The sequence below is a fragment of the Cupressus sempervirens genome, chromosome 3 (genome assembly GCF_028749045.1).
Source record: "Cupressus sempervirens isolate cs-2001-9-10 chromosome 3, ASM2874904v1, whole genome shotgun sequence".
Lineage (NCBI taxonomy): Eukaryota > Viridiplantae > Streptophyta > Pinopsida > Cupressales > Cupressaceae > Cupressus > Cupressus sempervirens.
The window spans coordinates 323,869,648-323,941,736 of NC_143120.1; positions in this window are offsets into that span (position 1 = coordinate 323,869,648).

The following is a 72,089-nucleotide window of genomic DNA, read 5'->3' on the forward strand; positions in this document are numbered from 1 at the left end:
CCAATCACAAAAATAAGTAAAATTAGCCAAAATCAGCAAATAACATACAAAACTTGACTAAAAAAGCTAATGAAGATGACCCATGCGGGGTCCCACCGGGCGTGCCAAAATGTATATGAGCAATGTTAGTATGCTAATAGAAACTAAATTTAAATAAAGCTTCTACAAACTAAAAAAAATTCATAAACTTCAAGATAGACTAAGATGAACTCTCAATTGAGAATATGAGCCATTAATGGACTCTCTCAATGAGAAGCTCTCTTGTTGAGTGGCTTTGTCTAAATGGATAGGATGTATGCTCAATATGCTTCCAAAGGCTTCAATGGATGATTGTGGATTTTTGGTGTGGATAGATGGCTTTAGTATGGATTTGGCTCTCAAAATAGCATTATAACTTTACTTCATGGATTGTGTTATTTTGCAAAGGGGAAGGATCCAATTTATAGGCAAGAGGCTTGAGGGATTGAGGGCTAAGATGCAAGGATGGGAAAAAGCTTATGGAGGGCTCAGATTGCATGAGAGGAGAGCACATGGATTGTGCTTCCTTACAACCAATCAAGGAGTGACACATGTCACATGGTGAGAGGATGGAGGAAAGGGGAAGGATGAGTCAACAAAGGAGGCTCAAGGGATAAAATCTTCATAAAGACCCTCATAATGACTTGTAAGAGCAATAAAAGGGCTTGTAAGAGTCATTTATGACCTAGTGGACTTCATAAAGTTTTATGGTTGAGATATTTTGAGGGTGATGAGAGCAATTTCGACTTGGACTTGATTAGGAAGGTTTTAAGCTTGCTTAGGCTTGTGGAAATGATTAGAGGATGGATTAGGATGGTTTAGGATTAGCTTAGGGATAGGCAAGTGGATGGCATTTAATGAGGGTGGGTGAAGGAGGAGATATTTGTTAACTTTGGCTTGGGTTAGTAAGTCTTAACCCATGTTTAGGGAATGTGACAAGGTTAGGAGGGGATTAGGATTAGGTTTAAAGACATCTTCTAGAAGAGTCTAGATTTTGGATGAGGATAAAGACTTTCTAGAATAGTCTAGAATTTCCTAGGATGAGGATGAAGACTTTCTAGAAGAGTCTAGAACTTCTTAGGGTGAGGATAAATTAGATTTTTAGGAAATAAATAAAGTTTTATTTATTTCAAGGGTTTGGGTTGAGGAGATATTTATTAAAACTTTTTTAATAAACATGAGGATTAATATTTAACTTTAATTAAATATTTTGAGTTGGGATTAGGGGTAAGAAATGATGGGATTAGCCTTTAATCAAAATTAAAGAAGGATTAGAAGATTTTGGAAGAGGTTATTGGTCATAAGAAAATTGGCCAAGTTTTGGGAAAAAAATAAATTTTTTATTTATTTTAGGATTTTTGGTCAATTTATTAATTAAATAATGTTTAAATAAGATTTAAACATTTTTGGGAGGGATTCCTTAATTAAATATTTTTAATTAAGATAAAGGGATTTAATGGCATAAAAATTAATTAAATAAATAATTAATTAATTAATTAATAAATGATGATGTCATCAGGAATTTTTCAGAAAATAAAAATACTTTATTTTCTAAAGGATTTTTAGGTGTCTACATTTTGCCCCTCTTTGATGTGATGCCGCAAGTGGCATGGCATCAAAGATAAGAAAATAAGATGCCCAAGGCTAGAGCAGAAGAGGAGAGAATGGGCTGTGAGATGCCCCCTCAAGAAGGCAGCGAGGCTCGATGGCTTTTTGAAAAGTACAAGAATTCGAGATGAGCAAGAAGACTCAGATTGGCTTAAGAGAAGAGGTTTAGTTAGCTCAAACTCTCACTACGGGAGAATGATAAAGGGAGAATCAGAGGCACAAGAGGAAGAAAGTTTTAGATCTCAAGGATTGCAGAGGATGAAGAAGCGAAGTGCTATAAAAAAGAATCTAGGATAGGGAGATGGATGATAGGATGATAAAGCTGATGCAACAGGATTTCAAAGAGTCAGATTGGTGGAAGATGGGTTTCGAAGATCTCTAGGACTAGGATTGTGGATCTCGAAAGATGAGGCTTGGTGGATTGATTTGGATTGGTGGATCCCTAAGACTAGGATTGTGGATCCCTAAAGCTAAGAGTGATGAGTGATTCAAAGAGATACTGATGCATAAGCTGGGGTAGGAGAGACAGATGCTGGATATGGATGGGGGATAATGGAAATGAAGGAAAACCATTGAAGCTTTTTGAGCAGGGGGATACTTCAAAGAGAAGTACCACCATGTAGTTGAGCACTAGATTTGCTATAGGACTATTGGTTAATTGCCAAGGTTACCAAGAACATCAAGGCCTATTCACCAACTATCTAGAGGATTGACAAACTGACTCGAAACAAACACGCAAGGGTTGCCCAAGCATCACACATGAATCCCAGAGGAAGCAGTGCGAAATCGACACTGGGTAACCCACAAGCAGAAAAGAAAAACAAACGAAAGACTTGATCAAGACCTTACGCTCTAATTGCCCCATTCGCAGCATACCATGATATGGAAGATCGTGGCAACCTTGAGGAGGGAACAAGGAGATTGCTTGGAAAAGATACTTCAAGACCCAAAAGGGGAGATTCCAAATCAAAAGAAAGTGAAAATCCAAAAGAGAACTGTTTGCCAATGAGATGGATATGATGAGGTACTAACGGACCAAGATCAGACATGAGGAAAGCTATATCCTGCAAGGACCTATCGGAGAGCACCTAAGCTGGTGGATTTGGATGAGTGATGCGTCTGGCAAGCTGAACTAAGAAGGATAACACTTTGGCGACAGGAAATCTAGCTAAAGGATGCATTGGAATAGCTAACCAAGATGTGCGATGTGTGCAAGATGCTGATCAAGGAGGAACTAACACAAAAGCTAGATAGATACAATGGTGCTAAGCTAAAGAGAATGTACAAGCTGACAGACCAAGATATTTACAAGCTGAAGCTGACCAAGATAGTTACAAGCAGGCAAAAGCTCAGGATGATAGGATAGCAGGATGGTTCGATGTTGTGCAAGATGCGAAAGCTAAGGGTGGGGTGATAGCGAAAGATATGGATTTGGCAGGATGCATCCAATGATGATGAGAGATTTTGTGACCAAGGATAGCTAGAGGAGTAGGATGAGATGGCTGGATAGGATGGTAGATAGCTAGGATTATGATGGATATAAAGAGGTGACATTGGGTTTGCATGAGGATAGCCTAGAGCTAGATACCAATGACAAGGGAGGATGGACAAGACAAGATCTCCAAGGAATATAGTGCCCCCAATCAGAAGATAACATGCGGAAGGAGGTCTTATGATGGATGTGATAGGATTGAAGCTAGGATGGAAAAAGCTGAAGGGGCTAGGGAGATGGATGATAGCTGAGATGATTGGCTGAAGCTGCATAAGATAAGTTGATGGTGTGAGATGGAAGCTGGAGGATGGAGGATAGGTGGATAGATTGGAAGATGGAGTTGGATGTCAAGAGATGACCAAAAGCATGAGGGTGATAGGCTAAGCTAGGGATGGCGAGATTACGCATGATCCTTGTTTGCCAAGTTTTCATCATCATACTTGTCCAAGGTGCTTGAATTGCCAAGTTTTCACCAGTGGACGCTTTATTTTTCTTTACTTTTTTTTTTGACTTTTTGACTTTGGACTTAGCTGGAATGATTTTGGCTTTCTTCAGCTATTTTGGCTTTTTTTTGGGATTTTTCACTGGCTGTTGGAATGTTCAATTTTTGTTGCTAGCTGTTGGTACACTGGATGTGTGATTTATGCAATAGATCGGATTAGATGGGATTGATGGTAGGAGATGGAGGGATGAAAATGTTGGAAAGGAGCATGAGATGGGGATGCTTGCAAGAGCAACATTGGCACATGTTGGAATGGGTGTGAAAAGAGCATATGGGGGATAGATGGTAGATGCAGGTGTGATGGAGGATTTGTGGAAGCGTGCTTGGGGATATAGGCACCCAAGATGGAGTTAGGAGATGGGGGACATGAGTCACTAGATGGGGGATTAGCAATGGTGGATGCCATTATGCATTGGGTTTCAAATTTTTTCTTGGGGATCCACATGGTTTTGGATTTTCTTTTCATAGGCTTTTGCATTGTTTTGCATTCTTTGATTGAATTTTGCCTTTTTGGAGTATGTCTTTTAGAATAGACATATGATTGCCTAGGATGTGGATTTTTAGCTTTATGCATTTTGAAGTTGGCATTCACATTGCTGTGGTAAGCTTTGGGAAGATGGTTAGGAGAAGCTTTGTGAGATGGAGACGATATGAAAGAGCATGTAGGGAGATGATGATGGATGATGTGCCCTGATATGTGCCTTTGTTGATCTTGCATAGGAATGGATGGAATAGGATTTTTATGATGGCTGAGAGGAGGATGGAGGATGGTAGATTTTGGGACATAAGGACCCAAAATGGATTTAGCAGATGAAGGGGGGATATGGTAGGTTATTTTGGGTTGCAAAGATGGTGGAGGGGGGATGGCATAAGATTTCTTGAAGGAGTGATGGGAGGCTGGCATGGTGGGCTTGGAGATAGGCTTGGTTTGGGGGTGTGGTGTACCAACACCTTTAGATGGTGAGCCTTTGGATACATATCCAAGACCATGAAATCCTAGATTTTTTTGTGCAATAATAGGCTCTCTGATTCCTTGCTCTTGTGGTCCTAAACCTTGACCTTGATAATACCATCGATTGAGCATTTGAACAAGCTGAGAAAACTTTTTGCTTGCAGAAAATGGTAGAAGTGATTTATTAGGTGTATTGCAATGGGGAGATATTGTTCTTAATTCTTCTGCTGAGAGAGGGCCACCGTGGATGAATGTAAGTGAACCAAGAGGGTAGATTATAGATGGTGGAATAGCTTGGATAGGTGGTAATATGGAAGCATGGAGCGGGGGAGATGGAAGGATAGGATCTTGATGTAGCTGGTGGGATGACAAGATATCTTGTAGTGGAGGAGATATGGCTTGAGGTTTTGGAGATGGAGGAGATGGTGACTGCACTATGGATGGAAGACATGGTACGATGATATCTTCATTTATGCTTTGGGGGATGTCAACATGCTTTTGGGCAGGATCTTGATAGGATTGATTTGGAGTGGATGGTGCGATAGGAGGTGAAGGGATGGATTCCTCAAAGGCAGCGGATGGATAGATGGGAGATTCAGTAGTGGAGATGGGTGAGTAGAAGATGGATGCATAAGGGTCATTACGAGAGATTTGGGAAATGCTTGGAGGCGATGTGGATAGGATTTGGAGGGATTTGACAGGTGGTGGGATTTTGATGCTTGCGGGAAGTGGAAGGATTTTAAGCAATTTGATGGATGGTATGGGGATGATAGCTATGGGAGATGGAGGTGATATTATAGATGGGGAAGCTTCATCACTAACTACTTCACATGGTTGGATTAGATGACATGGCTTATCGACTGTTGGAGGCAACTTTTCTTGTATTTCCTCTAGGAGATTCCTTGGAGACTCGTGTGTCGAAGGTGGAGGTGGATTGACAAGAATAGCTAGTGTGATGGGGGTGGAAGATTGGAAGCTTGGTTGATGGGGTGATGGAGGGGAAGCTGGAATGTCAGATGGCATGACTAGATAGTTTGGAATAACTCTTGGATTTTGGGGGATGCTTGGGGGAATGTTTCTAAGGCTTTCAATATACCCGTCATAGTCAACAAGATTTTTATCATCATTGGAATAGGAGGTGGCGGGAGAAAGGACAATGCGATCAAACACATCATGATAGGATTGGTACTTCATGCTTTGATGATGAGTTTGATGGGGATGGGGTCTTGCATATGGATGAACACGGAAGCTCATAGTTGGATTTGGATTAAGCATAGATTTTGGATTGGCTGATGAAAGATTTCCTAGGGAGAGTCAAAGCTGTATGACAGACCTAAGGAGGATTGGCTGGAGATTTTTGGCTTTCTTGTGGATGGAAGACTTCAAGGGCATGTTGTCAAAAGGTGAGAGTTTTTCTTTCCTATGCGCTAGATTTGGTGGTGGTTGTGTCAACTTGAGGATAGACTAATGATCCTATGGGCATGACACGAGATTGACCACTTGTGGATCCCAACCTTTAGCTCAAGGTGATGAGGGATACAAGTGACAAAGCTAGATTACCCTAGACAATGCTCTGTCAGAGGGATAACCTTGGTGAGATTGGTTGATTGGTAGGATTGATTGGATAGAAAAATCTAGCAAAGTGACAACAACTCTTTAAAGGCTTGGGTGATTTTGGATTGGGTTGCTAGCTAGTTGGGGGGATGATTTGGATGGACTTTGGATTTGGGATTGTTCTAAGGCAAGGAACTAGATAGATTTGGTTGCAGCGGGGGAGCTTGGATGATTTTCTGATAAGGCAGTGACTACGCTAAGTATGCCTTGAGCTGGAAGATTTCTACTTTTTTGGGATTTCAACCAAAATTGGCAAACATTCATTCAAAAGCTATGAATAAACAAGCAGACAAAAGTTTTGAGCAAGCACGTCAAACACACCAACATCCTAGGAAGCTTTCTACAAGGATGAAATTTGGTTTAGCTAGGGAGTCCTCGATATACGCAAGGTACGTGAGGCCCAAATCCGTAGATGAAACCAAAAAGATGTCACACAGCCGAGAGGAGCGGTAACCCACTTCTCCTCTTTCACTTCTCAAGGGTATAAAGTTCCTTGAGGCTTAGCCCGAGTGACAAAATTTTGATTCCAAGAGAGGTGTCTTTGGATTCACCTCCCGATTTTTATACTCTGCCGAAATGCTGGAGTTGAGGTCGTCCCAAGGGGTGATGAAATCCCCAAGCAGGCCTCCTAAAAAGCTAAGACAAGATTTTGGATCCTAATCTTATGCACCCAAGATGGCCTCGAAAGACGACAAGGGGAGAGAAGACTTGGATGATCTTGGGCTATAAAACACGCTTGTTCTTTTCCAATTGATGATTTAGATTTTGTAAGCTATGATTGAAGACACTCGTGATTAGGACATACAATGTTCATTCCAACTTGACAGCGTCATCAACATAATGAAAATCAAGAATTCGTCAGCATAAGAAATGCGAGCGTCATTAAAATGCATCAAAACCATGCAATGTTCATTTATTGTTAGGCATTCAAGATTGTGTTTAGCAACATGCATTCAAAGACAAGTGATTAAACATTCAAGTTTTTTCCTTTGAGCATTCAAGATTGAGATTTTGTGTGTTGTTTTAAGAACTTTGAAGTTCTTTGTTTTAACCTTAGATCATTCAAGATTGTTTTTGGACTCAAAAGTGAAAATGACTCTTTGGACTTTTCTTTTCATTCAAGATTTTGTGTTCTAGTTTGCATGTTTTAAGCCCAAAAATGATATTCCTAGATTGTTTTGATGCATGAAAATCCTAAGAAACATTCAAGATTTTGCAATAAGACATTTGTTTGAAACAAATAACAAAGCTTTTAGGACAATTTTTGGCAACCATTTAGGACTCTTAGTTTTGATGAGATTTTTTTAAAAAGAACTTTAGTGTGCACTTAGTGTTGATTTTGAACCTTTTGAAATGGAAACTTGAAGTTCTTTTTAAATTCCCAAAAATGAAGTGTTCCTAATTTTGCATGAATGCATCTAAAACCTTGATGTTGCAAGGATGCAAATGATTAGATTGGTTTAGTTTCACTTGTTAAAAGATTTTTTCTTTTTTGCAAATTTTTAATTTTTCAATGGATTTAAGTATGATTTGGGGGTTCATTTTAAGCACTAAAAAGAAGTGTGTATGATTTTGCTTCTTTAAAAAAAAAATAGCCAAGATCTCCCACAAGAAGAAGAAGAAGAAGTAGATGGAATAAGAAGAATATAGACAAGAAGAGGAAGAAGAATTTCAAGTTCTTTGTCCACCTATAAGCTTGAAAAATCTGCAAACACTATGAGATAGATTATGAGTTCCTTTGTCTTCTTCATGCTCATGTGGACCTACAAAACCAATTTATACAATCCTACCAATCACAAAAACAAGTAAAATTAGCCAAAATCAGCAAATAACATACAAAACTTGACTAAAAAAGCTAATGAAGATGACCCATGCGGGGTCCCACCGGGCGTGCCAAAATGTATATGAGCAATGTTAGTATGCTAATAGAAACTAAATTTAAATAAAGCTTCTACAAACTAAACAAAATTCATAAACTTCAAGATAGACTAAGATGAACTCTCAATTGAGAATATGAGCCATTAATGGACTCTCTCAATGAGAAGCTCTCTTGTTGAGTGGCTTTGTCTAAATGGATAGGATGTATGCTCAATATGCTTCCAAAGGCTTCAATGGATGATTGTGGATTTTTGGTGTGGATAGATGGCTTTAGTATGGATTTGGCTCTCAAAATAGCATTATAACTTTACTTCATGGATTGTGTTATTTTGCAAAGGGGAAGGATCCAATTTATAGGCAAGAGGCTTGAGGGATTGAGGGCTAAGATGCAAGGATGGGAAAAAGCTTATGGAGGGCTCAGATTGCATGAGAGGAGAGCACATGGATTGTGCTTCCTTACAACCAATCAAGGAGTGACACATGTCACATGGTGAGAGGATGGAGGAAAGGGGAAGGATGAGTCAAAAAAGGAGGCCCAAGGGATAAAATCTTCATAAAGACCCTCATAATGACTTGTAAGAGCAATAAAAGGGCTTGTAAGAGTCATTTATGACCTAGTGGACTTCATAAAGTTTTATGGTTGAGATATTTTGAGGGTGATGAGAGCAATTTCGACTTGGACTTGATTAGGAAGGTTTTAAGCTTGCTTAGGCTTGTGAAAATGATTAGAGGATGGATTAGGATGGTTTAGGATTAGCTTAGGGATAGGCAAGTGGATGGCATTTAATGAGGGTGGGTGAAGGAGGAGATATTTGTTAACTTTGGCTTGGGTTAGTAAGTCTTAACCCATGTTTAGGGAATGTGACAAGGTTAGGAGGGGATTAGGATTAGGTTTAAAGACATCTTCTAGAAGAGTCTAGATTTTGGATGAGGATAAAGACTTTCTAGAATAGTCTAGAATTTCCTAGGATGAGGATGAAGACTTTCTAGAAGAGTCTAGAACTTCTTAGGGTGAGGATAAATTAGATTTTTAGGAAATAAATAAAGTTTTATTTATTTCAAGGGTTTGGGTTGAGGAGATATTTATTAAAACTTTTTTAATAAACATGAGGATTAATATTTAACTTTAATTAAATATTTTGAGTTGGGATTAGGGGTAAGAAATGATGGGATTAGCCTTTAATCAAAATTAAAGAAGGATTAGAAGATTTTGGAAGAGGTTATTGGTCATAAGGAAATTGGCCAAGTTTTGGGAAAAAAATAAATTTTTTATTTATTTTAGGATTTTTGGTCAATTTATTAATTAAATAATGTTTAAATAAGATTTAAACATTTTTGGGAGGGATTCCTTAATTAAATATTTTTAATTAAGATAAAGGGATTTAATGGCATAAAAATTAATTAAATAAATAATTAATTAATTAATTAATAAATGATGATGTCATCAGGAATTTTTCAGAAAATAAAAATACTTTATTTTCTAAAGGATTTTTAGGTGTCTACAGAGATTGCTGGAGATCTAGGATTTCATTGTCGTGCCCTTTTGATCGCTACATTTTTTTGTCATGCCCTTGTGATCTTTGCATCTCGTTTTCATACCTTTGTGATCTCTATGTCTCATTCATTTTATTGTACCCAAATTGATGACAGTTCAACAAGAATTTGTAATAAAAATGATGCCATAGTGCAATATGGAATCTCAATTCATATGCATACGACATTGGGTGGAGTTAAAAAAACCCAAAATTTATGTATTTTTGTTAGAGGTTTGCATAGATCTATTAAATAAATGTAAATATGGTGGGTTTTTTCAGATCCTTTTATTGTCCATGCATATAGAACATAGTTGCACATGCATTCTCGATTCAAAGTGGTAGAATCTTATTTTGGATGTAATAAAAAAATGGTATATACTAGAAGATGGAAAAATGATGTCACTTTTGCAGGTTTGGAACATTTTTTAATGTACTTTAAAGATTGATCCTTTCTTAAATATTTTAGATGTTAATGGGGAATTTAGATGTTGGTGGGAGGGTGGGGCCAAATGAGCTTCCACCTTCATGTGGTTGGCCCTGATTAGTAGAGAATATTAAACTATTCTTGAAACCAAGTGAAACTCAATATTAACCTATGGTTGCATGACAACTAACTAATGATAATAAAATTAATATTTTATCAAAGAGATGCATATTTTGGATTTGATTGTGCCATATTTTTGCATCAACATTGCATATCACACTCGATGATTTATATCCTCTAGCTCTTCACATCCTAATGATAAATCACACTTAATGCAAAAATATGGCATACAATCAAATCCAAAATATGCATCTCTCTACTATTATTTATTGTGAAAATTTGTTTACATTAATATTGTATCAATTATCCTACAATTTTTTTGGGATTTTCATAATTAGAAATAGATGTTGATCGAGTTGGGTTGTGTTAGGAAGGATTACATTACTGAGAAATCATTGAAATTTGTCTCATGGACAGAAAGGAGAGCTTACTCATAACCAACCATGGTTAAGGTCTAATGTGATGTTTTAAGAAAATAATGGAACTAAAATAGTGCAAGCCTATTAGCTTAAATTTCCCTAGCCTTGCTCGTCCACATTTAAAAAAGGGATCTTAACTCATGTAGTTGGATTTTTCCTAGCATGTTGATCAAAATGAAAAGTGAATTAGAGTGGAAAAATAGCAATGGGATTCATTTGGTACCAAATATATTTTTTTATAATTCAACAAGTTGTTGCAATTGTGATGGCTTGTTTCGACAGATAATAGTCACACTAACAACATTGTTTTTAGACCCCATCACAACTATGACAAATTATTCTAATAGATAACCATCACTTCCATACCATTCCTATTGCACAACCATCAAAATTACAATGGTCATCTCTAAGGGCTAGTTGTTGGTCCAGTGGTAAACTGGAAGCTTAAACTATCACAATTGGGATGACCTAACGTCGCAAGTAGGATAGAAAGAAGATGAACTCTTGCCCTTGCTTGTTCTATGTTATGATACCTTTATCCATCATAGTTGTGATGAAATCTCTTTCTATTTTAATTTACAACAACAAAATTCTAACACTTGTCCAACGAGAGCCAATTTGTGGTACTGACATTTGGGCAATGGGTGGCCATCGTAGATCATCACAATTTGGGCCCAAATGTAGTAGTGTAGAATGATGACTATGATGCTTCTTAATGCTAAATCTAATGCTTTTTAGTTATTAAAGTGATATTTAGCTAGAGTTGAAAAAGAAATAGGGAAGAGTCTAAAGTGTTTGAGATCTGATAGAGGTGGTTAATTCATCTCACATGAGTTTAATACATTCTGTAATGATAGAGGAATCAAAAGATAGATTTCTGCACCAAGGGCTTCTCCTCGGAATGGGATAGCTAAAAAAAGAAATAAATAAATAAGGATTATGCAAGAACATTAATGATGGACTAGAAGAACATGTCATAAAAATATTGGAGAGAAGTGATTAGTACTATTGTCTATACCCTAAATAGAGTACAAGTCAAGAAAGGTACAAATGCTACACCTTTTGAACTATGGTATGGCTATGCTTCATTAAATGTTTCAATTTTGTTGGTAGTATATTCTATATACTAAAAGACAATAAGAATGGAAAACTTGATGCAAAAAATGATGAAGGCATATTCCTAGGTTATTCAACTAAAAGAAAAGCTTATAAGTGTTTGAATTATGACACTAACAAATTTGTGGAAAGTGCAAATGTGAGAGTTGTCAAGTTTGCAAAAAGAGAAGATACTTCATGTAATGAAGAAAATAAAGACTATAGTACATTCATCTATGCAGATGATGATGATGTTTTGAACACTCAAAGTGAATAGACTAGTCAAGATGCAAGTCCTCATCATATAGGAATGATAGAATGAAAATACAAATTGTCAAATAACAAAGAGTGGGTGTCAAGCAATAGATTGCATAGATAGGCAATGTTGACCATCATATAGTGAATGTCAAACATTCAGAACCTGAACAAAGAAAAGGAAATGAGCCTGAGATTATTTTTCAAGATGAACCAGAAGAAGAACCAAGAAGGAAACTACGTATGTTAGAAAAAATATGTACGAAGATATCATAAACTTGATCAAATCATTAGAGATTCTAAATAAAGTGTAATGACAAGAAGAAATCTCAAAGTTGATACATGTTTATTGTGTGAGTTTGAGACCAAGTCAATAAAGGATGCTTTAGACAATGAAAATTGGTTACAAGTAATGAATGAGGAAATTGACTAGATTGAGAAGAACAATACTTGGACCTTAATGCCAAGCCTAAAGACAAAAATATCATTGGGAAAAAGTGGAATTTTAGGAACAAGCTCAATAGAAATGATGAAGCAACAAGAAACAAGGAAGCACTTTTATAAAAGGGTTATAGACAAGGAGTTGATTATGGAGAAACTTTTGCTCATGAGGCCATACTTGAAGAAGTCAAAACTCTACTTGCACACTTAGCTTACAATAATTTTAAGGTATATCAAATGCATGTCAAATCTACATTTTAAATGGTATGCAAGAGGAAAAAGTATACATTGAACAACCTAAAGGATTTATAGATCTAGACAAAAGGAACATAGTATGTAAACTAAAAAAAGCTCTTTATGGATTGAAGCAAGCCCCAACATGAAAGACTACATAACTACTTAGTGGAAAATAGGTTTTGAAAGGACAAATGATAACAACAACCTATATTTGAAGAATAGTAAGAACAATGAAGTACTGTTGCTTGAGATTTTTGTTGATGATATCATATTTAGAGGAAGGCAAGCATCATATAAATCATTTTCTGATGAAATGAAAAATGAATTTGAAATGTCTATGTTGTGTGAAATCAAATTCTTTGTTGGATTACAAGTGTGTCAAATGAATTTTGGTGTTTTGATTTCACAACCCAAACACATCGAGGAAATATTAAACACTTTTGGAATGGAAGATTCAAGGCTAGTGAATACACCTATGTCTACAGTGGTGGGACTCAAAATTGCATTCCCTTTTTGAGTACCATTCCAAAATTTTAAGTCATTTTGAGCCCTATAAACACATTTTCTTGCTTGCATACCTAGCTATCATTTTGAGGCCTAAGGTGTGTTTAATATTTCTAACACCTTTCATTCATTATATCCATGTGTACTATAATGATAAAATTTCATTCCCAGTCATTCCGTGAATTTCTTATTTGAGTAGCATTCATTTCTACATTTTTGCCTAAGTGTCAAACAATGAAAAAAAGTCTAGTTTTCATTTGAATATCCTGTACCCAATAATGTTTCACAACTCACCACTTTTGCATTGTTTAGCATGCATATTATTGAACCTATATTTCAATTTTCATGTCATTTTGATATGTTTTGAATCCCTCAAAGTTGGTTACTTATCTTTGTCATGTTGATGCAAAATGCCCTAAATTTTGGGAGGCCCTATTTGACCAATTATAACTTTGACCCAGTTGACCATACTAAGAAATTTCCTTTTGCACTACATTCTAAAGGTTAGAAACTCTCTATGTTTTTTATTTGAGCTTATAAAAAATCCATTTCATCAGTTTTCAAATGCAAGTTATAAAGTTTTACTGGTGTCATAAAGTGCAGGTTGATCTATACCCCTATTCGGGATGTCATATCTCTGAATCTGTGAATGATGATATAAAATTGTCTTTACCACTATGTTCCACTCTAAAAATTCTTCAAGTCTTGACCAATCCATTTGTACACTTTCCCAAGTCCATTCCATTTGCCAAAACTACAATTCTGCTAATGTTTCCAATTCTACAAGTCCAAGCACCTAACTTTGCACGCTTGCCAAACTCACCCTATTATTCATCATGAGCCCAAATCATATATTTATATTCTCCTCATGACAATTAACTAATCCCCTAGTTTTCAAGCCCCCAAGAATTTGTTTGCCTAATTTTTGAGGCCAAATCCAAATGCACTTTCTTGTTTTCTAACATGTTGGTTTGCAATTAGTTTCAAGTAGGCAACTTTGATGGTCAATAGCTTTTGACCCTAAAGTTGTCATGCAATGAGATTTGATAGGGTATAAGGATGTTGAACAAAGAACTAGTATGTTAGATCCCAAGGCTTAGTCAAGTTTTTTTGTCAATTTTTAAGGCCACCCAGAGGACTTTTTGATATGAATTTCAAATTTTGGAAAAATAGGGTATTTGATCTTTTAAGCTTTATTTAGTGCCCGAATTTGAATTCAATTAGTGCTAGAAGCTCAATGGATCAATTCTAGAAATCATGTATTCCAATTTGAATTTTTTTTAGTCAAATCCACTTTGGGATCTGATTGAATTCTATGCCCTGATAAGACATTATAAGATTTGAAAAGTAGGATTATTTTTCCATCAGAAGAATGTGTGAATGCATGCACATGGTGAACAACTAGGCAAGGGGTTTAAACATGCCAAAGAGGGCACAATGTTTGCACTATCAAAAAAAAACTCTACTTTTAATATTATGTTCTCTCTTAATATGTGATCTATGTGATGAGTCTTTCATAAGATGGTTAGGGTCCTCCCTTATTAGGTTTCCTTTCTAATTTGCATATGCCAAATACAAGGAAGTCATTGGATGGTTGCTTTCTCCATTATGAATTTTGTGTGTGACAAAAGGGACATTTTTCCTTTCACTACAAGCATCACAATCTTCTCCATGTATTAGATGGAGGTAAACCAAATTTGAATGCATATTTTCAAGCTTTTTGCAACACTTCCTTAGATGGTTGTGGGTGCAAATATAGTCTCCAACGACTAAAAAAACTCACACACCCATTTCCATCATGCTTTTCCTCTCTATAGAATGCATCTCCAATGATAGTAGGGTGTATTGGGCATCTTAAATCTGAGTGGTCTTTCTCAACAAGAAGCTCGAGGCTAAGAATTATGCTACTTTTAATACCATAAGTTGACTTTCTCATGGCAAGAGAGTTGATCATCCACGACTAGTGTAGAATGTTCATGACATTTGCAGCTCCATGGTGTCAAGCACAAAGTAGAACACTCATAGTAGAGATTTCAAATAGAGGAGCTCTATGGAATTGGAGAGGAAATAACACGTCAAGTGAAGATTGCAGAATGAATCCATGCTAATGGACCTGATTGGAGATAGTTTGAGGTTTTTGATTCAATTTGTGAGGTTGCTATGTTTTGTTTTCCAACAAGGCAAAAAAAGCCCGTAGTCTGTGATCCATAGAAAATGTAGAGGAGATGACTTGTGAGGAGTAGAATGGGACCTAGAGGAGCACTCCATGTTGGAAGAAAGAAACCTCCACTAACAAGTGAACCAAAGTGTAGGAGTTGATAAAATCTAACTCCACAATGTGCCAAGATCACCTGCATGCAAATAGCTTTCTAAAGGAGCAAGAGCTTGAAGCAAACAATGAAAGAGAAAATATTTCACAATAGAGAAATGAAATTGCTATGTGAATGGATGAATTTACAATGAGAGAGAGATAGATTATAAAGGCCTCAAGGAAGCTTGTAGAACAAGCTAGAAGGTGGTAGAAGATAAGGTTCACAACTAAGCACTCTTCCACAAAAAGGTGGAACATGTTAGAAGGGAACAAACTCTCGTGTTGTCAAAAACTCATCACTACAACTTTTAACTACATGCATTTACCTAAGTAAGCTTAATTAATAGAATGAATAAATAATTATTTACCCTAAAACCCCCCCTTAAGTGAAACTTAGGGGAATGCCTTAAGTTCATGAAAACTAATATGAAATATAGAATGGGTCCCGACAACAAGGTGATGTTAGGTACCCATGTACAATGCAAATAAATGTAACCTTTGAAAATGGAGAAAGAGGGAAAACCACATGGGAAAAACCCTCCTCCAAAAAGAGGTAAAAAGGTATGCTGAAAAAAAAATGAAGTGAAGGAAGGAAGGCCTCAACCAATCCCCCCAAGGAAAAATTTTTTAACCCCAAGCATAGACTACAATTGAAGATAGTGTGGCAATGCAAAAGGTTTATGAAGATGTCAGCAACCTGTGCATTGGTGGGAATGTACTCCAATGCAATAACACCATCTTGGATCAGCTAATGGATGAAATGCATATGCAACTCAATGTGCTTGGTACACTGATGCTCCAAAAGTTGCTTGAAATGTGGATGTCACTTTGATTATCACACCACAAGTAGAAGACTAATTAATTTAAAGACAAAGAAAATATTACAGGAAACCAAGATCAGTCATCTTAAATTGGTTCATCAATGCATGCTTAACATCCTAAAGCATAGATAATGAGCTACTCGTGAGAATAAGATCATCAACATATAGAACAAGAATCAAAATCTCATCTCCAAGATGCTAAATGTACATAGTGGGATCATAATGGCAGCGAGTGAAGCCTGTAGCAAGTAGGAAGGAGTCCATCTTCTCATACCAAGCCCTAGGGGCTTGCTTAAGACCATATAATGAGTGTCAAAATCTACAAACCAAGGAAGGATCCTGCACAAAACTTGAAGGCTACTCCATATAAATCTACTTAGTGATATCACCATGCAGGAAGGCACTCTTCACATCCATTTGATAAATAGGCCATCCCTGTGAAGCTATGAGAGATAAGACAAGGTGGATAGAATTCATCTTGGTGATAGGGGCAAATGTCTTAGTGTAGTCAATACCTTCAACCTATGAAAAACCATTTGCAACAAGATGAGCCTTATGCTTATCAATGGAACCATTAGCATCATACTTAGTACGATAAATCTATTTACATCACACTAGCTTTCTCCCCTTAAGAAGAGGACAAAGATCCCATGTATGATTCTTTATCAAAGAATAATATTCCTCCTCCATTGCACTGTCCCATTTAGAATATCCTGTCACTGCTAGAAATGTCTAGGGATCATCACTAATAGCATGATTGAGAAGACCAGAACCCATAGTATGAGAATGAGTGCGACGGGAAGTGGAAGGGTCACCAGCTAGAGATCCTATAGCCTCAACTATAGCTCGAGCCCATTTAGGCATCTAGGCAGGATCCTATCATGGAGGTAAATGGGGATCACCATGATCATCATCCTCATCATCCGTTGAACAACTTGGAAAAGAGGAGGGAGTAATGGGAGATGAAGTAGGCACTAGGGGTGAGAAATGAACTGCACGAGGGCTCTCATCAAACTGGACATCCTGTCAAAATAGGACCTCTCTAGAATCAAGATCAAACAATCTATAAGCCTTAGCATCCTTATAGTAGCCAACAAAAATGAGTGGTCAACTCTTCCATTCCATTGCTTTCCTCTGAGCATTAGGTATAAATGCCCCAACCGTACTTCCAAAAACTCAAAATGATGATACATCAGGCTTGACATGAGACCAAGCCTCCTTAGGAGACATATGTCAAACTGCCTTATGAGGCATATAATTCTAAATATAATTGGCACAATTGACTACCTCTACCCAAAAACATGAATCCATAGACGTAGACTGAATCATACAATTAGCCATCTCCCAAAGTGTTCTATTCTTGCTCTCGACTATACCATTCTACTGAGGAGTGTAAGGCACTAAAAACTAATGCTGAGGACCATGCTTAGAACAAAAATATTTGAAAGCCTAGTTCACATACTCCCCCATATTGTCTATGCATATCTATCAAATAGAAACACTAGATTGCTTCTCTACAAATGCCTTGAAGACTCAAAATGAATCAAAGACATTATACTTGTACTTGAGAAAGTACACCCAAGTGCATATAGAGAAGTCATCAATGAATGTAAGCACATATCTAGCACTCAAAAAAGGAGTAGGAAATGACATGAGGTCACTATGAATCAACTCCAAAGCTCCTAAAGCACGAGTGGCTCATCCATGTGTAAAAGAATCCCTATGTTGCTTTCCAAGTGCACATCCCTAACAAACACCATCTGGACAGGAAATCTGGTGAGGCCAAAGAACAAGTGTTGTGTACTCATTTGTTGAAGATATCTATGATTAATATGCCCAAAACATTCATGCTAAAGTCTGCTTACTGAATCTGCATGTACAACTAAGCAAGAACTTGTGTCATCAAAAGACTCAAATCCATCAAATATATAGAGGCAAGATGTAGAGTCAACACTCCCAATAGCCACAATCATCTCAAGAATATGTAACTCCTATATAACCACATCATGTGGTGAGAACTCACTTTTCTTACCAGAGTCAGAGTGGAAAATCTAATAGATAGACAAAAGTTCATTGAAATGTCAGGGACACAAAGCACATCCTGAAGAGAACCCCATGCTAGTGCAACTAAACTAAAACCCAAAACTAAAAGTTGTGAAGAGTTCCCAGTAGAAATCAATGTGGTAGCACAAGGAGCAAGTGAAGTGAGCAACTTAGGAGAGTTTGTGATATGGTGAGAGGTATTAGAATCAACAATCCATGTAGGCCTTGAAGTCATAGCTTAAGCAAAAAGAGCATGACCTTTCCCTACAAGGAAGGATGAAGACTGAGGGGCTGAAATATGATGCTCCTTCATGGCTTCCTCTAAAGCCTCCAAAAACTTCCAACACCTAGAAATGAGATGCCCATCCTTGCCACTAAAATTGTAGGTCTCACTAGATTTCTTCTTGGTCTTGGAGGTAAACTTAGTAGACTTTCAAGAATCTTTACCCTTTGCAAGGTTTGCTAGAGGATTAGCTGGAGGCTTAGGATCATATTTTGATGTGTCTTTCTTCAATTTTCCTTTCTTCTTTGATTTCCCCTTAGAATTTTGAGCAACCAACACTTGGCTGGAAGAGCTAGATGCATCCACCTATTTGATCTTTGCTTGTTTCCATGTTAGTCGATCACAAAATGTCTCAAATGTAGGCATCCTATGTCTGTCACCAAGGGCATCCATAGTGGAGTAGAAAGTAGAAGAAAAAATTGGATACTATCCCCACAGCTTTGAGAGTATTAAGAAAGTGTACTCATCATCTGTTTTGTTTTCCCACATCCTTGTAAAACTGCACGTAGAGATTTGAACTTCATCAAGAAGTCCTCAATGGTGGGAAAGTTCATTGGTGACAAAGAAATAAAATTTGCATCTAATTGAAGTTCCTAGAACTCATTTACTTGACTAAACAAAGTCTGAAACTTGAGCCAATAAGCTTGTGGAGTAGTCAAACCATCCAAGTGAAATAGTAGACTGTTTGAAATGTTTAATGCAATCAATCCATGGCCTCATCCACTTTGTTCCTATGCCGAAGAACCTTAAAAGGTTATGTAAGAATAGGTTGATTCTCATCTAGACATGACCATAAGCCCCTTGACATGAGAAGCCATGTCATTTGTACCTTCTAGGTGTGGTAGTTATATGGTGTGAGATAGGTCATAGATGGATTTGCCATTGAGAGAGAAAAAGATGGAAGTAGAAGGATCTTATTCTAAATTAAATTACAGAAAAAGAAAATACCCTCCCCCACACAATAGATAATATCCCTTAAATTCCACAAAAAAAACTATGGAAAGAAAGAAAACTAAAAAAGGTACTTGGATTGTTGATTTAGAGATGGAGGAAACAAACACCTCTACTTTGACACCAAAAATAGGAGCTCAAATGAACTTGGAATTTGATGAAACTAGCACCATTGTCTCTATCTTTGAGTTAGCTTTCTAGCACTTATTTCAAATTAGAAAAATACCTCCATATGCTCAAGTTATAGCCAAAAAATTGTCTGCTTCTCCAAAAGACCACCTTGCTAGAAAATTATAGTCACTATCTTAAAATTGATGCCCATATGGCCATCACTAGGAAAAAATCTGCCCATCAAAAAGATAATGTCAGCTCCTAGAATGATGATGTCAGTAGGGTCACCAGATGGGATGATGTCACAGCAAAAAAAATTTGACTATGCACCGGGAAGTGATGTCAGTGCTAGGAAAATGATGTGTCATGGCTGGAAAATAATGCAAGTTGGCATCACTTGCCAGAGTCGTAACTATGTGGTGTTCCACCGTCAGCAGTGGCACTTGGGAGGAGAACCTAGAGGCACCCACTAGTGGAGGTGAAGGATCGATAGTGCATGGGCTGTAGTGGTGGCGGGGTGTTGTGCAAGCAGCACTACCCTCCTAAGCAAAGTGCAAGTAGAGTGCAGGCGACCCCACAATGGCATGTTGGTGCTATTGCAGCAATGACTTTTTTTTTATTTTTTTTTTTGTCTATACGATAGAATGTAGGAGGGCTAAAAATTTTTTTTGGATGCTTGAAAGCCAAATTTGACAAATTTTATATGAATCTTGATTGTAAACGGCCTTTTGGATCCAAAGGTAGTGTTTGTTTGGGCTGAAAGTGCTTTAAAAAATTTCTCTATCCTTGGATTGAAGAAAAATGCATAAACAAATTAGGGTTTGTGTCTTCAAATCACTTCAAAAATCCTTTGAACAAGAAGTAGTAGGGAGGCTTTGATAGAATGTAGGAGTTGATAAAATCTGACTCCAGAATGCACCAAGATCACCTACATGCAAATAGCTTGCAAAATGAGTAAGAGCTTGAAGCAAACAACACAAGAGAAAATATTTCACAATAGAGAAATGAAATTGCTATGTGAATGGATGAATTTACAATGAGAGAGAGACTACTTATAAAGGCCTCAAGGAAGCTTGTAGAAAAAGTTGGAAGGTGGTAGAAGATAAGCTTGAGAACTAAGCACTCTTCCATAAAAGGGTGGAACATGCTAGAAGGGAACAAACTCCTGTTTTGTCAACAACTCATCACTACAACTATTAATTACATACATTTACCTAAGTAAGCTTAAGTAATAGAATAAATAATTAATTATTTACTCTAACACAAAGCAAAATGAAAAGCAGTCCATGGTAGATGCTAATGAAAGGGTATCCATGTGCAGAACAAGGGAAGCACTATATATATGGAAGAAAGTTCCACCTGCATCCATGGAAAAAAGGAAGAGGCATGATAGTTAGACCATGACATCAAGAAAGGAGGAGACTCCATCATTGTTGCAGACCATAAGAGAAGCTCCATCGCATTATGGTGATAAAACCAAACAAACTGCAAACCCACGATAGAAGGTAAATTCAAAGGTTTTTTTATTTTATCCCGCATTAGGGAGACATTGTGTTTTAAGTGTATTTATATTTACAAACACACACATGCTTAATGTCCAAAGATAAGCACTTTTAAAGTGCAAGGCACATGGAGGGGCCTACCCTGGCTAGATTGGGTAGTGAAGTTAGTGAATTTTTTACAAAGGGAAGCACAATGGGAAGAATGGCGTGGCATATCCACACACTTCATAAGATTAGAGATGGAGAATGAAGGAGCTCTAATACTAGGACCATCAAAAGATTGGGAGGCTTTAGTTGGAGTCTAAGATATTATGTCATTATCATGATATTAGGGTTCTAAAGTAAAAGTAGTATAATGCTACAAAAATATTATGAGATTAGGAGGCCTCAATTGGAGGGCTAAGATATTATGTCATAGTCATGATATTAGGGATCTAAAATAGAGGTAGTACAAAGCTATGATAATATTGTGAGATTGGGACATGAGAGGGAGAAAATTTCAAATTTTAAATGTTATATGAAATTGTGTGGGGTCCACTAGGTGAGATGGCAAATGATGAAATGACAAATGGTGACCAATGAATGGAGGAGAGGATAAGAAATGAAAAAAAATTATTAAAACTAAGATATCCCTAATCTAAATGCATATATGGAGTTAAAATTAAAAGATTTGATTAAAATTTGAGATATTATATAGTTTTAAACTATATAGTTTTTATTTTTTCCACTTTAATGTCCAGTTCATGGGACGGACCTAAAAATTTCAAATCAACTCCAGAGGCATTGTTTTTATCCAAAACATATAGTATAATATACTATTAGAACCGGTAGAAGATGCATTTTCCATTTTTGTAGTCACTATTTGCATAAGTATTCATCATAAAGAGTTACAAGAGGTTTTATAAATTTAGGCCATCCTTAGTGAAAATGTAGATTTGATGTTATCAGAGGGGAATAATATCATATTTGGATGATCTTTGGATAATATTTGATTTACTAACCACTTTAACGGTAGAATTGAATGTTAAATGAGCAATTGCAAGAGATAAAATTTGTCGATAGGATGAAATTAGATTCATGATTGAGGGAAAAAAAGACAAACATAGTTAGATTGTAAAACCTCTACACATCTTATCATGTATTAGTTTCCTTTAGAAAGGGGTTTTGCTGATTACCTTTTAGGAATATATTTTCAGACATTCTGCAACAATAATTAATCAGTTTGAATATTGATAGATGAAGGAAGATCAATTTCAACAACATCAAGATGAAGATAATTTCAATAAGACACATGGTAATATCAAATTCATACCCAAAAAATTCTTCTTGTATATATATTCTCTCCTTCTCTTCATTGTATGGGTTCTAATTTTGAGATTTTTCTCACTATTTTGAGACCAATAGGATTCCAATTTTTATGAGTATGAAACCACAAGGTTGGCTCCAGTTCTAGAATTATGATTCCACATTTTCTCAATCTTCCTCTATTTTAAGTAACAATAGTGTAGTTTTTTGATGTATTTAGATTATACAATCATTCATTATATATTATCTAAGTTATTTGCATACCATGATATATTGATTTCAAGAAATGAATATAGAGCTTTATATGAAATTTTATTATGAAGTTTATCTCCTTTTCTATTGGTTTGTAATTTTCTATTGATATATGCCCAAAGTGCATATTGTCCAGTCAAAGCTTGCGTTGAAGTTGTATGTTGTTGGGTCAAGGACCGAAGTAATTTGCTTGATATTGCATTAATAGAACTAGAGGGATCATAGGAAGATTTGATAAATATGAATTTCATTTTAAGATTGATGTCTATTTGTAAGGTAGATAGATAGATAAGATATCTGGATATATGAGTATATTTAGGCATCCATGTGTATGTTCTGACTTAGTTAATGCCCAATGGATAAGGGACAGATCAACTTAGAGGTTACATGTTTTTGTTGTTGCATACCTAGGTAATGTTGATAATTCAATCATTAATAAAATATCTTTTTCCCTTCAATTTAAGAGTTGAAAAGAGTTTCCTTCACTTGGTTTATCAGGTTTCATGCCCTTGAATTCTTGCATAAACATAGAAGATTCAGGGGTTATTATCTATTATCTAGATTCAGTCATATGCCTTTACACTAGTACCATATAAAGAATCTAAGGTCCACTTGCCTAGGTCTTGTAGAGCCTGAAAAGAAGAAGGAGAGTTAAATAGGCTTATAGCTAGCCCTGGTGTCTAAATAGGTGTATTAAGGATGGGAGTTAGCTGTCCCTAGGTGTAAATATTCTTATCACTAGGTTATTAAAAAGCTATTAATTTAGAAGCCAACATATAGCACATACCGTATACAAATCCATGATAGGAAAATTAAAATGTGTTTTTCATAGTAGGCTAGATGTTTCTTTGGTAGTTGGGATAGTGGATAGTTTTTCAATAAGTCCTAAAGAGAATCGCATGATGGCCATGAAAAGGTTATTGAGATATTTGAAAGTGATAGATCTGAAGTAAAGGTTTTCATTGACTTAGATTAGGTTGGAAATATCGATGATAGAAAAAGGACTAGTGGAGGTTCATTCTTTCTATGAAAAAGATTGGTGTCATGGATAAGCAAGAAGCAGAATTGTATTTCCCAATCAACAGTTGAAGTCAAGAATGTTGATTAAGAAATTGTTAAAAGGTATGAAAGAAGAGATTATAGATCCAATAGTTATCTATTATGATAACACAGTGTCTATGAACATTTCAAAGAATCTAGTGATGCACACAAAGACAAATCACATTGCTATCAAGTATCACTACTTGAGAGAATTAGTTAAAGACAAAGAAGTGAAGCTAGAATATGTGAATACAAAGGAACAAATTGATGACATTTTCACAAAACCATTACCCAAAGATTCTCATGAATATCTTAGGGGTAAACTAGGGGTGATTTCCATAACCAAAGATACTTAAGTAGACAAGTTGCATTGCATCACATGTGCTAATTAGAACATTATATACACTAGTGCAATGCAAATCTACTTTGGGACATGCCTAAGGTAGAATACTTCAATACAACATAAATAGACCAATCATAGAAACATGACAAGTATCATCCAAACATGCAAAACATACATAACTCAGATGTATTAAGAGTTCTAAAGCTAAGAGAGCTAAATCTTTTTGGCATTATTGTTAAAGAGGGAGAGATTTCTAAGAGAGGTCAAATGGAGAAATTACTAAGAAAGGAGGTAAGCTAAACCTCAGGGGGAGAAAATCATGTAAGAGAAATTAAGAGCAACTGGATAAGAAACAAAATGAAACTAAGGATATTGGTCACTCATGGTAGTGAAATCTTTTGGGTTGTATGGTAGCATAGTTACTACTAGTATTTAGATATTTTAGATGTTTCCATCAATGCCAAGAGCAAGATTGTTGGAAACTTACAATTGGAACAATTGTTGTTTTGTCACTGATGTAAAATCTATGGATGAGACATATTGCTACCTAGTATAAATGTCATATCTATTTTATTGATGAAGAGGATTTGTGAAGTTACTCATAAATATAGCACCTAGAGGAAAGGTTGAAGTTATGAAAAGGAAGTTACAATGAATATTTGATTAGATAGACTTTGATAAAGAAAAGTAATTGTTTGTGTTAAGAAAGCTAGGTTAAGCAAAGAAAAAGAGAAAAATACTAAGGAATGCCAAGTAATGCTAGTGTCAACTAAGCTATAGTTAGTGCCAAGAAAATCTAGTGTTGACCGAGCATTAGCATTGATCAAGCAAGTTGGTTGATGACAAGAAAGAAGCTTTAGAGTGACTAAATATTTTAGGGTTGACTGAGTATTAGAATTTAGAGATTGTCAAGTGACAAAAAGAGAACAAATTCAAAGAGATCATAAGATCTAGATGACTTACTTTATTTATTGGGAGATGTAAAATGTGTTGAAGATAAGATTGATGAGTTGGATCATTAAATTCGAGGAGATGATTAGGTAAAGACCTAATAGATAGATTCTAGAGAAGTTTCTAGAGGATGATAAAGAACTATAGTGGATGTAGAAAATGGTAAAGTACAAATTACCTATTTAAAGACATACATAATCAATCATTTGGTGCCATGTCTAGCCATTTCTAGTCAAGACAACCCGATCCTAGCTAGTGTATGTATGATAAAATTTGTGTGTGAAGAGAGACATACAAAGCAAGGTTGATTAGAAGCACACAAGTGTGTGAATGCAAAGCTAAAGGAGAAAGATTGTAGACACAATGTTTTTGTTGATAAGAAAACTAGAGAAAAAGGATTAAGTATTGATGAGAAGAGTGGATTGATTGTTTGAAGAGTGCCTAAGCATATCAAGATCAAAGATTATAGTGAAAGGCTTATTAGTGAACCAATATAAGGACCAAATATATATCTAAACCAGAAAAAGTGAGTTGTAATCACATAGATCAAACCTATTATTTTCTTTCTTATCATTGTAAAAAATTTGTATTGAAATCCTTTTAACAAAGGTTGACTTAATAGTCATTTGAAGACTTAATAATCTGTATAAATCCTTTGAATTGGTGACATTCTAAATGGAATGGTCAAAGTCCTCTTACAAGGCCACTCCTAATAGGGTGATTAAATCCTCTAACCAGGTCACATTTAATAGTGTGTGTTGTAACCTTTAACAAGGTTGACTTCTAATAGAGATGACTTTGAAAGAGTGGAAAATAGTGACATGTTGCTAGTGGTTTTTCCCAAATTGGGTTTCTAGATAAAATCTAGTGTCAAACTATGATGAATATTTTATGAATGTTTGCATTTGATAATATTTTCATTATGAAATGTAAGTTATGTATATGATAATTTGATAGTAGAGACTGAGAAACATCAGGATAAGAAAAATAGTGAAGTGATTAATGTTTAATCATTCAAATGGTACATATAGACCTTGAGTAACTGATTCACACCCCCTCTAAGTTATTTTAAATATTTCTAACATCAACATGTTGCAATAATACAACAAATGATGAGTAAGTTAGATTTATATAACATCACATGTACAGAGGAAAAAACCAGAGGGATTATGAAGAAAATTGATATCTTGATTCTTCTAGGTCTGAGCCTCAAAGAGTTGCTCCTACTTGATTAAATAAGAAAGCAAGAAGAGTTGAATTTTTTATTAGAATTTGGGTCACTAAATAAGGTATAAGGAATAGACTATGATGCAAAAATAGAGACATTAGACACCTAGATGACATTGAAATGAAATAAGCCAAAATTGATTGACATTTCACATGCCAAAGAAGGAATGGCCTTAATCTAGACCATGGAGAGTACAGACCCAAAAATTACTATTGCAAGACTCACGCATGAGTCAATATTCAATCAAACCTAGATTAGGCATATAAAAGAAATAATCAAGGAATTGTGATAAAGAGAAATGGAAATGAACCTATTATTAATAATATGCATGTGAAGAATCGAGGACTAGAAAAGGAATCAAGTGAGAAAATCTTAGGTGAGACCTCTAGTGTCATGGTTGTTCGAAGAGCCCCTACTATGACTATGGAGGAAGTGCCAAGTTTGGAATTGATTTAGAGTTGATCATCATGATTATTCTTTCAACACACTGGAGGAAGTGCTTTCATTTAGAGTTAATGTTATTCTGGATAAGTGCATTGAAGGTTATAGTAATGTGTCAAGTATGTTGTATTTCTTTGCAAAAGGAATTGAAAAGTTGTCTGAAATGGAAAGGAAATGGAGCCCTTAAAAATTTGAATTAAATATATCATATGAAGTTACTAAAAGAGATCCTAATGCACCTCTTCAAATCAAACATACCATTGGTTTTATTTATACAATATCAAAGAATTTAGCTTACATAAATCAAGACAGATAGAAACTTGGAGATAAATAGAAGACAATCTCTATTATAGAACATTAATGCATCCCTTCAATTTTTGATGGAGATGGAAGGGTTAAATCACTTGAAGATTTGAAGCATTAATTAAAAATGTTCCCACATGTGTTGATAGCCTAAGGAAAGAGATGGAATGATTTGCAATCCTTTACTCCTAAATTTTCTACTTTCACATGGCCAACTCATGCACAAATAGCCAAGTGGATTGAAGTCTAAATGAAGGAACTAGAGGGAGCTAAGGATGTTGATGTAGAAGAAGAGGCTGATGAGGCCTAGTAATTTTATGCTTCTATAATTTATCTTTTCCATAGTTAGTTAATTAGTTATAGTTATGTAAATGTCTAAATCTTGTTCACGCATTTTTGAAAAGTTACCATGACCTATATTTATAGCATTTTAAGAATAAAAGGAAATAGACATGATACAATAGAAAAATCAACACTCTTAGGTTTTGAGTATGTATTAAATACTTTTATCTCTATGTATTTACTTGATGGCTCTTGAATCCAAACTCCTTTTCTATACTTCCTTATAAATAAATAGAAGCAATGATAGTTCTTTTAAATCATTTTTCTCATGGTGTATTAAATGTCTCATGTTCTTCATTATTTATCTTAGATTAATACTATTGTATTAATGAATGAAGTGTTGGAAATTTATTCAGCACTCCCCTTGGGATTCATGACAAGGGCTTAACCACCTCTTATGTACTATAATTTGAGTGGTTGTATTGAGTATTAATAGATCAATCTTTTGGTGCAACAATAACCCCACTCTTACAAGTGGTATCAAAGCTTGGTCACAAGTTTGAATCCTCAGACTCTCAGGTAATGTTGAGGAGAAAATTGTTGGAAATTTATTCAATTCTCCCCTTGGGATTCACAACAACTAGGGCTTAAATACCTCTTGTGTACTATAACTTAAGTGGTTGTATAAGGCATTGATAGATTAGTCTTTTGGTGTAATGAAAACCCCACTCTAACATGAAGATATTGCATGAATTTAACTACATTATCTTCTTAAATTAGGGTTAAATTTATCCAGGTCTAGGATTAAAATTATCTCTCCTTTTTTCTAGCATTTGAGGGAGTGTACACTATCTCTAAAGGTATAAATAATAAGATTATGTTGGAGTTGACTTTATTTTTTAAAGGTTTAAGGGTTGGTCATTGCATTTTTATTGTAAGTATATATATATGGTTGTAGGCTAGTGAGCTCAATCCATTAGTATTGCATAGATAATATTTCAATACATGTACCCATTTCAAAACCTTTCTAAACATTTTTTTTCTCTCCTTAAGAATTTTTTGCATGTTAGTTTGTGGTGACTGATCAAGGAAGTATTGTACATACTTCATAAAATCTTTAGGGTTTAGGCCACGACTAATGTTGTGGCTGACATATGGCTGACATATGGCCGACATGTTGGAACCCTAAAGCAGCATAAAAATACTTGTATAAAAGGGATTAGGATTAGATATGATTTCATTAGTGTGATGCAAAATTGGTTCTTGTGTCGATATTGAGTTGTAAGGGACTATGGATTGTAATTATGTTGTAATGACTAGATCATAATAATATTGGACTTCTTGTTTGGTGAATGTAGCCCAAGGATTGGGTGAACCACATTAAATCTTGGTGTCTTGTGTTGTTTTCTATGTGATCTATTATTTTTTGATATTGGTTATATTTGCATGTAATTGTTATTTTTGTCCGAGGTTTAATCATAACAAGTGGTATTAGAGTGCAGTTTTTTTCCAGTAATCCTCTATAGGAAAGTCTCACAGTTGAGTGGAAGTCTCATAGTTGAGTGGGAGAAATGATAGACAAGGGTAAGCTGATGGTTGATAGCCTTAATGGGTAGAACTTTCAATTATGGAAGATGCAAATGGAAGACTATCTTTATCAGAAGGATTTATGGAAGCTGTTGGAAGGAAAAACTAATAATTATGGATCTATCTCAAATGATGACTAGGATATTTTAGATAGAAAGGAAATTGGAAGCATTCAATTATTCTTGGAACCATTGGTGGAATTTAATATTACAAAAGCAAAGATGACAAAAGAGTTTATGCAAACCCTAGCAAAACTGTATGAAAAGCCCTCTACTTCTAACAAGGTATTTCTTATGAAGCATTTATTTAATATGAAAATGGTAGAAAGTGGATCTATTGCAAATCATTTAAATGAGTTTAATACTATTACTAGTCAGTTATCTTCTATGGGTATCACTTTTGATGAAGAAATTAGGGCTCTCTTGATTTTGTATTCTTTTCCTAAAAGATAGAATGGCTATGAGTAATTTTGTTCATGGATCTAGTACCCTAAAATATGATGATGTGATCAAATGTTATTTTGAGTGAGTAAACTCATAGGAAATCCTTAGGTAGATCTACATCTAGAAGTTCTTTAAATGAAAAAAGTTGAGGTAGAATGATTGAGAGAGGAAATAATTCAATAAATTGTAGGAAATCAAGAGGAAAGTTAAAGGGGAGGAGCTTTCAATCGAAATGACTGAATGATTGTTAGTATTGTGGGAAACTAGGGCATAAAAATAAAAATTGTTGGAATCGAAAAAAAAAGTGAATGAGCTAAACCAAGTGGAGACAAGGAGGCAAATGTAGTAAGTAACAAATCTGAAGAGGATGTTTTTCTTCTATCTTTAGAAAGTGTTGATGATTATTCTAGTACTTCATTTCATGTTACACCTAATAGAGGTTATTTCATTGATTATGTCCAAGGGGATTTTGGAGTTGTTTATTTGGGGGATAATGAACCCTATTAGAGTGTTGGAAAGGGAAAAGTTAAGATTAAGTTACAGAATGGTAATCATTGGCTACTTCATGAGGTAAGATATGTTCCAAGGTGGAGTAGGAATTTAATTTTATCAATAGAAAAAGGTGTAAAAGTAGGCACATTATATCTTTGTATAGGTCATATTGTTCCTTACAATTTAATTGTTTTAGAGAAAAATGAATATTTAGGAATAGTTCTTGCAGTTGAGTAGGGAGAACAAGTAGCTACTGTAGATTCTAATACAGTGTTGTGGCACTACAAACTTAGACACATGACTAAGAAAGGTATGAAAGTACTTCATTCAAAGAAAGTTTTACCAAGTCTAAAATGTGTTAATATGGATTTATATGAAAGTTGTGTGTATGGAAAGCAAACGAGAGTGAGTTTTGTGAAGATTGGGAAGGAAAATAAAAAGGAGAAATTAGAGCTTGTGCATATAGATGTATGGGGACCGGCTTAGGTATCTTCCCTTAGAGGCTCTCATTATTATGTTACATTTATTAATGACACAACTAGAAAATTATGACTTTATTTCCTTAGACAAAAATTTGATGTATTTCAAACTTCTTAGAAAAGGAAATGCTTGGTTGAAAATGAGACTGGTAAGAAATTAAAATGTCTTAGATTTGATAATGGTGGTGAGTATTGTAATCATGAATTTGAAGATTATTGCTCCACTAATGGTATTCATAGACATAAAATTGTTCCAAGGACTCCATAGGAAAATGGAGTGGTTGAACACATGAACATGACTATAATGGAGTGTGCAAGGAGCATGAGGTTGCATGCTAGGTTTCCCTTACACATGTGGGAAAAGGCTATCAATACTCCTATATATTTAATTAATAGAGGTCCCTCTACACCTTTGGATTGTAGTATTCTAAAGGAAGCATGAATTACTAAGAAGGTGAGTTATTCTTTTCTCAAGACCTTTGGTTGTGAAGCTTTTTCTCATATAGATTCTAAAAATAGAACTAATCTAGAAGCTAAGTCAAAGAAATGTGTATTTGTTGGATATGGCATTAAGGAATTTGGTTATAGGGTTTTGGATTTTGAAAATCATAAAATTTTAAGAAACAAGGATGTCATATTAAATGAGAAAGTGTTGTACAAAGATCTGTTGTAGCAACATGAGAAGAAAGAAGATGATTATGTAGTGCTAGATGATACTCCAAAAGATGATGTTCCAACAATTTCTCATGATGCACAACAATTGAAATAATAAATACCACACACACCAGTGAATGTTAGATGGTCAACAAGGCAAGTTAGACCTCTAGAAGATTTTCTCCCTATTTTTATTCTATTTTACTAATACATACTAGTGAACCTAAATGTTATGATGAAGTTGTGTAGGTGGATACTAAGATTTAGTGGGAGTTTACAATGAAAGACAAAATGGAATCTTTGTTACAAAATAAGACATGCGATTTATGCAAGTTGCCTACAAGTAAAAAGGCTTTATAGAACAAGTAGGTTTATAGGTTAAAAGAAGAGGATGGAGGTAAGAAATTTTTTAAAGCTAAGTTAGTTATAAAAGGATTTGCACAAAAAAGGACATTGATGTTGATAAAATATTTTCTCCTATTGTTAAGATTACTTCTATCCATACTATTTTAAGTATTATGGCTACTAAAGATTTACATTTAGAGCACCTTGAATTTAAAAAAACCTTCCTTCATGGTGATTTGAACGAAGAGATATATATGGCTCAACCATAGGGTTTTGAGGTCAAAGGTAAGGAGAACTTAGTGCAAAAATTGAAGAAAAGTTTATCTGGCTTGAAGCAAGCACCTTAGCAATGGTTTCTAAATTTTGATAGTTTTATGCATGAGCATGGTTATAGTAGGTATCATTTAGATCATTTTTTTTACTTTAAGAGGTTAGATAATGATAACTACATTATTTTATTTTTATATGTTGATGATATTCTTGTAGCTAGGTCTAACATGGATCACATTAAGGGGTTGAAATGTCAGTCAGCACATGCATTTGCTATGAAGGATATGGGGGTAGCAAAACAAATCTTTAGTATGAAGATTTGTAGAGATAGGAAGAATAGAAAATTGATGCTATCTCAGGCTGATTATGTTGAGAACATGTTGCAATGTTTCTCTATGGAGAATGCTAAAGCTGTCAACACACCTTTACTTGCTCATTTGAAGTTGACTAAGGAGATGTGTCCCAACACACAAGAAGAGGAGGAGGAGATGTCAAAGGAGCCCTATGCTTTAGCTATAGGAAGTTTGATGTATACTATGGTATGTTCAAGGCCAGATATTGCACATGCAGTGGGAGTCATTAGTAGGTATGAGTCATCCAAGAATTGAGCATTAGAATGCAGTCAAATGGATTCTAAGATATTTGAGAGGAACATCCAATAAGTGTTTACACTTTGGGAGCTCTATTTTTGATTTATAGGGCTATGTTGACTCAGAGTGGGTAGGGGATATTGATACTAGGTAGATACTATAGGTTATGTCTTTACTGTTGGTGGGGCAGTTGTGAGCTAGGTTTTTAGGTTATAGAAGGTTAATGTTTTATCCACTACAGAGGTAGAGTATGTTGCTACTACAGAGGCAATAAAGGAGATGATATGGCTTCAATTATTCTTGAAAAAATTGGGACACCCTCAGAGGGATAATTATTTGTTTACAGATAGCCATAGTGTCATTCATCTTGCCAAGAATTTAGCTCTGCATTCAAAAACAAAACACATTCAATTGTGGTACACTTTCATTCAGTAAGTTTTGGATGATGGATAATTAAAGATGGATAAGATACATTCTAATGAAAATCGAATAGATATGTTTACAAAGGTTGTGACAAGGAAGAAGTTGAATTCCTCTTCAACTTCAGTTGGTCTTCTAGATTGAACATGAATAAAGGAACAACAGAGTTTGGGGTGGTTTGATCTAGTGGGAGTGGTATTGCTATAGGACCAGTCTCCAAGAGGGAGATTATTGTCTAGTGTGGAGTTTGATCAGTCCCCAAGTGGGATATTGTTAGTTTATGGTGATTAATCAAGAAAGTACTATACATCATAAATTCTTTTGGGTTTGGGTCATGGCTGACGTTGTGACCAACATATGGTTGACATATGGACAACATATTGTAACCCTAAAGCAGCATACAAATACTTTTATAAAAGGGCTTAGGGTTAGGGATTATTTCATTATTGTGATGTGAAATTGGTTCTTGCAATGGTATTAAGCTATAAGGGATTATTGATTGTAACTAGGTTATAATCAATAGATCGTAATAAAATTGGATTTGTTGGTTGGTGGAGGGATTGCATGAACCACATTAAATCTTGGTGTCTTGTGTTATTTTATGTGTGATCTATTATTTTATGATATTGATTATATTTGCATGTAATTGTTATTTCTATCTAAGGTTTAATCCTAACATGCCAAACTCAAGTGTATCACTAAGTCTACAATAACAATTATTATTCACCATCAAGCTAGACACACCTAGGTCTTGCAAAGCCTAAAGTGCGGAGGTTGAAAAAAATAAAGTTCTAGTCTTTTGCATTGAACAAAATTATGGTGAGTTTCCCAGTATTTGAGTAGGCAAGCCTATAGGAAGTCAACTAACAATTTCTTGCACCAATACACATCTTAGCCAAATTTTCAAGTTTATTCCCCTTTGGCATTGATGACAACATATAGAAAAATTGGCTAAGTCCCCAAAAATGTAAAATTTCAAAAATGTGAAATTCTTCACGTGGCCAGACAAATTTTTCAAAATGTGGATCATACACCATATCTACATATCATATTATCTTTACTTTATACATAGTCATACTTCCCTTAGCTTATATCTCCTGCTACCTACGACTTTCATACAATCACTCCCCCTTTGACATCAATGACAAAGGTGAGTTGAAAACTATATACAAGTCAAACTTTGATTCTACCTTTCTTCTTTTAGGTTGATGAATTATTTAGCAATGAGATGGAATTAGAAAAAATATTTTTCACATTATCAATCCTTCTTTCCATGCTCCCTTGATTGAATCTAAAATTTTGATAAGTGCACATAGTCCATAAGATGCTAACTATGTGGCTTAGAATTTTGGATAGCTAAAATGTTCACATGACACCTTCACTTTCAAGAAATCATCCAACTATTTTTGTACTAGGCCAATGTTTAAATATAAATGATCTCTTAACAAAGAGAGCCTTTGCAATGTCTATTCCATGTTGAATTCCAACATTCTTCTCTCATCATAAATCTTACTAATATTCTGCTCCAAGTGAATAACTTGAACATTTGTACTTTTTAGCTCACTAATCTAATTATTCAATTCATCTTCCATTCCCTTGATCTAAGATGTAAACCTATGGATATATTCATGTGCTAGCATACATTTATCATATAATTCCTTACCTTTATGAACACATCATTGCAACTCTTTAATACAAGTATCCAAGTTTTCTTAGTCATCTTTCACGTTCTTACATACCTTGTTGAATAGATTTGCATCATGCTCAGCTTGTGCCTTGACTATAACAACTTCAAAAAAAGTCTTATAATGACTGTCAAATTCTTTGAGCACTTTGGCTTCCTTCTTTTGTGGATTACTCTCATTAATTTGAAGGTTCATCAAGATTTCTATTTTTTCCTATTATCTTCTCAAGAATAGATTTGAGTTCCTTTGATTCCTTTACTCTTCTCTATGATCATGTAAGTAGCCAAAGTTGATAACTGACTAAGAATTTTGATCTCAGGGTCCTCTGCTACTTCCAGTTGTGTATTTCTCATCATTCCTACAATCAATGATTTCAACGGTGATTTATATGAACTAGGTTCCTCTCTACTTGTATCCTTGGTTATGGTAACCAAATATTCAAGCATTATTTGATTTTCATCCTCTTTCTCTATTTGCTATAGGGACTGGGGTATCAACCCATCATCGGTGGAGTGCTTTTGCATTTTTTATTTCTCTTCCTACTATCTTTTAATGATTTTCTTCTCAATTTCTATATGTTTTAGCTGAGATGTGAAGTGAGAAGTTTCTTACACTATGATCTTCTAACCAATTTGTGACTTACTATCAATATTCTTAAGAACATCTACCAATGTTGCCAAATCTTCTTATTTCTCTTTGTCAAATTTCTTCTCATCATCATCACAACTTGGATAGTTGACCAAATTGTCAACAATATTTTATTGACCCTGAAATGGATACCTAGACTCATCAACTATCATATGTGTACTATCAATATTAGTTGTGTCAACATTAATGGTGATCTGTGGTGGTTCAATGACTTCTTCAAAATTTTCTTATGTCATTATAGTATCTTCATCTACCTTTCCCTTTGTCTCTATGGAAATGAGAACTAAAGATTATGTTGGCCCCTTAATACCATGTTTTTCTCTTCTTTTCTAGCCTCAGGAACATCTAACATTATCTTGTCTTCTAAATTCTCCTCTAAAGTCATAGGCATTTATGCCTTTGATAAACTAAGGGGTTCTACTATAGGTGTAGAATCAACCTCTTTATTTCTAGCATTATCAATATAGGCTCTTCTTACTGGTTCACCAAAGATCTAGTCATTAAGCTTTTCTAACCCCTTAAGAACTTGTTTTTCCTCCCATGATTCTTATTATTCTAATCTTATCTCACACACATGGGTTCAATAAATGTATTATTATTTCCACTTGTGTATCATTTTTCACATTTTACTATTTTCTCACTAGTTCTTCTCTCAAAGTCTATTTATCTATCTTTATATTCAACCTCTCCTCACTCAATCTATCATACAATTCCTTGGTTAATTCACCATCAATTGTAAGAAGTGGTTTCTAAAATTTCATCATCTAATGAATTACTATCACATCAAACTTTCTTTTGTCATACACAGGATATCTCTCATAGAACTACTTAAGCTTCTTAAGATATCCCTCATTCAATATAGCGTCATTTAGATTCTCAATTCTATGCTTCCACGATGATTTCTTCTTATTGCTTCCTTCTTCTTGTGGTAACTATGGTGGAAATTCAACAGTATCAATTTGTCCTCTCATTTTTCTACCTTCATATGTAGCAATAACTTTCCATATTTGTCTTAGTCTAGTAGCCACTTCCTTCATTGTCTTGGGTTTGGAGGATTCTATTGGATCTTATTTAACTTTTGTTAACCTCATTGACCTTCTCGAGCTGGTAGAAGTAGATGATTACATGTGTGTTATTCTAACATCTTCCTCTTTTGTGGGCTGATCTAGAATAACTACAAGTTTTGAAAATTGAGGTACAGGTGTAGGTGCAGAGCTGGGGCCTTCATCTAACAAAGGTGGAAAAAATAAAATATCTTCTCATCCAATCTATTTCATTCCTAATATTGTTTTCTTTGCTAATGAAAGCTTGTGTGGGATCATTTGGGATTTTTTCATGATTATCTTCATTGTACTATCTACCTTCTTCCTTCTAGACTTCTCAATCTTATCTTGATATGCTAACAGCATGTTTTCCTCACAAGTTCCAAATCTTTCACTATTAGGACCTGATTCTAATTTAAGAATTGTTTGTACATATCTTTCAATTGCCTCTTTAATAACTTTATAGCCAAGATGGTTAACATATAGTACTCTAGGTGTGACTTCCTCCATCTATGTCAAATAAGTGTCTACCCAAGGCATATCTCATCTGTATATTTCTCAAACATTGATTTAGGGATTCTTGTTCATTTTCTCACCCCTATCTAAAATATTTTCAAAATAAGAGTTGCACTACTCTCAATCTTGTCAGTAGGGTATCTCCTATGCAAGTCTATGATTTTATTCATTGTACACTTATCATTATTCTATTCAGTTATGTGCATGAATCAAAATCTCCTCAAAAGATACAAAAACATATAAGTGATCAAAAATTGAAATCTAAATAGTCCATTCCTTATTTTCCTTATCCTCACGAAATTGTCTATCAATTGAATTGTCAAAATTTCACTCAAATTTAACTTTTTTTTTTGTTGAGTGGTCATTTTGTACAACACTCAGGACATAAATTCTCTCAAATCTCTCTCTTGAAAAGCTGATCAATGACCAACTCCAAAGTTCTTGATGGTTTTTTTTCAACTTATTGTGTAACTCATTTGAAGATAAATGTGAGTGTTCATAAGGAGTCTTTGGCTAGTATTTACCAATTTTGTACAACTTTACTAAAATTTAACCAAAAAACCAATATAATTTTATATTTTTATTTTTATGATAAATGAAATTTCTAACTAACACAACTATATGAATTCTTATTTTAACCAAATGTTTGAAAAAAATGAACAAGATAGAGTAATAAGAAATTCAAAGAAAATCACTAAAAGGAAAATTCCTAACAGTCATAAGCCAAAGTGACAACACTTCTATGAATTAAATTATCAAAAGGATCTGGTAGGAAACCAATGAAATTAGGAGCAGTGCTTCCTTAAATCCATTGATGAAATTTTCAATGGGAACTTTAATAAAAAATCAAAATATGTTTCACGATTCATCAAGTCACGAGGCCAAAAAAAGTTCTTCCCTTGGGGATTGTAAATAGAGCACCAATGTTACTTGATTTGAAACTTTTTGCACAACTGCTTTAAGTCTTTATTCTTGAATTGCCCTCCATTATTCATAACAATAGAGGATGGGATACCATATGGGAAAATGATGTGATTTAGTATAAATAGGGCAACATGTTTTCCTATAGCAGCAGATAATGGTACAACTTCAACCCATTTAGTGAAATACTTCGTTGCTGTGATGATGAATTTATGATTGCTGGATGAGCTTGGATGAATCTTTCCTACCAAGTCAAAGGCCCATTGCTGAAATGGCCAATATGTCACAGAAGGGATTAACTCTCGCCCGAGAGCATGTATCAAGTTGCCATGGAGCTGACATTTCTGACAGGACTTTGCATAGCGCATAGCATTAGCTTGCATGGTGGGCCAGTAATAACTCGTCCTAAGCAGTTCTCAAGAAAGTGCAAGGCCATTAGAATGTGCCCTACAAATTCCATCGTGGACTTTGGCAAGTGCCTTCTCAGAATCTTCTAGCTCTAAACACCTAAGCAACATTCCATCTAGACCCTTCCTATACAAGTCACCAGAGACCAAAGTGTAGTGTGAGGCATTACGAAGGAGTTGGCATTTTTGGTTGCGCGTGAGGGTTTTGAGAATAAACTGCGTGCGCAGGTAGGAGAAAATAGCCGCATAGTAGGAGGGATCATGACCCAAAATAGTGAAAATCACCTGGTTATCCGAGGAATCATAGGCTGGATGACACAATATTTCCACCAGGAACTCAAATCATGATTCATGTTCTTGCAATTAGAGGATAGATGCTAAAGTGGCCATAGCATTAGCAACCTTTTTTTCTGCTCTAGGAATCTGTTGGAATGTTACAAAGGTAAAATAATTCCTTAGAGCGTCTATCAACTTTTTATAAGGGATCAACTTGTCATCCATTGTTTGATATTCATTATTCACTTGGTTCACAACCAGTTGAGAATCCCCATAGATGTGTAGCTCAGTTATTTGCCATTCAAGGGCCATTTTGATCCCTTTTGTTAATGCTTCATACTCTGCAACATTATTTGTACATGGGAACAATAGTTTGTAGGACTTTGGGATCATATAACCATGAGGGGAAACAAAAAAAACCCCTGCTCCAGCTCCATTCTGTGTATGGGATCCATCAAAAAAAATATTCCATGTTCTATCAGTAATGTACATGATCGAGGTATCTGGAAACTCAATTTGCATAGGTTCTACATCTTCAAGTGGGAAGTCAACCAACTCGTTAGCTATGGCCTATCCTTTGATTGCCTTACATTTGACATACTGAATGTCAAATTCGGAAAGAATCATCATCCATTTAGCAAGACGACTAGTAAGTGCAGCTTTACTTAACAAATATTTCAAAGGGTCTATCTTAGCAATCAAGTAAACTATATGTTCCAACATATAATGCCAAAGTTTTTGGGAGGCAAAAACTATAGCAAGGCATGCCTTCTCTATACTTGTATAGTTTAGTTCATAAGCCACCAAAGTTTCACTAATATAGTATATGGCTCTTTCTTTACTTGTCTCATCACTTTGGGCTAAGAGTGCTCCTAGAGAAGAATTTGTAGCTAAAATGTATAGGATCAAAGGTTTTCCCAGAATGGGTGGCATCAAAACTAGAGGTTTTTCCAAGTAGCCTTTGATTTGATCTAAACTTTGTTGACAGACATTGTTCCAAATATGGGTAGATCCTTTATGCAATTTTTTATTGAAAGATGGAGCCTTATCAACTAATTGAGAGATAAATCTTCTTATGGATTGTAGACATCCTTGTAGAATTCTAAGCTAACTGATAGTCTTTGGTGTAGGCATATCCATGATAGCTTGGACCTTTTCAAGGTCAAACTCAATGCCTTTTGTTGAAATGATATAACCTAGCAATTTTCTAGGAGTGACACCAAAAGCACATTTTTTTGGATTTAGCATAAGTTGGAATTGTTCCATACGGTCCAATATCAAACTAAGGTCTTTGAGATGTGTGTCTCATTTTCTTGATTTTGCCAATGTGTCATCAACATAGTCTTCCATGTTTTTATGCATCATATCATGAAAGATGGTTGTCATTGCTCTTTGATATGTAGCGCCAACATTTTTAAGCCCAAAAGGCATGACATTTCTATTGGAGCTATCTTGATTTGATTATACACAAAAAATCCATCCATGAGTGAGTACATCTCATAACCCGCAGTCATGTCCACTATCATATCGATGTTTGGTAGTGGAAAGTCATCCTTGGGGCATGCTTTGTTGAGATCTCTAAAATTAGTACAAACTCGTATAGATTTTTCATGCTTAGAGATAGGTACAATGTTGGAAATCCACTCTGCATAATCAATGGCCCTAATGATGTTTGCATTCAATAGTTTTTCCAACTCTGTCTTGACCAGTAGGGCCACATGTGGATGCATTTTTCTCAACTTCTATTTGATAGGCTTGAGATCTGGTGAGATTGATAAGTGATGCATGATGAGATCTGTATCAAGCCCTAGCATATCAGAGTATGTCCATGTGAAGTTGACCTTCTTGTCTTGAAAGAATTGAGCAAACTGTGTATTTTCTTTGTCTGACAAGGATTGAGCTACATGGATAATCTGAGGACATTCTTTTGTACCCAAGTTGATAGGCTGTGTAGGCTCAATGAGAACCAAAGATCTATCTTGGAAATAGCTTGGCAGACAACAAGTACCTCATCTGTAGGTTCCTCAGAGAGGTTTTCACCATTAGATATGCCTTTATTTTTACTTTTTTGAGTATCAGACACCACCACAATGTGGTTTTCACCATCTGATCACTTATTTTTCCTTTTAATTTTTTGATTGAGGTACTTGATATCTAATTTCTTCATGTTAATTGCGGGTTCGCTAGTGGAAGAAGTGACAGGTTCAATGGCGTTCAGATAACAAGCGATCTCATAGTCATTTTGGAAAGACCGTATTTCAGGTCTTTGATTTTGAAGAGACAAATCTATGAGATCTAGGTGAATTAGCGAGAGTGAGGGGGAAGTTTCAATATGATTGACATGGAAGGAGTCATCTCTAGTGAATTGTGAAGTTGAGCCTATAGAAAATGTCGCAAAGGATTCCAGCTCAGGAATAGTCCTATAGGGACTAGTGTGATCCATTGAGACATGTTGTGAGTCAAACTCATTCGACCCTATACTAGACCATTCAACTACATTAGGTTAGGTTGTATAGGCATGAATGACATCCACCCCTAGCTTGCAAGATGCATCAGAGAGACTTTTCCACTCATACTCATGAGAATCTATAGTCTGATCCCTAGCTACGAGATGAGTAATATTCTGCTTAATTTGTCCTCTATTTATGTCCTCAGAAGTAGACCCTTCTTGTTCATGTTTTTGGGAGGTAGAAGCTTCTTCATTATTAGCAGTCAATATTTCTTCTCCCCAAAGGAGAGAAGTGAGAGGAACAAAGTCTTCATCTTGTGAAGTGGTAGCAATTACTAGAGGGTCATCATCCTTCGATTCACTAGACATGAGCAATCTTTGATCATAGGTTGGTATATCATTGTTTAGCCCAAAGCCTAGACCAATGGTGTCTCGAGTATCATGACCTTGAGTGTGACTTAAAGGTTCAACTAGAGCATTCTTACAACCATTTAAGGACCCATGGCCCTGGTAGCCCATTTTTGCCAAAAATTTATAGCCTTTTCCATATCTTTTGGGAGAAATAGGCATAGTGACTATAACTTCCTTGTCTTCCTCTTCTCTTTAGATCTAGTCCTTAAAAGCCCATTCTTCCTTCTTTGCTTCTAGAGGTAGTTATGATTGTACAAAAGTGCCAAAAAGTGTCATAGCAGAAGCGAAATGCTTCTTTGTTGTAGTTGGTTTCCCATAGGACTAAGGGGGAACTAGTAAGGCAGTAATAGAGTCCAAAGTATACTTGCCCATGCCAAGGCTCATCATTTTTAGTTTTTGTTCACACTCTGTGAAAGATGGTGTCAACTCATGAGATGAGCGATTATGTGGAACCAGTGTCTCAGTAGCAGATAATGTGTTGATAGACATGGAGTTGTCATCAGGGACAACTACTTCAGTACCATTGAATGGGAACTTGATGCACTGATGGTACGTGGAGGGTACTACTTGCATATAGTGAATCCATGGTCATCCCAACAATAAGTTATATGCAAGTGGTATGTCTAAGACTTGGAAAATGACGTTCTTCTCAACTAGACCAACTCTGATTGGGAGTACAATTAGACCTTTAGAAGGTCTTTCGACCTCATCATAGGCCTTTATAGTGATCTTTCGCTTAGGATTGATGGCAAATTTAGACATGCCCAATTGTTGGATTACATTGAATGAAATGATATTTAACCCTGCACCATTGTCTATCAAGACTCGACAAACACGGGTACAAAAAATTTGAACTTCAAGGTGAAGGGTGAGGTTATGGGGATGACTGAGAGCTTGGTCATCTTCTTTAGAAAAGGTGAGATAGTGAGGCGAGGAGATGTGGTTCACCATAGCTTGGAATTTTTCTACATCAATATCTGTGGGAATGTTGGCAGAACGTAAAGGTTTCTCAAGGATATCCTTGTGCAAAGGAGATAACTCTAGCAATTCAAAAATGGAGATTTGTGCTTGTGTGCATTGCAATTGGCTAACAAGATCATAGTTGGAGATCTTGGAAGTAATTGGTTGCTTAGATGATGAAGCATTTTTAGGGTCATTAGCAACTTTAAGGATAACCTTAGATTGCCCCCTAGTGACAGCATTAACTAGTTCACCCTGAGAAGATGAAGACTTAGCCACTCAGAGTACCACCTTGGGTCCAGTATTAGTATGGTCTCGAGGAGTGGATCGTGTCCTTAAGACCACTTTTGGTTGTTCATCTTCAGTGTCATAATTTGGCCAGTTTTCATTGTTGGAGCTTGCCATACATATGTATTCAACGGGCTCAAGTATGCCTATAACATTATCAGTGTCAGCATAAGCATAACTAATTTTGGCGTCATGATTCTTTCTGGCAGCTGCCCTTGAGGTCTCACTTTTTTCGTATTCAAGTAATGGTTTTTTGAAATCCTTATGATTAGTATTTTTAACAAGGCCATCTATGAAAAATTTGCCAACTTTGATGAGGTCTTGAATTACATCTTTGAGTTTGAAACAATTTTTTGTGTTATGTCCTTTACTTCGGCGATAGCTGCAAGTATGATCTTCTCTCCACCATGGAGGTCTAACGCGTGGATCATAAGGATGTGAGTTGTCTGGTAAGGTCACCAACTTATTTGAAATTAAGGTTTTTAAAACCACTTCATAAGGTTCGACAATAGGTGTGTAAACATGTCGCTTCTTCGCAAATTTAGAGCCTTTGTCAAAGGGTTTTGGCTTTGAACCTTCCTATTGTTTTGTTGCATAGATGGCATTGGAAAGGTTAAATGCAGGTTCCTTAGTCTTAGGAGTGTCCACTACTTTGTCATTAACAACATACTTGTTTTTGTTCCAAGGTTTGCCTTTGTCTTTACCGTTTCCATTGTTAACTTTATCCTTGTTTATGACAATGTCCCCTTTCTTGATAGCAACACCCTCAATGCGATATGTCCTCTCAACCATGGTGTTGAAGGATGTGAATAGTTGTTTTCTAAGATCAAAGTATAGCTCAAGTATGAGTGTGTTGACAAAAATGTCAATTTTCTCAGCTTCAGGAACTTTTCGAGGGTATCGTGAGTATAGAGACCTCCACCGTTGGAGGTATATGGAAAAAGGTTCCCCTAATATTTTTTTGATTTGGCATAAGTCCAACATAGTCACAGGATGTTGGATGTTGTATAAATATTGTTGTAGAAAGAATTGTGTGAGTTCATCAAATGTCTTGAGAGGGGGACTCAATTTGGTAAACCATTCTATGGCTTGTCCTCTCAAACTTCTGGGGAACAAATGCATAAGAAAGGTGTCTTCATGCATAAAGTCCATGCTAATAGCATAGAAATGTCTCACATGGTCATGAGGGTCACCATTTCCATCGTATTTGTCATACTTAGGAACCTCTATATCTTTAGGAAATGGCAACATGTATAGACTCCTATCAAATGGAAGAACGCAAATTGATTCAACAAATGATGTTTTAGGTGGCTCTTTTGAAGTTTGCAATTGTGCAAATTTTTTCCTTAGTTCTTGTATTTCTTCCCTTAAGATTTCAGCCTCAGTGGGCTCTCGTTTTGGAATTATATGCTCAACATCAAAACCTTGAGGGAGTTTCCATCCCCTAGCTACCATGTATCGAAAGTATTGGTCTCCATTTTCCTCTAAAGCTCTAAGCATTAGTTTTTGGGCAAAGCCATCTTGTTGAAATTTGATTATGTCTTCGCTAGTTACTTCTTCATCACTATCATGATGGGATGGTTTAGGTGGTGAAGAACATGTGCCAGCGATAGCTCTAGGAGTCCTTGGTGGCATTTGATTGCCATCATTGTTCTCAAAAGGATTTCAAGGGCAAGTTCCTTTATGTCCTTCATAGCATGCCTGATTGTCAGTTTCAACTTCTGGTTTTCTGTTTCCATAGTGTATATATCCTCCAAAGTCTTTTGGGTTTCATGTTCTTGTGCTTCTAAGCGATGTTTAATTTCATCAGGGTGCACCATAGTGACTATACCTGTATCCTTGGGTGTCTTAGAGGGTGTACCAAATGGATTTTCAAAACTATAAAGTGGGTTGTGCTGAACATTGGTTGTTTGTGTTTGAGAAAATTTGAGATTCTTATCACAAGGTTGCTTGCGAGGACATTTGGGTGGTCTTTCCAATTTCTTGAAAATGAAAGGTGTGTGGCTAATGTTACCAACTTGATATCTAGTTGTGACCGTCATGTAAAGAGTTGTCTTTGTTTAGTAGGACAAGAAAAGTGAGCTAAATTTGAAGCTTTTATGATCAAGACTAGTCACTTGTCAAAATGTGATAGATGGCTTGTAAAATAGTGCTCAAGATCTTATAGCACGTGTGACTCAAGCCGAGTGGATGAGCGAGAAGCTCAATAACAAATAGCTAGAATAAAATAACAGCTGAATTTTCACAAGTGATTCATCAAGATGCTTCAAGACTTACATTCAATAGACTAAACCCATCTTTTCAACCTAGGATGAATTCTTCACATACTAATACGTAGCTAGGATCAACAGTGACCAATGTGATGCTCCTTAGGCCAAAAAAATCCAACTGTAAACTCTATTTTTGACCCAAAGTGACTCTAGGCAATATTTTCTCAGAAGAAGGGCGACATAAGTTTAGAAAATAGTGTCGCATGACAAAATTTTAACACAGGTGTGACACATTTTGTTTAAGCTACAGATATTGTAATTGAGTGAGAAAAAGGTTTATAGGCAGTGCAACAAAATTTACTACTGACATGCGACAAATTTTTGGGTAAAAATCTATCGTGCGATATTTCTAGTGAGAGCATGCGATAGAGTGCTAGTTTTGTGCAAAAAAAGGTCAATTTTTGGTTTGAAGTTCATTTCAATTTGTCAATTAGATAGTTGTTTCAATCAAACAGTGTTTTGTTTCAGTTCGTATCAGTAAACATCAAGGTTTGCAAATAGTAAGTGTTTTAACATGTCTCAAAACAATTGATCAAGGGTAAAAACAACCTTGTCAATATGAATTTGGGATATCATAAAATCCTTCCTAACAACTTTTATTGGAATGTTTATGTTTCAAGAACATTAACACTGGTCAAAACACCGAAAACAATAGCCAAGAAATCTACCTTAGAGTCACGGTTCATTACTCAACAACTTGGCCCATGCTTGATGCTCCTTTGGCTCACACAAAGTGGTTTCCCACAAGAGATATTGGTTTTTTCATGGAAGTTCCATAAGCACAATCAAGGGAACACATATGGTGAGTGTAAAATCTTGGGGTGATCTGTGTAGTCCACTAGGATCGATCCTTGCACTAAGAAGTTGAGTGGCTAAAAAGGGTAGTTACTAACTTAGGGTTTTTAGATTGGACTTCCGTTCATAGTGTTCCTCTTGCTCCCAATCATGGTACACCTCATCTTGGGATGAGTAATTGATCTTGCGACCACAAAAGAACCTTAAGCATTCTTTCCTAGTGATCTCCCTATGGTCAAAATCCCATAAGCGAAGACAAACACTACATCTACCAAGGTTTTGTGTCCTTGGTAACCTTGAGTTTATTGTGGGTTAGAAGAGCCAGGTAATCGGCTTGTCCCCACTTGGGTCATTCCTCTTAGGTTGTCTAAGAGAAGGCCCTCTAAAGGATTCTAACTACACAGAGTGGATCAACTTTCAAAAGTCAAGATTTCTGATTCACCACAAGGGTGAAGAGCATACTCTCCTATTCCAATCGTTGTCTCCCAAACACACTAGGAAGATTCAGTTACCCCTTGCTTTTGAAACCAAATGGCAACTCAAGATATCTGATTCACCACAAGGGTGAAGAGCATACTCTCCTATTACCAAAAGACTCCAATCACAAGTTTTATGTGCCTATGAAAAATGAATAATTAGTCAATGCCGCACATGAAAACAAAAAATCAAGCTAGTTTGGGTTTTTATGCTTTTGGGCAGCCCTGCAAACAATGTTAGTAGCCCTTGCACATTTGAAGCTTTGACATGCATTCTTTTGTATGCAAGGTTTATATTTTTCTTCATAAAGAGGGAAACCTACAATTACAACTTGTTAGCCCAAAAGTTAGCATGAAATAATCACTGTGAACTAGACCTCTGTAAAACAACCTAGAAATCTGCTAAAAAACAACAGTCAGCCAGCTAAGAAGAAATTTGATAAAAAATCCCTCAAGAAATGAGCAAAACTTGTTTAGGCGATACTTGTTGCTGAACAAATGTCACACAATACTTTATAGTATAGCAAGGGGATAGTTTTTGTGCAAACGATACTTTTTCTTTAGGTGTGCGACAAAGTTTTACACAGAGGGCAAAAGAACGCAGGCTTCAAGTGTGACACTATTTCCAAAAGTGTCACATGACAGTACTATGAACTATCATGTGAAACTATAAGAATGTCGCCCAACACCGTGATTGTAAAAAAAGGAAGAAAACAAAACAATAAAGGAAATGCACGTGAAACTAAAAAAATGTAAGGCAAAATGTATAGTCTGGCCCCACGGTGGGTGCCAAAAATGTACACTAGAAAAGGTACACTTCTCTAAACCATTCTATCCAAACGATTCCATGAGTTGGAATACTTGGATGCCAACTTAGAGCTCCCTATTCATGGAGTGCAAGAGGCTAGTATTCAAGCATGAAGGCTCTCAGCCAAGCCTCAGAAATGTGCTTCTTGCTAGTAAACCATGCAATGGGAGGTTCTTTGAGACAAGAGAAAGAGTGCACATATCTTAAGGAATCCATCAAGTATCCAATGCAAGATGGAAGACTAAACTAGAATGGAAATGCAAGATGCAGCTATGCTAGAATATGAATGAGAGTGTTACAATACTATTATTTAAACTATGTGAGATAGATTATTGCAAGAAAATAACTAAACTAGCATGTAAGTATGAATCTAAAGTAGTGTGCAATGGTAATGAGAGAATGAGACAAGAAATGAGAACTTCTCCACAAAGCTCCAAAGAAACCTGTTAGAAAACTTGTAGCATAACAATATTCAAATGAGGGTGGATGCTTTGAGGGGGAAAGCTCTCTCCCTTTTAAATTTGTACGGATGGTAGAGATCAAGATGAAGATGATGGATGATCAATGGTGGAATTTGAAAAGAGGAGTGATCCATGTGCACACACAAGTCAACCAATATAATATAAGTTGACTTGTCATATAAGACAAAAGTCACAAAGCCTTTTCTTTTAATTTGAAAAATAGAAAAAGGACTTTATGTGTGCACTCTAAGTGGGTTCGAAGAATGGGGTCTTTTATTTAATTAAAATGGGACATGTTCTTTTAATAAAATAATGAACTTAGGATAGCATAGTCAAACTATAGGTTATAATCAAATTAATTGATTATTAGCAATTTGGCCTAGGTAAGTGATTAAATTAAATTAACCAAAATATTGAGAGGGGGACTAATAGTCTAGATGACCATTTTTAGGTGATTACACTACTTACCTTGAGAAGTCACCAATAAGGCTAGAAATAGTGCATTAGCATGGACAAGAGAGTACTTTCAAAGAGGAAAGGTTGAGTAATGAAAAGGAAGTTACAATCAACATTTTATTAGATTGACTTTGATAAAGAAAAGTAATTTTTTATGTCAAGAAAGATAAGAAAAACCAAGTAGAAGTATAGAATACAGTTACTGATGAGTAATGCTAGTGTCAACTAAGCTATTGTTAGTGCTGAGAAAATATAGTGTTGAATGAGTATTAGCATTGACCGAGCAAGAAAGTCGATATTAAGCCATGAAGCTTTATAGTGAGTGAGTATTTTAGTGATGACTGAGTGCCAAAATTTAGAGATTTCTGAGTGACATTATAAGAATAAATTTGAGGAAATCATGAGATTAAGCTAACTTTATTAATTTCTTGGGAGATTTAAACCACATTGAAGATAAGCTTAATGAGTTGTATCAATAAATTAATGGAAATAATTAGGTAAAGACCTAATAGCTGAATTCTAGAGAATTTTATAGAAGAAGATGGACATATATATTGAATCGAGTTGAACCTAACTATAAACCTTAAGATCTATGCTAGATGTAGAAAATAGTAAACCAAAAATCACATATTTAAGGAGATACAAAGCTGAACAAATTGTGCAAATGAGTACTAGGGAAGAGTGCAAGTATGTGTATGTGTGAATCTTGTTTGTGAAGAGAGGTATGTCAAGCAAGATTGATTATAAATGCATGAGTGTGAGTGAATGAAAAGATAACAAAGAAAGCTTGTAGATATGATTTTGTTATTGATAAGTACATTAGAGAAGAAGGCTTAAGTGTTGCTAAGAAGAGTGGACTAATTCCTTGAAGGGTGCCTAACCAAATCAAGATTAGAGATGTTTGTGGAAGGCTTATCAATAAACTAGCATAAGGACTGAACAGAGAATTGAAGTTGCAAAAGTAAGTTGTAATTCACATAGATCAAAACCTACTATTATCTTTCTAGTCATTGTAAATAGTTTGTATTGAAATCCTTTTAATAGAGGTTAACCTAACAATCATATGAAGACTTAACAATTTGTGTAAATCCTTTAACTAGGTGACATTCTAAATGGAATGATGAAATTCCTCTTACAAGGCCACTCCTAATAGGGTGATTGAATCCTCTAACCATGTCACATTTAATAGTGTGTTTTGTAGCCTTTCATAGGGTTGGCTCCTAACAGAGCTCACTTTGAAAGAGTGAAAAAGAGTGACATGTTTCTGGTGGTATTTCCCAAAATGGGTTTCCACATTAAATCCTACTATAAAAAATGTGATGAATTCTTTCTATATATTTACATTTTATAATATTTTCATTATGCAATGCAAGTTATGTTTATGACAATTTTATGATATGGATCGAGCAACAATAGGATAAGAAAAATAGTGTGAAGTGTTGTGTTTTATTGGTCAAGTGGTACATATTGAAATTGTATAATTGATTCACCCCCCCTCTCAGTTATTCTAAATATTTAAAAAATATATATACTAGCATCCCATTATGAATGCAAAAATTAGGAGAGAAGAGAATCATTATATTCATCATAGGGCTTGACATATTATCGAGTTAACAAGGGAATGGGTTAGAAAACATCTTTTGTTTAGACCTAGTTCCTCAAGCCCCATCCCTATAGGAAACAACTCAACCCAATAAGGGAAATGGAACGAAATTCACAATTGCTACTTACCCTAAGAAGTCACCAGTAAGGCTAGAAATGGTGCTTCAACATGAACAAGAGGTACAATACTTTCAAAGAGAAAGGGTAAAGAGGAAGAAGAGAAATAGGGTTACTCAAGTGAGAGACCAACAAGAGAAGGCTCAAGAAGAGCCCGCTAGACAAGAAGAGGTTCTAGAAGAGAAATAAGAGGCTCAACCCACATGTACAAGAAGATCTTACAACCCTGACAAAAGCCTCCCTGTCAGTGACGAAAAGAGTTTGAACTGAGATGATAGTAGTAGGTGAGAAGAAAAGATATTTGAAGAAAAAAAATTTGTCATATCATGTTCTAGAAACTATTTCCAAGGTACAAGATGAGGAAGAGAGGGAAAATTGAATATATCCCACTTAACATGAGGACTCACTTAGTGAAGACTACATAAGAATAAAGGAGGATCTTGAATCAAACACCACCTTCTATTCATTGAAAGCCCATCCATGTAGTGATATTAGAAGAAGAAAAAGAGGGATAGACCATAGAGATGGGAGATGAAGGATCTGATGTATTTAGCATTTTGAACATTGATTTCATGCCAACAAGAATTGAAATTGTAGGAGAGAAGATATGGGATACCCCTCAAAAAGAGCAATTAGGAGAAGATTTGGAATATTTGCATCTTGTACCAAAAGGGCCTCTTATTATACCTCCTCCACCATCACAAAATCTTCCATCCATGCTTCTTCAATTGGAGCAAGAATCAATTGCCTTACCTCCTCCAATGTAGAGCCTAAGAATCAAACCTTAGAATTAATGGAGTATGTCCAGTTATATACTGACAAAGTATCAAAATAAGGACATATTAATGTGGAAGGGGAACAAGTTCATCCAAGAACTAAGACTAGGTCTTTCACCCAAGCTGAAATAGAAGCTCAATCAATGGTCCTCCCTCAATAAGAAAAGACCCCAAAATGAGGTGATAAAGGAAAAGGGCTAGCTTTGGAACCTACATCTTCTCCATACAATATGTCACTTATGGGAATGACTCCAAAATGGTTGAAAAGGGAGGTTTTGATTAGACAAAAAATAATTATGGATTTTAAGAAAGATGAGGAAATGGCAAAGTTGATAAAACAAGTTAAGATGCCAAAACTGCCCAAAGGAAATGCCAAGACATTATCTTTCATCATAAAAAATAAAAATGAAGATCTTTTGGCACACATTGCCATTTTGTCTCCTCATGCTAACATAGATGAATTGACTCCAAAGGAACACCAGAAGAAGAAAATAGTTTTGGGTAAGACCATAATGGATACAACTAAGGTTTTAATCACCACATGCCTTAAATAAGTATTCTCACACCTAGATAAAGGTGAGTCAAAAATCTTGGTTTTGAGGAAGAAAAAATGAGTTGTTAAGGTGGTACCTGGATGAAGTAGAAGGTCCAATGGACACTAATCACGTAGAGATTTCTCTAGGGGCTGCTATAGAGAGAAAAGAATTTGGACAAGTCTTAGGAGGAACTGAATCATTTTTGGAGGCTTGCAAAAGGTGGCATCACAGTTTTGAAAATAAAGGAGTACAAATTATAGAATATAATTTGAAAATTCTGTAGAACATACCAAATAATGCTGAAAATTGGTTACAATTAGAAACCAATATTTTGGGCTAATGGATGAAGTGCGTACCTGGGCTAACAATCTACAAGCATTAAAGGCTATTAAAGGGAAAAGGCACTAAATGTTGATGGAAATATATATGGTTGAGGAGTCGGATAAGATAGATGATTGAATTGAGAACGTGTAGGTGGGAAATAAAGTTATGGAAGGATTATATGGACATATCCAAGAAATAAAGAATAAAGGTCGAGGGAAGTTTTCAAAAGTGAATAAGTATTTAATGTCACTAGCCTAGAGATTTTTTATGATAAGCTAAGAAATAAAATTTCTTTGGTATAAATAGTCATGAAAAAATTCAAAGCATTATTGAGGGGCACTTCATTTGAAGATGATGTTAGAAAAATCTTCAAACTAGAAGAAGCATTATTGGAGCTAGGTTCCAAATTGGAAGATTTTGTAGATACCAGGATAGAGATAAGTAATTGCTGCTAGGTGGTGTGTAATAAGTATGGGTCATCAAATTTACTAGAACCTAAGGAAATCATGGCAATAATTGAAAATTAAAAATTAAAAAACACACAGACATCATTTTTGGTCCAAAGGGGAGAAAACCCATATCCTGGAAATTGAGTTTTGACACTTAACAAAATTTTGGTATTTTTTGATCTTATTACAAGGTCCACTTTTTGGAAGATGCACTTTTCAAAAGGTACACTTTTTAGAGGTTCATTTTTCATGAGGTGTGCCAAATCAAGGAGTGCACTGACAATTAACTGCTAGTTGCTATTTTTGAGCATTTCATGCATAAAAAATGTGTTTTGATGGCAATTCAACTCCTAGAAACACCTAGAGAAAGCCAAGCTTCCATTTGTAAAAGTCTTAGTGACTCTCAGATCATCTCATGACTTCTCTCTTCTTATCTTCTTGTTCTTTTATTATTTTAAGACATGTAAAGACTCATGTACCTATTAATTGATATAAACAAGGGTAGAGACCTACTTAGCACCATTAATGAGTTAGTTTGTATGTAATTAGTTATATTTTTTTAATAGTTTTAAGAATAAATTCTCATTAGAAGATCTCTCACTCCCAACAAAAAATGAGGAGATCATGATTTCTTTTATATACATGGATGTAATATATATTCATGTATGATATGTTGATGCAATAATAAATGCTATTGGTGCCCTCATTCTAAGTTTAGTAAATCTTGTTGGAGTGTGTTATTTTTTATGAATTCATGTTCATGAATGGTAATGGAGCTAATGCTTTTATTCCACTATAATAATTATGCTATATTTTAGTTCTAGTGTTTGCCTAGTGTTAATAAATTTTGTTGTTGTGATGAATTGGAGAAAGGATCACTATTGTTCTTACACAATATTTTGTTTCATGTGAGAGTGGCCAAGCTAAGGCCTTTAATAAAATATTGCTGAAAATCCTACACCGCATAGTTCACAAGTCTGGGAAAGATTGGCACTTGCAAATAAATCCGACACTTTGGGCCTATAGAACCACCATTCATACTCCTACAGGGGCTACACCCTTTTCTCTAGTCTATGGATCTGAGGCTATTCTCCCGTTAGAAGTTGAGATACCTTCCTTGCGCATCTCCTTACATGGGTTAATAACCGATGAAGATCATAGAGCTATGCGAGTACAAGAACTGGAAACTTTGGATGAACGTCACAAGGCTACTTTTGATCACATGAGAGCTTATCAGAAGCCCATTTCTACACAATATAACAAGAAGGTTCACCCCCATAAGTTTCAAGTAGGTGAACTCGTGCTTAGAGAGAATCCAAAAAATCAGCAACATCGAGAGCAAAAAGGGAAATTTGAACCTAACTGGTTGTGTCCTTACATTATAACAGCAGCATTTAGGTCTGGTGCTTATTAGTTGTCTACTTCAGAGGGTGAAAACTTGTAGAGCCTATCAATATCCTACACTTGAAGAAGTTCTATGCTTAGAGGCTTACTGCTCAAGTATCTTGTATATATCTATGATGCTGAAAAATCCTAAAAATTAGAAAATGTCCTGAAAAAATGTCATCTTAATGAAAACCTAGCAATAGGCACTTTGATGTATCACCAAAAAAATTGAAAAATTAAAAAATACAAAAAAATTGAAAAAAGTCTTGAAAAAATCTATCAAGTGGTCAAAACTTGGAAACAGGCGCTACTTGAAACCCTCGCACCTATGTCTATCAGTCTCAATCATCCACTTCGCTACACATTTCCTGACTTGGAATTATTTCTTTTCCTCGTCTCGAGTGCATAGCTACTTAGCCTTTTGAGGTATTCTTGTGCATTAGGGTTTCTTTGAAAACTTACAAAATAGTAATTCTCAACAATTCCCCCACCTCGACATCAAGTATTTTTAAACACTTTTTAGATAGTTTACCTATGGTCTCCGATGTCGCGATATTTCTCACTATCAAAATCAAGTCTTGAAGAAATGGCCAAGTGACTTACACACACACACACTTTAACACTTAAATGACTGAGCTATGCTAATCTTTATCTACTTTGTGTGTTGTCTATGATGATTTATTTGCCATGTGTTCCCTCCCTAATAGTCTTTCAAGGATGTCATTGACTAAGAAGACTGGGGGCATGGGACATATTTTCTTGATTTCTGCTTGTGGGTATACTTTGTTTGTTTATAGTGTTGTAAGCATTTATGCTTGTCCTATCCAACATTTTGACTTACAAATGTATTATCCTTGACTATTTTGCAAGACCACACTTGGGGTTTATCCTAGTGCTTATGCCTTGATACAGGTGTAATCTTGCTAAATTAAACTTAGGGAATCTAATCGTGTAGTTATCTTGACTTACATGTATCTGATGCTTAGATTGGATTTCCACATCCCTATCTAATATTGATCATATTCATATCCTCATAGTTATACTAGTGATGATTGTATGATCTCATGATGTCCCTAATAAATGCTCAATGATGAAATTAAGAGTCTAAATGTTATGAGTTTCTTGCTGGTAAACCACTTTGCATAGTAGCTTGCATTTTAGGTTCATGTCATTTATAATCTAGCTACACATCCCTACACATGGGAAAAGCTCTCTCTTCCTCTTTTTTTCTTCATAGACATATCAGCTAGCTACTTTCATCTTTCACTTCTTCATATCTTTTCACCTCCTTAATCTCTCGCTACATATCTTTGCTATCCTGTCATCACAAGGGGTTAATCCAAAAACATCACATACGATCTATCCAAGTGTCACATATTTTCACAAAAACATTTAAGTCTTTACCATCCATATGAGAGATTGAAATCAATACACATGAGCATATACACATACATGAGCTGAAAACAACAACTAAAACACCACATGAAAGCTGAAACATACATTTTGAGACAAGTACACAAGAATATCGATAAATCCAGTATCTCATATATATATCAAATGTGTCATGGTACATATACAAATATGAGATCCAAAATTTGGATATATGTCTCAAAAATACATGAGGTACAATCAAAACATAGCTATCGCTCGACGTCATGTATGACTACTACCCTCTATGTCTAGTGCTGGCCATGGTGGAGGAGCTTGTCTCCTATCTGATGGCTGCACTATGCCCTTTGATCTACTCACTCACTCTGAATAGTCAACAAGACCCTGTCTTGGTGGTACCATGCTCCTGTAGGTGGCATAATAGTATGCAGCTCGTGCAACATGATGCGCTGCCTCTCGCCTTACAATATCTTGCTCTCGACATAGCTCATCTGCTTGTGCTTGCTCATCCATTAGTTGTTGATCCTGTACTGTGATGGTCACCCGAGCTAGCTGCAACTCTACCTCCAAGGCACAGATCATCACACCATGATCCTCTCCTCCTGATGGTTGCTCTGCAGGTGCCTCTACCCTCACCACTTGCCATCTCCTCAGGGGCACCTCCTCCTCCCCACCACCATCATCATCAAACTCTAATTCAACTCCTCTGCCTCCTACATCATCTGCACTTGTGTCCTCCTTTGCCTTGCTTGAGAGCTCTCCCCCTCCATCTACGTGATACCTCTCCCCCTCCCTCTCCCTCTTCCTCCTCCCTCTCCCTCTGCCTCCTCCTCCCCCATCACCTCTGCCTCCCACTCCTATAGGTGCCGCATCTGGATCTATGAACCGAGGGAACGGGTGTCTCTGCATCTCATAAAAATACCTTCGATCTACCCCTACATCTGCCACATCTGGGCGATAATCTCAAGGAGTCACTACTAGCGCCGCTATATCCCAAACTGCTATCTGATAGTCCAGCATTAGTAGCCATCCCAATCCCTCATCTATGCACATCCAAGCATAGGTGGTGGTCTCCACTGATACCACTTACCACTCTGCAAACTACCACCATATGTGACTAATCACAAACCACTCCACAATGTCCATACTTTGACCCACCAGTGGCCTGCTATACTGCATGTAGTCTAGGTCCCATGAATCTGACCACCGCTGACACTCCTGGTATGGTCACCATGTAAATGTCGTCAGCTCATTAAACATGCATTGGTAGTAGGTCACATCTCTACTATGTCTCTATGGGATGAAACCTCTATAGCAAAAAATGAAAGGCTGGCTATGCTCTCGTGGCTGCACCCACAGTCGGATCACAATGATGAGCTCCCAAGCCCAGATCTGTGCTAACACTGCACCACATGCCAATGAACCACCCTCATGGTATACTATCTCATGGAGCTCATGGTACAACTCTACCAATATGGTAGGCCCCCATGCCATCTTACATGGTTGGGAGATTAGATCATACACCAGTCGACCCCATCCTAGCGAGAAGCCCTTCTGGCCTCGGTCTGTCACCAGGGCTTGGGCTACCAAAGAGCATAACAAGTTGGGAAAAGGATAATCATATTTGTACTTGGTCATCAATCTCTCCCAACTCAGGTGACAGTCCATAATGGTCACATCCTGGAATAGCTCTTGCACTCACGCTCGCCCCTCTATCGGGGTCGTATCATAGTACACCTATGCCGTCATCAAACTTGACATCAGTACACGTGGTATCCAACATCAAAATTTCTAAATCAACAAACTGCTAATCAAGCAACTTATTGGCTTGCCATGGTATGGCACTCGCAGAATATGATGTACATCCTCCAAGGTAATAGAGGCCTCGCTGGTCGATAAGTGAAAGGTGTTATGCTCGCTATGCCACCTCTCTGCTAGCACAGTCAACAAACCATGGTTTGCCCAAATATGGGGCATCCGTACAATCCACCACAAGCCCATAGCCACTAGCACAGTCTGCTCCTCACCACTCAAATGATGCATAATGCACAAACCCACCACCTTGGGAGCTTTGATCTATAATGTCAAGAACACCTCCTCTCTAGATAAAACATACAACCATTAGTAACAGTCACATGACAAAAAAAAGCTTTATGAAAAGCATCAAAAAAACATTCGTGCGACACTTTTTACATGCATTGTGCAACACAATTTTCTGCAATAGTGTCGCACTACACTTTGTCTAAGGCTGTGCAACATAATTTTATCGTGCGACATTTTGCACCACTTCATGTGACATCTGGGTATAGCCGCAATGACACTTTTCACTTAGCGATGCGATACTTTTTTTGAAAAAAAGTATCGTGCAACATTATTTCAATGCCCATGCAATACTTTAACTGTATCGCACAACTTTTTGCAAAAAAACCCTTAAAACGTGCAAAAAAATCATAAAAAGCTCGAAAAAGCGACGAAAAAGGAATTACTTACTGGCGCCCCATATCGCTCTAGCCGGTTGTGCAATTAGCTATGCTCGAAACATTGTCGATGAAGAGGAATGTTCACCTGAGCCATGATGCTATGTGGACCACTCACAAAATCTCTTAAATCACAAAAAGACAAATGAATAGTGAAAATGACACTTGGACCCCTTTTATAGCCTCCAACCTCATTTTGACCTAATTTTCAAACTCCTCAAAATTGCACAAAAATTGCACCCCTAGCTAATTTTAATGTCCAAGATCCATTTTCGAGATGGAAATCAAAATTTGAGTTCATCTTGATGGTCAAAATTGAATTTTAAAATTTTTCCTTCTTTTGAGCAGTTAGCTGACCTTTTGAGGTCTAATCTCCAAATCATTGCTGGGGCATCTTCATTTCTTCATGTCTTCATCATTTCCATCCTTCATATCTACTAAAATTCAACCTTTTCATGTCTAAAATCATCTTTCTACTAGATTTGACCTAATTTTACACTATGTCCTTCATGGTCAACTCTAGTCAAACTGGGGCATTTTATCACTTTCTTATAGTCATTCTTGGGCTCTAATCATTTATCTGTCATATCAGACATTGCTATATCTCAATTTTCTCATGTCTAGCTAGTTTTTGCATCCTCTTACCTAATTTCAATTTTGATCCCGAGGGGGCAGAAATACTTTATTTTTTATTGTTATAGCTATCTATTTCTTAGGAGCATTTTTTTGACCTTATCACTTGCTCTCGACCTATTCACTTTACTAGGTGTTAGAATTCTTTTTGGATCATAACATCATCTTCCTAGTGTTCAGTACTACCACTATTAGGCTGTGCATTCAGGACTTGCTATCTATTTCTACATTTCATTCTTTGCAATCAGACATCTATATCTACCACTGCCTACTTGGCTTTAATTTTCTTTGACATAATGTGTTCCTAGATCGATCATGCATTATTCAAAGAGGGGAAAATGTAATCACCTAAAAATGGTCATCTAGACTATTAGCCCCCCTCTCAGCATTTTGGTTAATTTAATTTAATCACTTACCTAGGCCAAATTGCTAATAATCAATTAATTTGATTATAACCTATAGTTTGATTATGCTATCCTAAGTTCATTATTTGATTAAAAGAACATGTCCCCTTTTAATTAAATAAAAGAGACAATTCTTCTAACCCATTTAAAATGCACACATAAAGTCCTTTTTCTATTTTGCAAATTAAAAGAAAAGGCTTTGTGACTTTTGTCTTATATGACAAGTCAACTTATATTCTATTGGTTGACTTGTGTGTGCACATGGATCACTCCTCTTTTCAAATTCCACCATTGATCATCCACCATCTTCATCTTGATCTCTACCGTCCGTATGACTTTAACAGGGAGGGAGCTTTCCCCCTCAAAGCATCCACCCTCATTTGAATATTGTTATGCTATAGGTTTTCTAAGGTCCAAATTTCTTCATCTTCATCTTACTATATGTACCAATAGGAAATCTGCCTTTCTTCAAATGAACCATTACCTCATCACCAACTTCAAAAACATGACACCTTCTAGACTTATCAACATTCTCCTTATACTTCTGATTACTTTGTTCCAACCTCAACTTCACTTCCATATGCAAAAATTCCATAAAATCAGCAAATTCTTCTCCTGCAGTGCTTCTCTTTTCTTCACCAGCAACATCTCTCAAATCTGATACTCCTCTAGGATGCATTCCAGTAACAATCTCAAAAGGTGTTTTTTCTTGTAGTCCTATTCACAGAATTTTTATATGCAAATTCAGCATGTGCCAATACCATTTCCCATTTACTTGGCTTATTCCCAACTAAACATCTCAGCAACTTACCCAAGCTTCTATTCACAACCTCTGTCTATCAATCTATTTGTTGATGGAATGTAGAACTAAAGTTCAATTTAGTACCCAACTTCTTCCACAAAGTCTTCCAAAAGTAACGAACAAACTTACTATCTCTTTCAAAAATAATGCTTCTTGGTAATCCATGCAATTTCACAATCTCTTTAAAAAAAAGTTTAGCAACATGCTCAGCATCTAATGTCTTCTTACATGGTATGAAATGAGCCATCTTAGAAAATCTATCCACTACAACAACTATGAAATCATACCCTTTCACTATCTTAGGCAATCCAAGAACAAAATCCATATTGATGTTAGTCCAAGGTTTCTCAGGAATAGTAATAGGTGTATACAAACCAATATTTTGACTTGCCCCTTTTGCAACTTGACAAACTCTACAACTCTTTACAAATTTTTGAACATCCTTATATATTTGTGGCCAATAATACTTCTCTTTTAGAAAACTTAATGTCTTATCAATTCCAAAATGTCTAGCCAATCCACAACTATGCTTTTCCTTAATTAGATTCAACCTCATAGAACTTCTAGGAATACACAATTGAATACCTTTGAACAACATACATTCTTTAATGAAATACTCATCATACTTACTTATGTGATCTATTAGATTTGGTGCTCTGCACTCTCTCCACACCTCAAAAAAATTAGGATTAGCATCATACAACTCTTTCATTTCATCAAAACCAAGAACTTCAACCTTCATTTCAATCAACAAAGAACGTCTTCTACTCAATGCATCAGAAACTCTATTAATAACTCCACTCTTATGCTTAATAACAAATGTGAAACTCTAGAAGTACTCAACCCACTTCATATGTCTCTGATTCAATTTATGTTGACTTCCCAAGCATTTTAAAGCTTTATGATTAGTATACAACACAAGCTCCTTAGGAATCAAATAATGTCTCCACTTCTTGAATGCTTAAACAATGGCATAAAATTCTTTATCATACTCAAAATATTTACTTTTAGCATCATTCAACTTTTTACTACAAAAGCAAAAGGCTTACCTTCTTGTCTTAATACAACCCCTATTGCACTACCACTAGCATCACATTCAACTTGAAATACCTTGTTGAAATCAGGAAAATCCAATACAAGTAATTGAACAACCTTTTATTTCAAAGTCTCAAAACTCTTATCAGCTCCATGTGTCCACTTGAATTCATTTTTGTTTTCTCTCATTGTCTCAATCATAGCATTATAAACAACACTGAAATTCCTTATAAACTTCTTGTAAAAACTAGCCAAACCATGAAATGATCTTACCTCCCCCACATTTTTAGGTGTAGGCGATTCCAAAATTGCTTTAACCTTCTTAGGATCCATTCTCAAAGCATCAGATAAAATCACAAATCCTAAATGCACAATCTCCTCTTGCATAAAAGAACACTTTTTTAGATTAATCAACAACTTTTCCTCTTTCAACCTCTGCAATAATTTTCTAATATGATAAAGATGTTCTTCCTTAGTGTTACTAAATATCAGAATATCATTGAAATAAACAATCACAAACTTACCCAAAAACCTTTCTAGAACTTCATTCTTCAACCTCGTGAAAGTACTAGGTGCATTAGTCAAACCGAAAGGCATAACCAACCATTCATACAAATCATCCTTTGTCTTGAAAGCACTCATCACCTTCTCTGATTCTAATTTGATGATAGCCACTCTTCAAATCAATCTTGGTAAAATACTTTGCTCCACTCAAACAATCCATTATGTCATCCATCCTCAGCATAGGAAACCTATATTTCACTGTTATCTTGCTAATAGCTTTGGAATCAATACACATTCTCCATTGTCCATTCTTTTTAGGTGCTAATACAATAGGTACAACACATGGACTCAGGCTTTCTCTAATCAAACCTTTCTACAACAACTTATACACTTGTTTGTTAAGTTCTTCATTCTCTATAGGTGTCAATCTATATGGTGTTTTTTTTGGAAAACTAGCTCTAGGAATTTGTTCCATACAATGACTTATACTTCTTACTAGAGGTAAAGCATCAGGAACATCATCAACAATAATTTCTTTATACTCATTCAGCAATTTTGTAATTTCTACTAGTACTTGGCTATCACTATCTGTTGTCACTCAATCATTACTGGCTTCTGTTGCTCAGTCATTACTACCAACACTCAATCCTCTAGGAACTATAGCAAAATAGATTTGATTCTTTTTCATTTCCTTTTCAAATTGTTTCCCATTACCCATGCAAATTTTTATAGTAGTACAATTAACCTCGTCTAGAGTTTCAATCAAAGGCAGCAATGTTTTTTTATTCCCATTTACCTAAAGAGTATATTGATTCAATCTTCCATCATATACAACATATCTACCATATTGCCAAGGTCTATCCAATAAAATATGACAACAATCCATGGGCATAATATTACACAAAACTTCATCAAATTAATGTCGAATTTTGAACTTCACAAGGCATTCTTCACTTACCAATATCTTATGCTCATCTTTGATCCATGAAACATGATAATATTTGGGTTGTTTTAGCCTCTGCAACTACAACTTGGTAACTAGCTCTTCTAATGCCAGATTTGTAGGACTTCCACTATTAATGATCACCTTACAACATTTTTCAGCCATCTTAAATCTTGTTTTGAAAAGACTTCTCCTTAAAACAGGTTCCTCATCACTTCCCTTATTACATAAGGTTCTTCTCACAATCAGATTTTATCTAGCCTCAGGTTCACTTGTTGAACCCTCATCATCTCCTTGAATCACAACATTTTTTTTACCTTGCCCACTTTTAGAGGATCTACATTTAAAAGATCTATGTCCCTCTTTACCACATCTGAAACAATTACCATGAAATCCACTGCTATAATGAGAATTACCTCTTCCTCAATAAGAATTAGTGCCTCCTTGATAAGAATTACCACTTTTCCATTTAGTCTTTCCTTTTTCATCATTCTTCCATTTAGATTTACCCTTGTCTTACACAAAATTGTCAAATCTTCCACCTTCTCTGTAGGATCTACCTCTGTCTCTCTAGAACCTACCACCTCTACCTCTTTGTCTTTGTTCATGCTTCTTTGTCAAGATCTCCTTAGCTTTCATGGCATATTGATATGCTTCTTCTACACTTTCCAACTATACAAAACTTATTTCATCTTGAATTTTAGATCTCAATCCATTAATGTAACTTGCAATTTTTTCAACATCATCATCTACATGTCAAGATCTAATGTCCAATCTATAGAATTCCTCAATATATTCTTTCACACTCATGTCCCTTTGTCTCAAATTTTGCATCTCTCTCAACAAGCTAACTTGGTAATCAATAAGAAAGAATTTGTTCTTTTCATTGTTCACCATATTTGGCCAAGTTCTGATCTTCTCCTTTCCTCTTCTTTGTTTATTAGTTTGCAAATGTTTCCACCATAGTGATGCATGACCTTTCAAACTAGTAACTACAATTTTTTCCTTTCTATTCTCAAGAGTGTTTTCAAACTCAAAGAACTTCTCCATATCAGAGATCCAATCCAACATAGCATTGGCCTCCAATTTTCCATCATAAGGAACAACTTCTATAGCAGGCTTTGAATTTTCTCTAGACAATACTCTCAACAATCTAGCTTCATCTTGGTCTTCCTCAGGTTCTTAATTATGGTTTGGTACTAGTGCTTCATCATCACTTACATCATCAAGATGTGCTCCTCTCCTCTAGGCTATCTTCGTAGCATCTAATTTGGCTATAGTTTGTCTCAATGTATCCAATATTGCATTATAAAAATTTCCTCTACCTTGAACCATTTTTACAAATTAGGTTCCTACAAGATCGTAACCCTTTGCAAGTTATAGGTCAAATCTACAGATCTACCATCCTACAACCAAATCAAAATTAGGGTTCTACATGATCCAATCTCTAAAAGGATTCAAACCTCAAGCTCTGATACCACCTAATGCAGGAAAAGGAAGAATAACTAGGGCCAAAGGCTCACCTAGCTATCCAAACCACCCTACAAGAGTTAACACAATGGAAGAAAACAAAAAGTATAACACCAAGGAGAGAGAGAGAGAGAGAGAACAAAAATATCTTTATTGATTCATCAAATATTCAGCATACATGCCTAGCTGTAAGGCCTTTTGGGTTACAACCAACTACAAATAGATTCAAATCCAAACAACCAACTTCAAGTTTGCATCCTCTACTTGATCCTCTATGTTCTTCCCCCCTCCTAACTCAAACCTAAACCTCTTTAAATACTTTCCAAAATGACTTAAAAAAGTTTCTAGAACATAGAAAGCTACAAGTTGGCTCGAAACAAATATTAACTACCTATACCAAAATTAAATGCAAGCAAAGTTAGCTCAAACTGAAACTAGACACAGATAACTCAACAAGTGCAGATGCTCAAAAAATTGGCACTTGGCACCCACATGAGCTTAGCATCCAAAGGAATCACTCGATAGCAACTATGGACTTGGCATCCTCCAACACTTGACAACCAAAGAAAATCACTCAGTAACCGAAGGCACTCAGAAACCAAAGGATTCACTCAGCATCCAAAGGAAGTCACTTGGCAACCAAATGAACTTGATAACAATTAAGAATGAGTTGGCATCAAAAGAGTTCACTCAACAACCACAAGAACTCAGAAATCAAAGGAATAACTTGGCATCAACTGAACACTCAACATCTACTAAGAACTTGACACCAATAGGTAGAAAGAACAAAAGTGTAGGATTACAAGGAAACCTAGGATGCTCCTACATCAAATCACATTAGAGTTTGGAAGTGAATCAGTGGGTGAGACAACTATGGTAACTAATGAAAAGTTAGCCAAGGAAATGATAAAACAAAAGTAGGAGAATAGGCTCCTAAAGGAATCAAATGCTATGAAAAATAAACTAGATAATGTGGTAGAGACAATTGACAAGGTCAAAGAGAAGTTGAAGGATAGTGAAGATAAGGGTAAGGAAGTGAATGAAGAGGATGAAATTCCTAAACTTGACCCACCCCTACATGAGGAACCATTCTTTAATGTCATCAAAGAATTGAGAGGAAAATATTTTGAGGGAATACCCTTATTTTGTGAAAATATGGATCTTGATTTGGTGATGGAATGGGTAGAAGGAATAGATAACTGTTTTGAGTGTAAAGGGATTACTAAGGCCCAAGAGGTGAATGTAGTCAAGTCTATATTGAGGGGACCAACCTTAACTTGGTGGATGTTTCTTCAAGAAGAAAGAGAAAAGGAGTGAAAGATACTAATAGCTAATTGGAAGGGTATGTTAGAAAAGATAAAGGACAATTATCTACCATAGAATTATGAGATTCAACTACACAAAAAGAAACAAAATCTCAAACAAAGAGATATGGATGTTTCTTCTTATACAAAGGAATTCCAAAAATCATGCCTTAGGTCCAAATTTCAAGAGGAGGAGAGCATCAAGGTGACTAGATATTTGACTAGACTTAAATGGACTTTCCAAGAGGAAAATAGTCTCTTGACTCCTACTACTAATGAAATATGTTATTAGTAAACCCTTAAGGTGGAAGAGAATAGAAAATAGAAATAAGACACTATTTCAAGGGGTAGAGGAAGAGGAAGAGACTCTAGAGGGAATCATAATGGTGGATTTGGTGGCATAAGCCATGAAAAAAAGAACCAATTTGAATCTAATCTAACTAAATAGATTAATGATACACATAAAAGAAGTAGTCATAGTAGAGGTAGAGGCTTTAACAATGGTCAAAGAGGTAGATTTGGAGGATTTGGAAGAGGCTCTCAGTTTGCAAATATGAATTTCTATAATTTTTGTCATCTAGGTCACCCTTCATATAGATATCATGATAAGGCATCATCTTCACTAGGAGATAAAAAGTTGAATATGCTCAAGAAGAGGTTAGTAGTGTTAGATCTCCTAAGATAAGCCCAAATTCAAAAAGTAGTGAAAACCAAATGTTTAGGAGAGTGTTGATAAAAGAACCTAGCAAAGAGGAACCCAAACAAAGAAGGGAACAATTCTAAAAGAAGTGTAAGGTTCTTAACAAGGTTTATAGGGTCATAATTGATTTGGGTGTAATTTATAACAATATATTATAGTAGACAAATAAAAAATTGAATCCCACCAAGATACCTCATACCCATCCATACAAGGTCACTTGATTGAAAAAAGGGAAAATTGTCCTAGTGAATGAGAAAGTGTGGGTTGAGTTTTCTTTAGGAAAAAACCAAGACAAGATCCTATGTGATTTTTTTCCTTTGAATGATTTCTATCTACTATTAGATAGACCATGGAAATATGAAAAAGATGTAGTTCAACCCTAGAAGAAGAATATGTACACTTTCAAGAAGAATGGGGTTACTTATAAAATTTAGTCATTGGTTGAGAAAGGAGAAGATTCCTCAATAGATTCAAATGTTCTCCTAATGGTTGATAAAGATTTAATGCATGATATCAAATAGGAAGAAGGAGTTGGGTTTATAATTGTGGTCAAGCCCAAAGAAGAGGACAAACCAGAGCCAATATTTCCTACAAATGTAAAGCAACTATTGGATTTTTTTAGTCACATCATTAGTGATGGGACACTAGCAACCTTTCCTCCTCAAAGAGTTATTAGCTATCAGATAGAATTCATACTAGGGGCATCTTTTCCTAACAAAGTTACATACAAGATGAAACTAGATCAAAACAAAGAAATAGCAAGAAAAGTTCAAGAGTTGCTTGACCAAGGGTTAATCAGGAAAAGTATAAGCCCATGTATCATTCTAGTTTTCTTAGCAACCAAGAAGGGAGGTAAGTGGAGATTGTTACTAAATCTAGGGAAATTAGTAGGATAAATATAAGATATAGGTTTCCTATTCCTAAAATAGAATATATGATGGATTATTTTGGAGGAGCTAAGTACTTTACTAAAATTGATTATAAAAGTGAGTATCATAGAAATTAGGATGAAAGAGGGGGATGAGAAGAAAATTTCTTTCAATACTATAGAGGGTCTTTATGAGTGATTAGTTATGTCATTTGATCTCACTAATGCACCTAGTATATTTATTAGGATAATGAGTGATGTGGTGCAGGATTACATAGGCAAGTTTTTGGTACTTTACCTTGATGATATGCTCATCTTTTGTAAGACAAAAGAAGAAAACATAAAGCACCTAAATATTTTGTTAAGGAGCTTACATGAAGAGAAGCTAGCCATTAACCTAGAGAAGAGTGAGTTCTTGAAATAAGAGCTTGTGTACTTAGGTTTGGTAATCTCTTAAGGTGACTTGAAAATGGATCCAAGTAAGGTATAATCCATCCTTAACTATGCCACTCCAAAAATAGGGACTTCTATGAGGAGTTTCCATGGATTGGCTTAATTTTGTAGAATTTTATTAGAGGATTCAATGAGATATGTGCACCTATACTAGACACTATCAAAGGTAGAATCAAGACCAAGTTTAAGTGGACAAAGGAGGCTAATGAGAGATTTGAGTTGTTGAAACAAAAAGTGACCATTCAACCTATCCTAGTATTTCCATATTTTGAGAAATTGTTCATTGTGGAATTTGATGGAAGCAATGTAGATACGGGAGTAGTTATAATTCTAGAGGGGAGTCCTGCAACATTTTTTAGTGAGAAGTTGATTGAGGAAAAGTCAAGGTAATCATCTTATGATCTAGAACTTTATACTTGTGTTCAAGCTCTTAGGAATTGAAGACACTATCTTTTTCCCATGGAATTTGCATTCTAAATTTATAATCAATATTTAAGATTTAAGCTTCATAAACATACAATTCAAGTTGAGTCATAGACATATAAATCGAATGGAGTTCCTTCAAGCATATACATTCACTATAAATCATAAGAAGGGTCAAAATAAAAAGGTTACAAATGCACTCAATAGAAGGTTTCTCAATATTTAGGAAATCTAACTACAAAGAATTCGTATTGAAGGGTTCAAAGGCCTATATGAAGGTGATGAATATTTCTTAGAATCCTACAATGTATGTGTTAATTTCAATGATGATTTTCATAGCCAATTTGTTGACTACACTTTGTAGAGTGAGTTATTATTTAAAGGGAACCAATTATGTATAACTAAGGGGTCTATGAGGGAAAACCTCATCCAAGAGGAGCATAATGGGAGTCTTGGTGGCCACTTTGGCTTGAACAAGACATTAGACCTAGCTCAAAGGTTTTATTATTGACCAATAGTGTAGAGAGATGTAAGGAGATATATTGAGAAGTGTAGTTTGTCAAAAAGAAAAAGGAACATCTTCAAATGCAAGATTATACCAACCTTTACCTACTCTTGATAGACCATGGGAGCATCTTAGTATGTATTTTATAGTAGGTTTTCTAAGGAAAAATAATGTTTTTGATAGTGTTTTTGTGGTAGGTGACAAATTTAATAAGATAAGTCACTTTATACCTTGTAAAACAAATCATGATCATTGTTATTTTTCTCATCTTTCCTTCAAGGAGGTTATAATAATTTAGGGCTTGCCAAGAAAGATAGCCTCTAATAGAGATGTAATATTCATGTGATATTTTTTGAAATTTTGTGGCAAAGACTAGGCACGAACTTAACTTTTGGTTCAACATACCATCCACAAATAGATTGGCAGATAGGTAACAAATAGAGTGGTTGGAAAAAATTTAAGATGTTTGACAAAGGAGTATGGTTAGGTATATAACCAAGTACTTCCTCAAGTTGAGTTTTCTTATAATAACAGTATAAAGAGATCTACTATAAAATTCTATTTGAAGTAGTATATGGAATCCATCCATAGGGGTATGTGAAATCAAGGAGTTAAGGAGTCATGAATAAAGAAGTGGACATGTTGAAAATGTTTCTTAGTTTATGACGAAAATTAATGAACATGTGAGAAGGACTTTGACCGAAGTTGTTAGAATGTTTAGAATAAATAAGCTAGGAGGGGTGAATTAGTTACTCAAGGTCCATAATTACCATTTGAAAAATCAAGCATTATACATTATATGTTCTTCTTATCCTATATTAACTTGGTCTCTACTATATACTGATAAACAAAATTACTAGTAGTTCACTACACTAAGATAACATACTTGCAGAATGTAAACATTTGAAATGTAAAACACCATAAAAATTCAACACAAGTTTGACACTAGGATTTAAGGTGGAAACCCAATTTTGGAAAAACCACCAACAACATGTCACCACTTTTGCACTCTTTTGAAGTGAGATATATTAGGAGCCAACACTATTAAAGGTTACAATACACACTATTAAATGTAACTTAGTTAGAGGATTTAATCACCCTATTAGGAGTGGCCTTGTTGGAGGACTTTAATCATTCTATTTAGAATGTTACCTTGCTAAAGGATTTACATAGACAGTTAAGTCCTTCAAAGACTATTAGGTAAACCTTTTATTAAAAGGATTTCAATTTAATTTTTTTACAATGATTAGAAAGAAAATAGTAGGGTTTGATATATATGATTACAAGTCACTTTGTAGTTTCAGATCTCTATTTGGCTTATGTATTGATTCCCTAATAATCCTTCCTTGTCATCTATATTCTTGATCTACTTGATAACCCTTCAAGCCATAATCCCTCTCATCACAAAAAAATTAAGCCTCCTACTTAGATTTAGTTATAAACTTTAGTAACTTTGTTTCCTTTTACTAGAACATGCATAGACTCTATGTTTTATATATTTGTGTCTCACACTTCATGCTTATATCACCCTTTCCATAGTCTCTCTCTCTCTCTCTCTCTCTCTCTCTCTCTCTCTCTCTCTCTCTCTCTCTCTCTCTATGTGCATCTCTAAAATTTAGTTCTACACCTCCTTAAATAGGTAATTCTAGTCTTTTCCATTTTCATGATCACTGTAGATCTTACAATTTGTGATTGGATTCATTTGGTTCATTGTATCTATCCATCTTCCTCCTTTTCTAGAAAATTATCATTGAATTTGATCATTGGATATCATACCTAATCTTCTCCTTGAATTAAATGATCCAACTCATAAATCTTATCTTCAACATGGTTTCCATATCCCAAGAAATCAACTAAATCAGCTAGAAACAATTCCTCATATGCATTCAAAATACTATTTCTTGACCATCACTAAGTTCTAACACTTGATCATTGTTGAATTACTCTATTGCTATAGAACTTGACATCAACTATCACTTAGTCAATATTGATGCTTGGTAAACATTGAATTTTTTGACTTGTACTAGAGCTTGGTTCACATCAACATCACTCAACATTTATCAATCTTATACTCTATTTCTCGGTCAAGCTTTACATAAATGATATATCTTTTTTTTTACTCTAAAGACTTGAATATCAACATGATATGAATAATCACTTTGTTTTTCCATAGTCTAACTAATCAAATGTCCATTGTAGTTTCCTTTTTATAAGTCAACCTTTCCTCTAGGTGTTTTTGTTATGAGAAAACTTTCAAATCCTCTTCATCAATCAAATATATATGAAATTTAGATTAGATAGCAACATGTATCATCAATAGATTTGACATCAATGACAATACAACAATTGTTTCAATTGTAATTTCAACAATCTCCCTCTTTGGCATTGATGGCAACACCTTAAAATATCTCAAGTATATGAATATTGTTGGAATTATGATATATTTGTCATTAGTGCAAACACTTATTCAATTTTGAATGCTTATCTAGCTCATCACTTAAGGCCCATTTGGTTGCTGGAATATGATTTTATAATTGGCATCAGGAATCCTTGATTTGGGATTCTAGAATTTGAAATCTAGGTTTCGCTTTTGGGGATTCGATTTGGGCCCGTTTGGTTCACCGAGAATTCAATATGAGAATACACATTTCCTCTGTTTGGTTGCACATTTAGGAATTGAAATTGGAATAGACATGAACAAGTCATTTTTTTAAAGATGAATGAAATATATTTTGAATACATCATTTTAGCGTGATTACACATTATATGATTTTAAAGCCATTAATATTTATTGTCATCAAAATTGTGGAAAATACTTGGTCCACCAAAATAAAACTACACTAATTTATAATTTGTTGTGATATTACTAAAAAAAGGGTCGAATATTTGTATAGAAAACAAGAGCTCAGAGATTGAGTCACAACACATATTGTCAGGTGTTAATAATGTAATTTGCATTGATAATATTTAATTTAAAATGGATAATTTTAAGTTATATGTAAAATACAAAAGTTTTTAGGGCCAAGGCATTTGAGCAGCTTTGTGGATGACCCACAAAAGCATGACTTGGGAGGAGGAGAAACTGATCTTAACCTATGGGAGGGTGAAGCCATGAAATTTCTTTAAGAATTGTGCTCACTAGGGCTCTAATTCAAACCACCCTATGCTATGGAGTTGGACTCACTGGAACAAGAATCACAATTTTTTTGGGTTTCTAGAGAAGGTGCAGGAGGTTGTTGGTTTGAGTCTCATGCCTTGAATTTCACATACCTGGCTTCCAGTTCTGGATTGAGCCCATACTTTGTTCCCACTAGATGGCAGGTAATTCTTAGGACTTCCTCGTCAATAATTTGAGAGAGGAGGTCTTCCACTGCACTTTCGTCCACATTAGAAGATGAAACTGAAGGAGAGAAATGAATATGAAAATGCTCCATTTGCCTCTACTTCCCTCTTGCTTTGTCACCATTGACTGCTAAAATTGTTTCGTGGTAGGTGCTTGACATCTTACATCAGATTTCTTTGACTCTTTGTTGTCATGATTTTGATTTTGTTGGATTCCCCAACTTCATTTTCCCCACATTGGCTCCATTTTTGTAAATGAATATTTCCCAGCGGGAAATGAAATAGCTCCTTGCAGATGCAAAAAATTATGCCTTTCAACAAATATCGTATGCCAATTTTAATAAAAATTGGAATTAGAATGGGTTTATGACCAATTCTAGCTATTTTGACGGAAGACAAAATCCACGAAATGGGCTATAAATGAGGATACAGAATCCCATTTCAATCAAATTCTAATTCGTGTTTCGCACACCCAAACAGTGGATTGAAAAGTTATTAGAATACAAAATTCTAATTCCACCTCAAATCCATGAACCAAACGGGCCCTTAGTCTACAGTGTATACCGAGCATTTAGTGGTTAGCTTATAAGATTAGCAAGTAAACAGTTCTCACCAAGCATTCCAAAGGATACCGAGTGAATGAGAAGTTCAGTAGTGTTTACTGAGTGAAAAATGTAAACAAAGGACTTAGTGTTCATTGAGCAAAGCAAGGTAAATGAAGAACTCAGTGTTCATTGAGCAAAGTAAGGTAAATGAAGAACTCAGTGTTCACCGAGAAAACCAAGGTAAATGAAGAACTCAGTGTTCACCGAGCAAAGTAAGGTAAACAAAGAAGTTAGTTTCTACCGAGTGACACTATATCTATTGAGTCACCAATGGTTACTGAGTTCCAAGCAGTGTTGTGTGGATAGTATAAATTGAGCCTCTACTTCTACCGAGTGCATGATGATGCTGAGTAATGTAGTGGATGCTAAGTATCAGAAGCTCACCGTGTCAGCTTGAGGAACCCGAGTTTTCTACTATCTGGCCAACTCAGTAATGTTTTGTTCACTTATGTTTTGGCCGACCTTGCTATTGTAAATATTAGAATGGTATATATGTAATGTATGATATCATTTGTAGTATGGTATGATGTGTATGAAAATATAAAGAGAGTGATGTTCGCATGTGAAAAAGGTATTGCTATATTTTGAGAAAAATGAAAGTGAATCAGCAACAGAATAAAAGGAATACAACAAGGTCAACATAGGAGCAAAAAAGTTATATCTATCACATCAAGTGATCAATGAAAAAAGGATCTTATCAGCAAACAGTTGTAAGTAGATCCACTACTTCATCCTAATAGGTGAATCAGTTTATAAATCCTTTAATAGGGTAGACTTAACAGTCTTTTTGTAAATCTCCTAACAGAGTGCATACTTCACTGTATGTTTGTAAATCCTCTAACAAGGTGGATCTAGCAGTCCTACTTGCTCCTAATAGGGCAGATCATCAAAAGTGATATAAGCCTTAACAGGCCAACTTTGTACTGCAGTAACGAAGTTTTGTGGGCATCATCCCCACCCCAGTTTTACTTTCTATTTGGAAGGTTTTTGGGTCAACAAATCTCTATGTTCATGTGCAATGAATGTGTGATCTTTTAGTTATGCAGTAGATTAGATGAATGAATGGTGAATGGCTAAAATGCTGAAGTGTTTGAAAGTTTTACAAGTTACTGATTCACCCCTCCCCTCTTAGTAACCTATATTATCTTGAATATTTCCAACAATTGGTATCAGAGCTTTGTGGTACTTAGGATAAAGTTTGACAGCTTGAGCAAAGATCAAGGACAATGGAGATATTCATACTTGAAAAATTTATTGAAAATGAAAATCTAGATCTAGAAATGGCCATGGCTCAACTCAAAGAAGCAAAGGAGCATCTTTCTCAATCTCTAAAAAGAAGGAAGGAACTTGCAAGACAAATCAATGATCATCAGTATGTTGAAGAAAATATTAAAGACCTTTTACCATCAAACAATTCAAATGAAGCTAATGAAGCAATCAAGGAACTCCTAGCAAAGAATGGTTCTCTGTAGGAAGAAGTAAGGAAGCTTAAAAGAAAATAAGAAATCCAATCAATTAGGCTATGTGAAGTTTTGGAACAGAGAAACAAGGCAAATGAAGACTTAGAGGTAAGAAATAATCAATTCCTTCAGCATGAAAATCTTGTAGGTCAACTATCTAATGCAAATGA